Source organism: Ixodes scapularis, unplaced genomic scaffold, assembly GCF_016920785.2.
Source record: "Ixodes scapularis isolate PalLabHiFi unplaced genomic scaffold, ASM1692078v2 PGA_scaffold15__6_contigs__length_5221840, whole genome shotgun sequence".
Lineage (NCBI taxonomy): Eukaryota > Metazoa > Arthropoda > Arachnida > Ixodida > Ixodidae > Ixodes > Ixodes scapularis.
In genome coordinates this window covers 364,845-425,792 of record NW_024609841.1, presented here as the reverse complement: position 1 = coordinate 425,792, position 60,948 = coordinate 364,845, and the positions used below count along the sequence as shown (strand labels likewise).

Sequence of the window (60,948 nt, the reverse complement as noted above, 5' to 3'; positions counted from 1 at the left end):
AGGGACGAAGTAACGTCGTCGCGTGGACGACAGAACACAATGCCAGTTTTGAAGAACTGAAGAAGAAGTTGGCAGAACCACCAGTTCTGTTGGCGCCGGATCTGTCAAAACAGTTCCTGTTGCGTACAGACGCATCTGACACGGCAGTAGGAGCAGTGCTCCTGCAGGAGCATGAAGGTATGCTCCATCCTGTGTCATATGCTAGTCGTAAGCTAAGTGCGAGCGAGAGAAACTTCGCAGCCATAGAACGGGAGTGCCTTGCGTTAGTGTGGGCAGTAGGTAAATACGCTGTGTATCTTTATGGGAAAAAGTTTGTGGTAGAAACTGATCACCAGCCCTCAGAATACCTGAACAAGGTGAAGTTAAACAACTCTAGGGTGATGAGATGGAGTCTGGCATTACAAGAGTTTGCATTCCACGTGAGATACATAAAAGGAAAAGATAATATCGGGGCGGATTATCTGAGCAGAGTATAGCTAGGCACATGTGAAGTTCATTTAGTCGACATATGTTGAGGGGTGCTTACCGAAATAAGGGGTAAACCAGGAGCAGGTAGACAGCAGCTACTGAAAATGGTTGAATTTTGTTTTCTGTGAAATAATAGGTTAAGGTTTTTGCTGCCTATGTGATTGTGGAGTTCGTATTTTTGTTGCGCGGAAGGGAAGAAAGGTGGTGTTATTTTTTTTGCGTGTATGCGAACTTGTGCACCGACAAAGTGAAAACAGGTAGAGAGCCGCGTAACCTGAAGGAATGAGAATTTAGATAAACTAAATACTGAAGAGGGGGTTATTATCACGTTACGCGGTGAAAAAAAGAAGAATAGGAAAGAAGAGGTGCCAGGCTAGGCGGTGGAAAGTGAAGAAAAAAAGAACAAAAGGGGAAGCTCGAGAGAGTGGGGCTCGAGCAGAGGGACGGATTCGACGGTGCCCCGAGAACGCTGCCTACCTCGGCCGCAAACCGCAGAGGCAGATGAATTCGACGGTGACCTGAGAAAGCTGCAGTCCTCGGCCGTGAACCGCAGACGCAGGCCGGCTCCACCCAAACTCGGACCCGCAGCCCTCTACAGAGATCCAAACTATCAAGGCGACGAACCCTGATACCCAGGCGGGAAATTTCTCGAAAAAAAACCTGGGCCACCTCCAACAGAGTTCGGAATTACCTCGGCAGCGACCCCTGGTAAAAGCAACTGGCTCCTGCGAGAACCCATCATCAAGTTTCAACAGACACTGGTGACCCCAACGCGGGAGGTCATCAACCTGAACGGGGACGTGAGAGTTCAAGACATTTCTAACTGTACATGTGTAAATACTTAGGCATTAGGCATCATTTCTATTTACGTATGTCGCTGTGTTATATAAATTGATTTATACCGTCCGACCGTGCACTCTCCTATCTTACTCAGACGGTTGACCTGAACCACGACAATCAGTGGTCAGGATTCACTTTTACTTGTGCTCCTCGTTTTGTTACATCTACCGTTGCCACTCCCGAAGTGATAATAAGCGAAGGTAGAAGACAGTTCACGGTAGCCTTCAAGAAGAAGGCAATCGCCTGTGGAGAGATCCACGGGACTCTTGCAGCACAGCGAGAGTTCGTTGTATCGGACAAGAGCATCCGCTACTGGCGAGGCCACAGACAAAAACTAGCAGCGTTCAGCAAGACGAAGAAAACTTCATTTCTTGGAAGGACCGCGGTGTACCACGAATTGAAAACAAAGGAGGCAAATTTCATTCGGAAAATGCGCGCCAGATTGCTATCCTGTGACGTTGGAGTGCATCCGTTCGAAGGCCGTCAATGTCGCTCGTGCCTCCGGGCTCCAGGGGCCGCAATTCAAATGTGCGGCATCGTACACTGGTGGTCAGACGAAGGTTCTGAAGAATTTGTGTAGTAACGCTAGTGCACTTCCTGTTTTATTGCGTGCGAAGCAATTAAATAAATGTGCCGTGTTTTCCCGTCCTTCCTAATGCTTGACCAAATTTGTTGCCAAAGTAAGGTTGCATTCTTTTGCCATAAAAACGTTTTTTCGCTTTTTTCATTTTGTAAATTAGGGAGTCGGTCTATATTCGGGTTCGACCTAAATTCCATATGTTACTCTAGGTCCGTTCAATGCGCCTGAGTTTGTTTCACCCTATGTTGCACCATGGAGTTATTACAATAAACGCTAGAGGCTCAGCTGGCGCTAGTGTCTACGGGACTTCCGGTTGCAAATTGAAGCAGGCAGCATGCAGTCTACATTTCCAGCCTCCCTCTGTATTCCTATGAGAAAACGCGCGTGAATTTTGTCTCTTCGCAGTAAAATAACATGAATAACTTTTGTCATTTCGGTTGTATCAGATAGTATGTACCTTTATTGGTATTGTGAAAGTGTAATTGCTTTAGTTACAGCATTTTTCTCTACCACTGAACGATGTTAAACTTCGCTCTATTTCAGAGACGACGACGAAGATCGTCCATGAAGGATGTGTTTTCTCAGCGCTCTGATAAGCCTAACAATTCGGCCTTACAGGTCAGTTTTACCGGCACTCCTTGCCCCGAGGGGCCCTTCCAGGACTTGACACCCTGGAGAAGACACCAGAAAGCCAACCCGCACTGCCCGCGGGTCCGGACGCCAAACCATCAGTCTTCTCGGAGACCGTTTTGACGACGCCAGCTGGCAAAAGACGCTCTGGCACGAAGGCCCTCTCCATGGAGCAGACGAACGCGAGCCCCTACCCGGCTCCAAGAAACACCACAGGACACCCTACTCAACAAGGTCAGTTGGATTTTTCAACACTCTCACCACAGGACAGCCAGTTTTTAGTGGCATGTACCCAAGAACGCCAAGCGATCGAAGAATTTATGCAGAATCGAGTATCTATCGAGCTCTAAATGAATAAAGAACTCATTGAGTCGCTCCGCTCCAACAGTGGAGCCTACGAAGAAATGATCACGAATGGTGTCGCTTTTCAAGAGTACTTCACGCACAAGAACGAATTCGAGACTTTCCGAGCTCAGCGAAATTCCCAGACACCACCCCAACAAGGCGAAACGGGTGAAAAAGAATCGCTGACTCGGTCCGCCATGACGGCAAGGCATAACATGCCTTCCACATCAACCAACTCGAATGAGAATTCATTGAGAGAAGTCGAGAATATGGAAGATGATGTATTTCAATGTCAAGGTTCACAAAAAAGACAAGAAAGACAAGGTGCCAACTTTACTTACCATCAGCAGAAAGTCACGCAAGCAACACAGAGAACACCCAGGCACACGGTCGTTCTGAAACCAACGTGCAAAGAGCGCGTAGACAACTTCACCGGCAGAGACATTGTTGGGGCGATGGAAAAGGCAGGAATTCAAAACAAAGATGACTTCTCCGTCCACCGCAACCAGAAATCTAACACTATTGCGATCACAACAAAGAACCCCCTCCTTACGAATAAACCACTCAACATCTACCAAATCGTCAAGGGCGAACAAAGCTACGAGATGAAACCCTACATGGCGGTTTCAAATGATCAAATCCGCGGAGTTATCTACCTTTCTGGACACGACGTGCAAGAAACTCCAGAAACCCTCATGGAAAGTCTTGACTGCAGAACACACACGATCGTCGCAGCTCGTCCCATTGGGCGGTCGGGCAGGACCATCTTGATCACTTTCGATGGGAAATCTATTCCAAAGCACGTTCGTTTCCTCTGCGAAATCTTCACAGTAACCCACTATCGACCAAGACCTCTCGTCTGTTACTCATGCAATGAAATAGGCCACAAATCGGACGTCTGCCCTAGCGGCATCAAGCGCTGTGACCGATGCGGACACACTCATGATAGCGAGTCCGGATGTGAACTACAGCCTAAATGCATAAACTGCGGTGGTCCCCACATCGCCACAAGTAACGACTGCCCCAAGCGGAAAGTTCCTCCAAAAAGACTCCCGGCTCAGACACTCCAGGAAAAAAGACCCCTTTTCAATACGACAAAAATGGACCTAGCACCCCCCGGATCAAACTCTTCACAATCATGGACTAACCCACCCCCACAAGGAGCATGGGCAACACCTTGCAATGTCAATCCATACGAATTTTTCTTTCGTACGTTCGTAATTTTCCATACGAAACTTTTCCGAATACCCATGGTATTCGGAAAAGTTTCAGATGTCACCACATCAACCGTGCAAAACCTGCAAATTTCTCCAGCCACAAATTGCGGAAACTCAAACTGGCAACAACAACATAATCACATCAGCTGCGAGCAACGTCTAACGGCAATGGAACAACGCATGGACAGAGTCGAAAAATCTCTCGAGAACATCTCGCAAACCCTACGAGATATCCTCAGACGACTAAATGATTAACTTGCCCAAACACAACAAAGAAAACAAACCAAAACGTAAGGCGATATTTCCTTGGGTTCTACAATGGAACTGCATGGAATTTAATAACAAGGCGGCGGAACTTAAAGAAAGATTAGAGAAAATGAGGGAAAACAAACCACACGTCATCCTCCTACAGGAAGCAAACGTCGAAAACCTAAATATTCGAGGGTACACTACATATATTCATCCCACCATCGTCCGACGATCCCGCAACTACCAAAGCCAACAATCCACTGGTACAACCTATGGCCAAGCAACCACCCTCGCCTTGAACAGTACAACACAATCCCAAATAGATACCTCGCAAATATGTAACGGAGCCAGAGAAGTTGTGGGAATTAAGTTACGCATAGGCAATCAACAATTCGCCATCTACAACGTCTACATTAGACCGGGACAGAAAGAAGGAGACGACGCAGACTGGTTCGATGCCACAGTGCAAGGCACCACACCCACACTCATCGCTGGGGATTTGAACGCCCAACACCTACAGTGGGGGTACAAAAAAGCTAACAAACGAGGACGGAATATAACCAGCAAATGCAAGCAACTGAGGCTGGTCCTTCTTAACGAGCCCGACACCCTACAAGGATCGCAACAAGCACCAGGGACAACGACACAACCCCGGACCTCACCTGGGCCACGAAGAACTTCAAAGCCTCCTGGCATACGTTGCCAGATCCGATGGGCAGCGACCATCTGCCCATAGTAATTCGATTTAAAACATCCACTCCAGCCAAACATCAGGCGAAATTCATTAATTGGGATGTCTTCCGCACCGCCATAGCCGCAAGCAAGGAAGGACACCTTGCCACCCGTATCCAGCGGGCCCTTAAGGTTGCAAAGACAATATATCAGATTAAAGAAGATTCTCCTATACCCGACCTTCATCTCCTCAATCTCTGGGCTAGTCGCCTCCAAGCGCTCCAGAGATACCGAAAAAATGAACAAAATCGAGCACTTCGGACCAAACTTAACTTAGCCACGGCAAGGGCCAAAAGATACACTCTCGAACTTAGACGAAACAGATGGTGGGCACACTGCAGCTCCTTCGGTGAAAAGACTGGACTAAAGAAGGTATGGAACACATATCGAGGAATGAACTGCAAAACCAAAAGCAAAAACACCGGTTCCAACCTCGCATTACGGCTAAACATAACAGAAGAAGAGCTAGCAAAAGCAGCGGGAGAGAGTTTCTTCCCTCAACCAGCCAAGGAACCACCGGATACTTGCTATGCGCCGGAACCCATAAACGCATTAATGCCAGTAGACTCCCCCTTCACCATGGGTGAGCTCTTGGACGCTCTAGCAAAAGCAAAAAGCAACACAGCTCCAGGCCCGGACCACATTACCATCACAGCCCTCCGAAACCTTCCGGATGAAGAAATGCGTGAGCTCCTAGACAAATACAACGAGATATAGGAATCCGGTCAACTTTCCGATGACTGGAAGATATCCACCGTAATTCCCATTCCGAAATCGGGCAAACCCAACAATGACATCCAGATCCTCCGACCCATCTCGCTAACCTCCAACTTATATAAAGTAATGGAACGTATGGTCCTGGCCAGAATAACCTGGATCCTAGAGTCACGCAACAGGCTACACCCCATTCAAACTGGATTCCGTTCACACCTGTCCACAAGAGACAGTCTAGTTATGATTCACAATGACGTAACGAAATTTCAACCTACGGTACAGCCTAGTACTATACTGGCGATCGACATCAAAAAAGCTTTCGACTCCATCCCACATGAAACAGTCATTCGAGGAGCAAAAAATCGAGGCCTACGTGGACGAATACTAAACTTCATCAAATCCTTCCTTCATCGACGCAAATTTCAAGTTCACATTGGACGCACCACGAGCCCCCTCACAAGAAACACGGTAGGAGTTCCCCAAGGAGCGGTCATCTCCCCAGTACTATTTAAGATGGCCATGGCTGACCTAGCATTCCACCAGGAGGCAATTCGAGACGTACGTTACACTATATACGCTGACGACGTCACCTTATGGATCAACAAAGGCACACCCAACATTCAAGAAAGGCGACTTCAAGAAGCCCTGGATGTTACCATGAACTTTATGCATGAAACAAATATGATAATCTCTTAGTGAAAAGACGGTGAGAGTGCAGGCGAGCTGGTGGTAGCTAATCATGTCGTATTACACCTGAGACTGCGGTGGAAGAAATCGGAAGAACTTTCAGTAGAAGGAACAGACACAGAGACGTTCTCTGTGTCTGTTCCTTCTACTGAAAGTTCTTCCGATTTCTTCCACCGCAGTCTCAGGTGTAATACGACATGATGATAATCTCAGCCGAAAAGACCACCTACACAGTCGTCGCCTCAAAGAGGGCTAGAAAGAAAAACATCGGAGACACCATTAATTTGTACGTTGATGGCACCAAAATTCAAAGACAACCAAGTGTAAAGATCCTCGGTCTCACAATCGATGAGGATGGGGGAGCACGGAGCTGGCTGAGCCAGATTAAGATACAATGGAGACGCGGCCTTAACCTTATCAAGGGAACAACAACCAAAGCTTGGGGGCAGAAGAAAAACCTTTAAAACTATTGGTACGATCACTGCTCGTCTCCAAAGCCACTTACGGTTATAACTACCTTCGTCGCCTACCAAGACCCGGCAAGATCAAGTTGAAACCCTTAACAAGGCAGCTATGAGGGTTATCACGGGTTTGCCCAAGATAACCCGCATTCTAGACCTACACAAAGCGGCTCAAATAAACACAATCAAAGAACTAGCAAAGGAAGCACAAAACAGTCAGAGAGACCGCCTCAAAAGAACCGAACCAGGAAGAATCATCCTTAAGCACCTCGGAGTAAAGGACTTTGAAATTCCAGCTATAGCCACTTCTCCTCCCCCATGGGAAGAAGAATGTATAACAGAGATCAAGCCTATACCCCAAAATCAGAGCAAAGAGCAGTGTAATAGAAGAAAAAATGTTGCTAAAAACACATAAAAGAGATAGAACATCTCCTTCAATGCAAGACCAATAAAGTCATTTACACAGACGCGTCGCGAAACGAGGACACCGGGACACCAAGATATCCCGGGAAACGAAGAAGCCCATGAGGCCGCGCGGAGCACGCTACAAGACACCTGCTCCGCACAACGCCTCCTGGACTCCTCCGCCACAATACCCACCGAGGACCCCGATCCCGATGAAATAAAGACACTCGCAAGACAAGAGCGGAAAGCGAGGTTGACTGCTCTACTGCCAACGGAGGAACACCCGCTCCCATCAAAATACTCACGGTGGGAGCGGGTGTGCCTCCGGCGCCTCGCTACCAACACGGCCATTACACCAGTTCTACGAAAGTGTTTTTACAAACCAACATCAGAAGACGACCCGGGCCCTGACCCTAACTGCACAGAATGCCATGTACCGGCTACCTGCAGACACCTTATCTGGGACTGTCAAGCGACAGCAAAAAAACGACAGGAAGCGATCTCAAGACTTGCCGCCGAACTCACACCACAAAACTACGAAGACTTGGTAACCCCCAACAGAGGTCCTCCAGACAGGAAGCTAATCCTCGACACTCTTCTTGACTAGTCAAGAAGGCGGGCCTAGCCCAATATATATAACCACTTCCCTTTTTCCCAACATCCCAACCCCTACCCTCTACATCCCCCACCGGACAAGGTGACTTTCGTCAAGGTATCCGGTGTCCCCTTTCTGAAATAAATGTATTCTCACTCACCTCTGTTTCAAGGAAGGTATGTGAAAACGAGCGACGATTCTAAGCAAACTAGCGATCGAAAGAAATGTAGAGTGTGTTTGCTAGCATTTCTGTGGTGCTTACATATTGCTAATATGCCCGTCCTGTCATTGAATGAAAATGACTCCGTCGTGCACTTTTACATCGGTTAAATGAACATTCGAACGTAAAAAAATTACACCATCTTCCCGAGGGGAACCATGGGGTTATGCGGAGCATCGTTCCATCACACTTCATCGGAAGAACGGAGTGAAGTGGAGTCAACAGCGGTGAACTGAACGCGCGCAGAAATTGGTTTGCTCTTTATGTTTATACAGCCTTGATGGAGATGCGCCTCAACGGGTAATGGGTCTCTTAGCTGTAGATGAGAAATTTAGCCACTGCAGTACAACCGCTAACCTGGGATTTTTAACGTGCATCACGCAGTAGTGATCACACGAGCGCGTGCCGGTACGAAACTCATCTAGATCGAAACGGGTGGGGGTGGCGGGGACTCGAACCCAGGAGGTTCCCAGCGCAAGCTTTCGCTCCACGCTCCGAGCTGAGACGCGTTAGCCCACTCGGCCACTTCCTCCTTTTTTTTTTATTACCAGGTTTGCATAAAACAATACAGAATAAATGCGAAGAACTGTATGTTGGGGACGGTAATAGACACGCGTTACACAACACACATATAAAAAGTTGAGTGAAATCTAGCCTGTCTTGCTAGGGTAAGTGTAGTTAAAAGGGTTTTAAAGTTGCCAGCTCATCCAGAACAGGCAGCCACTCAAGGTCACTGTTAATCTTTTTGTAGCATTCCCGGAGGCGTTCAACGCTGTCAATGAAATACTCGCGGACAGTACGGGCGTTTACGTCTGCATGACGTACCGCCATTCGACTTTTCCATATACTGTGGAGCCCCAGGAGCAGGATTGTGTGAAATGGTACCGGTTCACTGTCTGCCGTTAGAAAACGAATCCCATACGGTGTTAGTGGTAGTTCTTTTTTGATTGTGCGCTGGAGCACGTCCCAGTATAGCAAAGCATCCCAACAATCTAAAAAGACACGCTCGGTACTTTCTGGCTGCTTGCATAATTGGTAGTTTACTGTCCAGTACAAATTTATTCCTTTAGCTCCTCAAAAAGTTTTTACGGGTAGTGTTTCACTTTGTAATTTAAAAAGAACGTTTTAACCCCAGGGGGAACCAACGCTTTTTTAACACGTTTTAGCACGTCCTGTCCGGGGGCTCCAGCGTATATGGACCTATACCGTGGCAAGGGCATTAAAACATCCATCAAATCTCGCGTCAACCTTTTGCGCGATACAACAGACAAAAAATCCCGAGAAAACCGTACAAAAAGGAAACGACACGATGATACAACTTCTCTCAAAAAACTCGATAATGTTCCGTGACGAACACGGCATGACGAAACCACATAACTGGGCAACACATCAAAGAGCTTTGTTTGTATTACCATGCGCAGAAATGGGTCAGATTGATCGCGCACAAACATAAATCGTGTAACGAGTTGACGGATGAAGAAGTGACACAGACCAACACCACCATCTCGGGGTCCAAGAAAAAGATTGGCCCTACTAGTCCGTTCCCATTGAGACGCCAAAATGAATACTGCAAACACCCGGTGCATCCGCTGAATATTGACTCTAGAACAATGTAGTATTTGAAGAACGTACCATAGTTTCGACATAAAGAACAAGTTACAAACTGTCGCACGTGCGAAGATCGACAATTCTTTCGTTACCCACTTTTCCGCGGTTGCCTTCAGTTGATTAGTTTCCTCCCGCCAGTAGTCGGTATTTTCGCGATGATGTTTTAACGGGACACCTAGATACTTTTGGGCTTCCCGAGCCCATTGGATATTTTCAAAAAAGTTTGGCGCAGAAGCCCACTCTCCGTGCCATAGCCCGTAACACTTCGACCAGTTGACCGCACATGCTGTGACGTTACAAAACCGCTTAGTCGCTTCCGCAGCCCTTGTGACGCTTCTAGAGTCTGAACAAAAAACAGCTATATCGTCTGCATATGCTAAAATTTTTACTTCGCACTCGTGTAAAGTGAAATCCCTAATGTCCTTACATTGAATGATGTAGCGACAGAAAGGTTCCAAAAAAATCGCGAAAAGTAACGGGGATAAAGGACACCACTGGCGTACTGAAGAAAGAACGTTTATCCGCTTAGTGACTTCTCTGTTAATTATTAACTTTGTTGAACAGCTTAAATAAGCCATTTTAACTTCCTCGAGAATGAGAGACCCGATTCCTACGTGCTCTAAAATTTGAAAAAGTGCGTCATGACATACACGATCAAAGGCTTTTCCCAAATCGATTTGGAGCAGTGCGATTGTCCGATACTCAGCATCACAACACTCCAGCACACTCCTTGCTGTGTGTATATTGGTACAAATACTCCGGCCTTTAATTCTGCAGGTTTGATGAGGTCCTACAATTTTCCAAATTACACTCTGCAACCTCTTCGCTAACACCTTCATGAGAACTTTATAATCAACATTAGCAAGGGTGATCGGTCTATAGTTGCTAGTGAAGCGTAGCTTGGAGGCGTCGTTACCTTTCGGTATCAAGACTGTATGCGTACACAAAAAGGAGCCCGGTAAACTATGATTCCGATAAGACTCATTAAAAACCCGACGCAACAACGGCGCGATTTCTGGTTTGAATTTCTTGTAAAATGCAGCGCTCAATCCATCCGGGCCCGGCGATTTGCCTGCGCTTAGTTCATCTATCGCTTTCTCGATCTCTGTTACGCTGACTGGTTCTTCCAAAACTCGCTCGTCATCATGGTCTAACCGTGGAAGACTTGGCAGAAATTCTGTATCAAGACCCGTCTTTTTTCGTATTTTTTTGTCGAACAATGTTTCGTAGTATTCAACGAATGCACGCTGGATAAGGGCCGGATCGCTAGTCATTGTGCCTTCGTACTCTATTTCCGCTATCTGGTTTCCGCTAGCATACTTCTTTTCAAGGACAAGTGCCCGTTTGGTGGGCGCTTCCCCCAAAAGCAACCTCTCTGCTCGGGCACGAACAATCGCCCCCTTATACCGCTCTTCGTCAATTTGTTCAAGCTGCGCTTTTATGCTGCTTATATCATCTTTGAAGGTTCCGGGTGTCCTTCCTTCCTCCACGTGCAGCCTCTGTAAATCCGCGCGAAGACTGTTTTCTACTTTTCGCTCTTCACGCTTAATTTGACATGCCCTCTCTATCGCATCAAGCTTCACTCGTTGTTTAAATAATTCTCACTCCCTGCAGACTTCATTATCAGTTACACTGCTTGTTTGCTCCAGCCTACTTTGAACCTTTTTAGTAAATTGCTTATCGTCCAAGAGCTTAGCGTTTAGCTTCCATAACTCCCAGGAAAAGCTAGAGCGGTTCTTGCAATGACCCACTGTGAAAGTCACTAGGGTGTGGTCACTGAAAGACACGTAACTGACTGCATACCTACCACATTCGGGCGCAATGTCGACCGAAACATACGCTCTGTCCAGCCTCGCATGACTGCTACCTTGGTGGTGCGTGTGGATCACACGATTACCGGTTGACGTACATTGCGCTACGTCTTCAAGTTCGAAATCTTATACCAAATTATTTAGCTGCTCCCCGGATTTATCTCTATTGTGTGGTCGGTTTGATCGGTCTTCAGGTGAACAGATGCAATTAAAATCTCCTAATAGTACCGTGATTCTATAACTCTGGAGGTAAATGGAAATATTTTCAAAGAAAGTGCATCGCTCGCTTTCCACATTGGGGGCGTAAATGCATATAACCCTCCACTTTAAATTGGAGAAAGAAAGGTCCGAAATAACAAAACGACCCGACGCGCATGCAATAACATTTTCCTCCATGATTCCTGATGCTTTCTTCAAGAACAGGCAACAGCCGCCTGACCTACCGACAGAGTGGCTCACACATACATTGTACCTCAACATAAACGGTCGCACCATGAGGTCGGTCTGACTCGTACACTCAACTTTTGTTTCTTGGACAGCAAGTACGTCAAGGTCGTTCTCCGTGAGTAGGCGACTAAGTTGACATTGGCGGCGACGTGCCGCTAAGCCCCTAACGTTCAGAGTTCCAATACGGAGCCCGGACGTGAGCCCTACCATTTGTTTCTTGTCTTCGTTTTTGTTTTTCGTGTCGACAGACCAACCTCCTAGTGCTTACCTGTCGCTTGGCTCCTGCAGAGCTCGGCTCATGGCGCAGAGGGTCTCTGCGAGAGTTCCCCATCGCGGGTCAGCGACGAGGACCGCAGCTTGGTGGCGTAACGACCTTTCTTCCCGATTTGTTTCCACTGGCCTTGTGGGCGATGTAGCTCCTATGCCTCGTTGTACTTGGTTTCATCATCCAGTCGCCGCTTCACATTCGCAAGGTCCAGTTCCATTAGTGGCGCGTTCACGTCACCCTTGTCCACGGCGTCGGTGCCTCCCGCCGTCGTCGCCTGCGTCTCCTTTCCAGGTTCCTCAGCGCCGGGCGTCGAGGCCTTGGCCGTCACCTCTGCTGCGTTGGTACCGTTAGTTGCATCACCTGTCGTAGCTTGCTCCTTTGTCTCCGGTAGGCTCGAAGGCAGCGTCGCCGCCTCCTCCGTTTCTGTTTCGTCCATGATGATTTCGTCATCATCATTGGTGGCTCGATTAACTACTGCGCTAGCATACGAGCGCACGCACTCCTGGGACACGTGGCCGAAGCCTCGGCAGTGGCCGCACCGGGGCACACGGCAGTCAGGTCGTATGTGTCCTACCCTGCTGCACCGCAGACAAACTGGCGCTCGTCCGGGCACGACAACAAGGATCGTGCCTCCGTTAGGCTTCAGCTGGTGAGGCCACTTGTCCGGCGTCATTCCCTCCTTCAGCGTGACTTTGGCAATCCTTGTGGTGGACTCGATCTCCTCGAAGCCATCCACACGCCAGTTTTCCTTGCTCACCTCGTTGACAGTCCCGTACTCTTCCAAGGCTCTTCGGAGAACGTCGTTGGGGACGTCGAAAGGTACCCAATGCAGCTTGACCCGCACTTCCTGCCTGTTGGGGGCCACGGGAATGCACAGTTTACCTTTGACGGTAAGCCAGCCCAGCTTGAGAAGCCGCTCTTTCGCCGCCGCACTCTTCAGGCTGCACAGCCACACGTGTCCCATCTGGCATACGCCGAGCCCTGCAACTTCTTTGAGCATGTCGACCTTTTCCAACGGTTCCTTGAAGTCTCCAACTCGAAGCGGCCTGGCATTTACGTCGCAGTGAAGATAAACTTGGTTCTTCGTTTTATCGCCCGCCGGCAACGTCGGCAACAGAATCCGGTAATCAGCGGGGATACAAAAAAGTGAAAGCCGTTTACAACTCCCTGTAACGCCGAATTAGAGCGCAGCTCTTGGGGAGGAGGAGGGAAGGGTACTAGGGGGGAGTCAAGTGACCTTGGGTGGGGTCACGTGACCTAGGGGGGGGGTCACGTGACGATGACGATGCCGGTGACGTCATCAGTGATGATGGCGATGACGATGCGGATGGCGGTGACGCCATCAGCGACGTCACTGATGACGTCATTACCGATGATGACGATGACGATGCGGATGGTGATGACGACGATGACGATGCGGATGCCGGTGACGTCCTCAGTGACGTCACTGATGACGTCATCGGGGGTCACGTGACTTGGGGAGCCACGTGACTTTGGGTGCCACGTGACCTTGGGGGTCACGTGACCCTGGGGGAGGGGTCACGTGACCTTGGGGTGACCTTGGGGAGTCAAGTGACCTTGGTAGTCACGTGACCTTGGGGTCACGTGACCCTTGGGGAGGGGTCACGTGACCTTGGGGTGACCTTGGGGTCACGTGACCTTGGGATGACCTTGCGGGTCAAGTGACCTAGGGATGACCTTGGTTACGCCGACGGCGACGGCGACGGCGACGCCGCTCAAGCCGGGAACGGGCCCCTAAGAGCTGTGCTCTAAAAAAGTGAAAGCCGTTTACAACTCCCTGTAACACCGAATTAGAGCGCAGCTCTTGAGGAGGAGGAGGGAAGGGTACTGGGGGGTGAAGTGACCTGGGGGGGTCACGTGACGATGCCGATGATGTCATCAGTGACGATGACGATGCGGATTCCGATGACGTCATTAGCGATGATGACGATGACAATGCGGATGTTGGTGACGTCATCAGTGACGTCACTGATGACGTCATCTGTGATAATGACGATGACGATGCAGATGCCCCTGAAGTCACGTGACACCCCCAGGTCACGTGACCACCCCCAGGGTCACGTGACCCCCGCCGAGGTCACGTGACCTCCCCGATGACGTCATCGTCACTCATGACGTCACCGGCATCCGCATCGTCATCGTAATCATCACTGATGACGTCATCAGTGACGTCACTGATGACCTCACCGGCATCCGCATCGTCATCATCACTGATGACGTCATCAGTGATGATGATGACGATGCGGATCCGATGACGTCATCAGTGACGATTACGTCATCGGGGAGGTCACGTGACCTCGGCGGGGGTCACGTGACCCTGGGGGTGGTCACGTGACCCCCGCCGATGATGATGACGATGACGATGCGGATGCCGGTGACGTCATCAGTGACGTAACTGATGACGTCATCAGTGATGATGATGATGACGATGCGGATGCCGGTGAGGTCATCAGTGACGTCACTGATGACGTTGTCAGCATACCTCGGCGAAGTCACTCACGAACTCGCTCACTCACACTCACTCACGCTCACCGCGTCATGGTGAAGGGCTGTGAATGACTGCGTGAACTCGGACGAAGTCGTGATGTGAAGGGGATGTGATTTCGTGAACGCGGAAGGAGTCGTGATGTGAATGGGCGTGACTCCCTGAACGCGAAAGAACTCGTGATGTGAAGGGGATGTGACTTCGTGAACGCGGAAGGAGTCGTGATGTGAACGGGCGTGACTCCGTGAACTCGGAAGAAGCCGTGATGTGAAGGGGATGTGACTTCGTGAACGCGGAACGAGTCGTGATGCGAAGGGGAGTGACTTCATGAACTCGGAAGGAGCCGTGATGTGACGGGGAGTGACCTCGTGAACTCTGACGCACCCGTGATGCAGTGGTGAAGGACTTCGTGACTCTGGTATATACGTGATGTGATGGTGAATGAATTCGTGAACTGAATTTGTGATGTGATGGGGACTGAGTTCGTGAATTAGGAGTCAGGACTCAGGAGATGTCGGTATGGATTTGCTTGCGTGTGCGTACTCTTCGCGACTGATAGCCGACTTGACATTTGGCAGTGTCTGCAGCATGTTGGTGCCCTTATACGCACAAACATGCTGTGGCGGTTAGCATAGAGTGCAGACGGAGCAGAAACTTGGAAGGAACTTCTGTTATAGCCCAGAACATGATTCGTAGGGGTGGTCTGGTAACGTTTGGGGGAAGCAACTGCAGGTGGCGTTTGCTTTGGAGGACTTTGAGAGAGGATGTGACATTTTGCGTGTGCGACTGTGCGCGGCTTAAGCGCTAAATCGGAAATGGGGAGGGGACTGTGTATCGCAGACGAAGCGGCACCAGTGCTTCCCAGATGCGGATTGGGGGGAAGGGGGGGGGGGGATGTTTGGACCGGCACAGACTCAGCGGCGACTCCAACGAGTTTGGCGGGCCTCCGCTCCTCTGCCCCGATACTGCGGGCGTGCGTACCCGCGTCACGTAGTACATGCGCATGCTTAGCGAACGTTAGGGGGGCTTTGTCTGTTCGCGGCAGACGTTTGAGCCTCCTGCATGGCCGTGGGGTTCCGTTTACGCGGCGCGGCTTGGCGGCTCCTCCTTTCGGTGTGTGTTTCATTGTGTGTGCGGTGCCGGGGAAGGTGTCGTTTTACCACTGGGCTATTCTGTCACGGGAGGGTTTCTCTTCGCGTTGATTGGATCTGCGTGCGTCGGTGCGCCCATGTTTTTGTCTTTTGTAAGCGCGTGCGTGCGCGCACCCCTCAAGGAAACACAAATAAAACCGTCTTCCCGGAGCTTTTACGCGAGTACTGGTGGGACCCTAAATAGACTATGCAATGTTTGTTTTCTCGCTCTCGCTTAATAATGCTTAGAGATATTCTATGATGCTGGTAATATGCGGCATACGCTCGTTTTTATCCGTCCACACGAAAAACCGTGCGCTGGATTTGATCTGTTTCGGCCGGTTCCGGATTTTTTCAAACGCTATTTAGCATCTAAGATCTCGGGAAGGCTTGACGCTATTCTAGAAAAATTACGGAAGTTTGCGGGCTTCATCCATATTCCAGAGAATTATGATAATTTTAAAAATGTGAGGAAACAGCCGATTGGCATCATGGTTTGTCGCTTACGTTTTTTAACAAGCGCGCGGACATGTCCGTTGCAATAACAGGCGGAGATGATTTTACGTGCTCTCAGGCGTTTAGGTGGGGGCTTCGCTTGCTGTTGCCGATAATAGTTTTCATCACAGTCTTGCATATTCCTGAGTTCTTGAATTCTAGGAATACGAACAGAGTTCTTCGATTTCCGTTGAACGTGAATATTGACTAAAGAGGTTTTTGTTTCTGTTTATTTGAGCAAACGTCAGCTACTGGCACGATACTTGTGTGTAAAAACCGGACCCCATAAGAAAATATGCGACGAGCACGTGGCAAAACTCAATCCACTAAGCAGCCTAGCCTTACTCCGTGAACAGCGCTTCGAACGCGAAGGCGGAGTACGAGTGTTCAAAGATTCTTGATAAAATGACATAAATCTTTTCCAAGGGAGGAGACAGATAGTCCGTCAACATTTCTGAATTTATCTCTTTTTTTTTATGCTAGCTAGTTTTGCATACGAACCATATCGGCCACATTTTGCTGGAGTGCTTTTCCATTTGAAATCGAGACCACTCTTCTTACATAAGCGCTTAGACATTCGTCTCCTCGTTATTTTCCTGAGCAAGTGACTCATTCAAAGGTCTGTTGAGTTTTTTCAACAGCGTCGGAGCGATACGAATAACTTTCACTTCGATCGGAAGTGAGAGCCCATCACACAGGACCACAAGCAGACCGCGATTGCGTTGTCATCGCCTTCATCCTGCTGTTGCAAGCAGGCTACCAATGAAAAACAAGGTGCGCGGTCGAGGTCGAAGTCAAATTCGAAGTAAGTGTTTATACGACGTGCAAGTAAGGGTACCAAAACGTGTCTTCCGCGCTTGCGAACATTATCGTGACCCATTGAAAAGAAGTAAATACAAAGAATGGCACAACAATCAGCGGGAAACATAAAAAGCGCGCACAGAACGTGCGAAGACGAGACAAAAAAGCGCGCGCCGTCATTGGTCAAAACGAGGTGTAAATAGCGGTACGTCAGAGCGTCTGAGGGGCAAACAAACACACGAGGTGCGCAAAGAGCTGAATGAGCCTGTTATTTTTAAAACATGAAAAACTATTGAACCGGGCTTGCCGCGTTCCTTTGAACTTTTTCCATGCACGTCGCCGTGCTGTTCTGGGGCACGTATCGTCGGTTCACTCAAAGAGCTTTTACTTTCCCAGGCTCTTTAGACTCTGGCATTGCACCTTTTTGTCAGATGAGCCGGCGATGTCCAGTTTTTCTGACAGGCTCTGTTCCCCGTCTAGAAGTGTGGACGAGCTGTTTACCCGTCCTCCCATCTTGCATTTCCCACCAGACCTTGTTCCAAAATGACCCTTCTTTTGTAACAAAAACAAAATTAAGAACCTGCCTCTATTCATCTCAAAGACTATGTTTGATGTTCACTGAAGACGTCCTCACTGGCTCTGTCTGCTTGAAGAAATCACCGGTTATCAAGGGGAGCTGAAGGAGCGAAGACGACCTCTGTTTCCCTTCCCTTCGAGATTAGTTAGCTTGCTTCTCTTTGCCAACGTCGTCTTTAATTTCACTAGAAAAACGATAAACGGTAGGGAGTTCTTGTAGACGGTTTTCGTGCTCGGTAACGATACCCAATAACGATACTATGCATGCACAAAGACGACAGAAGAGTATCGGGATTATTGGAACAATAAACAAAATTCCCTAGTTTCTTAGACGTGTAAACAGGAAGTATAAGCACTTACTTAATTCGTCCCCAGCACGCTCGTTTGTAATTAGTGCTTTTGTGTTTCAAGCTTGGGGTAAGCTTTTGTGTTTCAAGCTCGAGGCAACCTGTAGGTACAAAGTTTGACCTTGCCAAGTGTAGGGAAAAGTTCGCTGTTCGGGTTTTTTCTTTTACGACCTTTGTCGACCCGTTGTGACCTGTTCTTTTTTGTTACGGGTTACGTGTGGAGTCTGTCGGTTTTGGTTTTAAGGAGCCTTTTGGTTTTTGTTTTAAGGAGCATCTCTGTTACGCCCGACGCGCCACCACCGCGCCGTGACGTAACAGAGATGAGTTCATGTATAGGTGAATATGTCGCCGAAATTATGTCCCTATGTGAGACGTGTATTCTAGCGTTGTATTAAAAAAAAACCTGACAAAAACTTGCCTTCTCGTCAAAACGCCGCGACTGGGGCTGTACCAAAAGAGTCGAGAAAGGTTGGAAGATCAGTTTTCATGTGCTCGGTTCGTTTGAGAACGTGGATATGTGCCGTGAAAATGGAAAACCAGTCGCCGTCGGACCACGATTGCTTGGACGGGAAGCAGTTTGGGTTAAATTCACGGATACTTGTTGTCATCAGCTTTATATGTTTCGTTCCGTCATGAAAGGAATACCGCCAAGTTGTTGGGACCGCCTGCATGCGGACGTTCAGTGCGTCTTCAAGATCGAACGGCCGCCTGATCGCTCGAACTGTCGTCTGCTTTTTCAAACGCTTCTGCTCGTCGTCTGCTCTTTTAGACGACACCGGCCCGTGGACCAAATGTTGGCCCGGTACTTGCGATAAGAAGTGAGTGCAGGCCTCAAATACTTAACTTCGAAAATTTGTAAGCAGGCTCGATGTAAACAGTGGATACAAGGAGATGTTGATCGTTGTTACCAGTGACCATCAACGACTTGTTATGCCTCGTTCACTTGGTCCGATTCTGCTTGCGATTTTCAGTATCGATGTTGAACATCTCAGCTACGGTTCACGCTGTTGTAACCCGAGCGACGTCATGACTGAAAATTGTGACCGAAATTTCATTATGCGAATCAGGCTTTAGCGTACCCTCTGCGGCGTCCACGCGGAATGAATCGCCGCATGTTACATTATTCACGCGAAGTTTTGTGGTGTAGCGAGCCTCGGTAATTTCGCTGAGGCTGCTCAAGTAGTCAGGCATTGCCAGGAAGACGTAGAATCAACGATTCCAACGCAGAAAAGTGCACGGGGACTCACACCGCCGCCGAGAACAACGCAATTCAATGGTTTGTTTATCGGCGACGCGGCGAGCTTCTTGCCCACACCCCATCGCGCATGCGCGGCGCCGGTGGCGTCGGTGAGGAGCGCTCCAGTTTGTTTGTAAACATGAGTTGGTGTATAAAATATTGTGGAAAAATGATGGGAAATGAAGTACCACTGAGCACCACGTTTTACATGCTCACGTCACGTCATGTGAGTATAACGTTAGAAAATTCATTTTTAAGTCTAGATACTTTAGTCCTTGTCATTCGCAGAGTTTTCTCCGTAGGTAGCAGCCGCCTGCATTACTGGTGTTCTCGCGGAAAGTGGCGCACTAGCTCCCAATCAATCGCACAGCGTGCCATCATGACTGAAAGCAATGCCATCGGGTGAAACTGGAAGGCCCTGTCCTTTAATAAAACGCTTCGTAGAGATTCCCGCTTCAAGAACTTGCGTCCCATCAAGTTTCCGAGTCTATTATATTCGCGAACACCGCCCCGTCGGACTTTAGCAAATGATTGACTCTTTGTCCAACAGATGTTTAGTCGAACTGTGGTAAAGTTTGAAGGTGGGCCAGTCGGTGCATAGTTCACAGTCTTTGTAGCAACTTCGGAGCTCTCACCGGCCTGGCCGGAGCGGCTTGGTGGGCTGTGGACTTTTGACAAAGACCGTTCATACAAGGAAAAACGGCGCAAGAGGACACAGGGAAAGCAAGTAGCGGACAGACAGCGCTGTGCACGTGTCGCTGTTCTACTTGTGTGTGTGTCCTCTTGCGCCGCGGTTCCTTTCATGTTTAGTCGAACGGAGCTTCAGATGCGTAGGAGTTTAACGAAATATGGAAACATGCCGCCCACAGGTATCGACATAGGTGTAGCGTGCCAAGTACGTTCAGCACATTGCGCTATTGTACTTATATTCAGTGACCGGTGACGACCGCAGTGCAAGGTCTGCCTGCAGCGCGAGGTTTCTAGCCTCCTGGTCACCACTGCGCATCCGACTGTTGGGGCTGGTATACGTTCTCTGTGCCTCGACTCTCGAGGCATGCGTATCCCGCGCGCCCCGGGAATTTCGTCTTTCATTGATTTTGTATGCATGTTGTTTTCGTGGACCTGCGTCACCAGAAAAGCACAAGCTTGCAAGCGCAGCGAATGCTCGGCGGAAGGGGGCGAGTGCGCACTGGGGGCTTCGAACTGCAGTCTTAACCAAGTTAAGAATGCAGTAAGCTCCGCACTTTGCGTGAGCCCACTACAGTATAATTAGGGCTCCGCGTTTTCGAATAAACCCTATGAAATCCGAAGAACACTTGCCGTTTAAACTTTTGCCGATTCGGGTTTATCCGAAAAACCCCGAATATTTGGGGCTGCCAGAAGTAATAACGCCGACAGGTCTTCATATTTCCCCGGAATTTACAACAAGCTTTACGTTTGTCATCTTTTCTAGTAGCAACTTATGAGGTAGCTTCTCTGACGACCACAGTCGAAGTCTCGCATATGAAAAGGCTGATTTACTAAATTCACAAACTGCTGTTTTCTAAATTTAATTCGCACCACCGAAGAAGCCGACTAACTCCGAATTTTGTATACCATTAAAGAAAGCTCCGAAAAACACCCCGAATTCATTGTAAAAAAATTGCAGTGGCTTAGCTCGGCTATGCCAGGATATACGTAGCGTAAGCTTAGGTTCACCTGGTTATTCTTAGCTTTCCTGGTTGCCTAGGATTAGCTTGATTATCATGCTTACTGCTGCTTCAATGACACAGACGGTTTACAGATTATGTGACTACTTCGGGATCCGATGAGTTAAGCTTCTCTGCTCTTCATATTGCGGAGGAGGCGCCGTGTAACCGAGCCTTCGGTTGCACGTCAAAAGATCCCCAGATGGTCCAAATTAATCCTCCGCTGGGGCGTGCCAGATGCCCGTCGTTGGTTTGGCCAGCTGTGCGCCGTGTTATGTATCAAGCAACCAAGCTGCCGCCCAGAACAACCGGACAGCGAGAGCCATGATCTCGAGCGGGTCCATGCGCGCGGCGCGTGCATCGGGGACTGACACGTGTGAAGTCACTGCTCCTCGCGCATACGCAGCACGGCTCGCCAGAAGCCACGCGAAACTGCTCAGCCTCGGCCAGTGTAGCTTACGCTACAAAATAAACTCCGAAAAACACGCTCCGTTTCTATTCAAAAATTAACTCCGAAAACACAGTACGCTACCTATAATACGAGTCTATGCGCAGCCAAACCCCGGCGTAAAACAACGAACGCGAGGCGCGCGTGAGTCGCGCGCTTCGCTTCGGTTCAAAACTGAGAAAAGTGGAGTCGACAGCCATCATTAGTTATCTCGACTGCATTTCGCTCAAAGTAGGTTGAGCGACACGAACACGCTCAGAAGTAAACATATTGCTTTGAGGTGAATGATCCAATGAGTGGTTTAAATAATGATGACGTGTACTCTGACCAACGGGTTTGAATAAAACACGGATTTCATTACTTCGGCAAGCTGGAGGTCGCCTCTTTAAGAGGTTTTTCAGGGGAGGCACTTACTTTTTTTTATTTATTTGTTTAACTGACATACCCTCAGGGCCATCGGCATTACAGAGGTTAGCGGGAGTAAGGAGAGAACAGAACAAAGCTGTACACTTTGGAGCTCAGTCTGAGCTGTACAGATTATTTACGGCAATTTTATATAGTAAGTGCCAATTGTGGCAACAGATGTGGGAAGGTAGTTCCAGTCCACTGAAATTTTTGGGAATGAATGACTCTTGTTTTGGAATGTATACTTTATATATATATGATGAAATCCGTGACAAAATATTAGACGGGTGATTCACCGGTCGGCTGTGAAGTATTGCGTTATTATGGTATCTCTTATGAAAGTGACATCATCGCGCTATTTTACGACGTAAAGTGAGGTAGGCAACGATAGGCTGGTTGCCATGGATCATAATTATTAAGATAAAACACACAGAACAATTTTGTACTGATCGAACGACGGTTTAGCCAGCGAAACCTGGCCCACGACGTTTCATCGAATGACATTTTAGCGAATGGCGGCGTTCATTTGACCGAATCGATAAAATGGAGGCCGCCGCCGTCCTGTTTTCGAGCTTGCCAACCTTTGGCGATGGACGCTCGAACTTGAGTTCCTATTTTTTCCCCAAACTATAGCAAAGCACCCCTTGCTATCGTTCCGAACAGACCGCCTGGCGCGGTCTGTTTGGACGCCCAGTTTACCGCCCCTACAAATGCCTATAATAAACGTCGACTCGCGTATGTGATCTCTATTCGCTAAAATGCAATTCGCTAAAAAGTCTTCGTTCATATAATATGGACTCGTATTAATGTTAGTCAGATGATTCACAAAAATCGTGCACGCAGGTTCGTGTCTGTCTCTCCTTTTTGCCCCCTCGGCGAGCGGTCGTTGGCAAAAATATAAGCGCCTTCTTTAAAAAAAAAAAAGAAAAAAAAAAAAGAAAAACCGTGCGCAACGAAAGTAAAAAAAAAAAAAAAAAGACAGGCCAGAAGATTTTGAGGTGGGGTCCCCTCCACAATCAGTCTACGGAGCCTTCATGTGCGCTTTGCTAGGGTGATGCCACCCTTTGTAATACCGCTCGCCGACAAAACAGCAGCCATTTTGGTTCTGGGCATCCGTGGGGCTTATAACCAGGGTGTCGAACCGAAATTTTTATCGGTTCGGTTCCGGTTCGGGTTCACGGCTTTCGGTTCGGTTCCGGTTCAGTTCCGGGGAGCCAAAAATAACGGTTCGAACCGGTTCGAACCGGTTTTAACCGGTTTGAACCACTAAATTGAGAATATATTTTCCGCGTTGTTTTGGCAATATACACTATTTCCGTTGTGAAACGATTAACTATATAGTTTCTTCGATCGTCCTTGCAATTTACTTTTTTTCTTAGGTACCAAACTATTAAATTCAGTTATTTAATTTTGACGCAACAGTAGAAGAAAATCAACATTAACATACATAACACCGTGTTCATGCGACTCAGTATCTATTTGTTTACGAGTAAAATATATTTTGCATGAATCAAAATGTTTAAGTACAAGAGTAAAGAGTTGAGCTTGTTGGTACGTACCTGTAAATAGATCAGCTTCTAATTTAGAACTATACTGTATTTTATTGTCCTTTCTTCGTGTTAAAGTAAAATTCTAAAGATCAAGCTGATCTATTTACACGGTATAAAATGTTGTCGCGAAGTGTGGTAGGTCGTCTAAAATACCCGTGATTGGTACAACTTTGTTTGTCAGTATTAAAAGTGAAATCGTGTCATTGAACTAAGGAATTAAGTACATCACATAAAATTATGAAATGAGCATGCACCTCGTGGCCATATATCATGAAATAAGGTTTACGAAATACACTTCACAATATATATATATATATATATATATATATATATATATATATATATATATATATATATATATATATATATATATATATATATATATAAAGAGTGACGAATGTTGACAAATGCTTCCGTTGATATATGGGCAAAAGTGATGTGCGCAGGCACAGCAGCCGTAGGATGAAAGGAGTAAAATTCTAATTAGAATTTTAGATTTTTTATTTATTTATAAATAAATTATAAATAAATTTTATAAATTAGAATTTTACTCCTTTCATCCTACGGCTGCTGTGCCTGCGCACATCACTTTTGCCTATATATATATATATATATATATGATGACGACCCAACTGGGCTAAAAGCAATGAAATTTTCGAAATGTATCAAAGTTTTAGGATAACTCCTTTCAGTCTATCTTTTATAGAAACACCGAGCGGCAATCCAAATGCCTGTTGTTCTAACTAAACATTGTTTACTCTCAGCACCGCACGCATGCGACTAATCATGGAGCAAGGAGTAATTGCAATTGTTCACTCTAATATATACGCACGTTCGCACTCAGATCAAATCTGGCCGAAAATAGCGCTTGCCCAAGTGAACATTTTGTTATACAGAATAAGCTGGCATTGCCTGGCTGTTGAGGTTTGTTGTTGACAAGATGCCGGACAATTTAATTTGCAAATGAGCATCACCCTTGCTAATTGATGATTTTAACACGATAGCGTTAACGAGCTCATGTCGCAGAAAAACCGATGTCGGTGGCGTGACTGGAAAATCCTGATGGGTCGATAGGTTCATGACGTCAGAGCTACATACCCTAGCGCAAGAATTCCAAACAACCCACAATGCTTACGTGAAACGTGACATCATGCGCGGAATGAGGGTGAATAAAACATGATATGTAATGAGAAATAAAGGTCACCGTATGTTTCAAATGATTTTGCTTTTGAAAGTAATTCCTTTGCCTTAAAGAAAAAATAAAAATTTTAGGCAGGATTCGAACCCACAACCCTTTCGTTGCGAGTCAGACGCTTTTCACTAGGCCACGCGAGGCACGCTCGCGCGGCAAATGAGAATGCGATGCAAACGAGGCCCGTTGACGCGATCGCGTTCCACTTTTAAAGGTGAAGCTTAAGCGTCCTTCAAAAGTCTTTTTTGTTTAGTAAAACGAAGTAGTATTTCACGTTCTACTCGACAAGGCAGCCAGTTAATTGGACACTTTCTGACGGTTTGCGTGCGTAATCATAATAGTTCCACCGCGCGCCCCTGTTTACTTTCTTTTCGTCCAGCCCACAGACACATAAAACTAATGTTCACCAGATAAAAAAGACAATAACAGACTTCTATATGTTTGAGAAGTTATATATGCGAAGAACACATAGTTATTTAAATTAGCTTCAAAATCAGAAATGTATGTAAGGCCGTCCCATATCACTTACAACGTGCCTGTCGACAATAAAAACGCCGGAAAAGATTGGCAGAACCGCTTTCAAATAACTTGGGGGGCATTGCTTTAGAGTGGTCGGCCCTGTATTTATGTTGTCAAATATTCAATTAGTAATTAAATATATTTTATATTGATAAAAAAAATTTACTTTATAAACTTCACATAACCGCTTGAGACCGACGCGGAAGGACGATACTCGAAACTACGCGAGCTGTGGAGTCTACGTAAAAGTGTTTTTCTGTTTGCTGATTGGCAGTGTGAAACATCGGGTTGCAGGGTACGCTGAAAAGGACTCTATGCTCGCATGATGAATTGGAAGTCAAATACACGAAATGTTCAAAAAGAGAGAGATAATTAATGTTATGTTTTCCAAATAATCCCTTCCAGAACGCCTTACAGCAAAAAGAGATGCGTAAAGATGCACGCAATGATATTCATGATTTTACATAAATAGCGCGAAGGACAGACAAAGATTCTTGAAATCTTGGTATATTACATTTCATCAGCTTGCATGAGCTCGAAACTTCCGAAATAATGCCTCGGGAGGCAAATGTTATATTCGGTCTTACCTGCACTTGTTTTGGGCCCTCACTTTACAGCACTATGCTAGAATAGTCATGCGTTCTAACATTTCTCTAGGCTGCCATATCTCATCGCGAGACTGCTATAAATACTTCACAAATATACTATTAGGACATCTATGGCTAGTGTTGCGAACATCATAAGCTGAACTATTTAGCATGGTATGCACGTGACGTTATCACACTATAGGCTGGTGGTCATTCTGATTCCTTCTTGCTGAGAATGTTGAATTCGACGGTGCAAAAGGCACGCTGCAGGAGGTGCAAGCTCAGTGAAAGCAAAGCATTTGAAAGGCTAGTATTATTATTCTTAGTGCATCGTCGTGAGGAACGGTGCCAGCGCCTGGCACGACAAAAACGTGCTTTTTGGCAAGAGCGCTTTTCCAATCAAAGTAGTTTCCGGGGTCACACTTTTTGGTCTGTGCCAAAGATGCAGGGAAGAGGAACCTTTACAACACAGTATGTTTCTAAAACTCCCCCCCCCCCCCGGCCCCACACACAGACGCACTTCTTTATACAGCGGTGCTGTTAAGGGCTAGTCATGCGTTACCGCCATCTATAAATGGCGACGGCAACCAGACAGCCGGCTTGCCAGTTGTTTGGTTGCCACCGTCGCTCATAAATGGCGGCAACCCCTCCAGCCTTTCCAGTCTGGCTTGCCGACTTGCGGCCGGCCATTACTTCATTCCCACCATAGTACAGCATTTCTGGCCTTCCTTCTTCACCAGAGTGGAAAGGCTGAAAGTATTCCTGAGGAATTGCCTCCTTCGTTTGTGTCTGTTAATTCGACAATTTTATTTGTCACTTGTCAACCGCAACCTTTCATTGCTTTTATTTGGCATCCCGTGAAGTTTAAAGGGGTCATGAAACGATATCGGATATAATGTGCATGACTTTTCCGAGGCGTACTGGTCCCCTGGTCCAAGTGTACTCGCACAGGGCGCCACTGATTCAGAAGCTTCTTTGTCGCGGTGAAATTGCGAGGATTGAACGAGACTATTTCTTTTATTCTTGCCTTCTCAAAGATGGATGTCGTAATTGTGGGATTCAAACCACCCGCCTGTTGACAGTCGAGCGCGACTGATGGATTGGGCAGGAGAACTGTGTGAGCACCGTACATCGGCTCGTAACAATCAATGCCTCGGCGGACACTTGGGTAGTGGCTCGTGTCCAACCTCTGTGGTGATGAGAATAGTCGAACTCTAACAATGCCTGGAGCTCCAGCACGCGTTTTCTTCCTTTAAGACTCCAGCGCGGGGGTATGATTAAAGGGGTCATGAAACGATTTTCCTACTTCTTCCTCCTTAGCTTTAATCCTCAACTCAAATGCGAATTGTGAAATCACGTGGTCGTGACATTCCTTCGGCACCGGTGCGATGACTCCTAGCTTCCACCGTGCTTTTTATGCACACCATAGAACTTGTCATTCCCCAGTGACGATAAGTTCCGTCAGGGCACTCATTGGCCACGAACGCGAATCCAAATATTCGTCAACGAATTGATTGTTGACGAGCGCATACGTCCGAGTGACGCAGTTCTCGTGTCCAATGCGTGAGCTGGGCTCTGCTGACATCAGTTTGGCGCCGGTGACGCGCTTTTGGAACCGCGGATGTATCATAGTGAAAAGGCGGAGAGCTTTCGGAGGCAAGAAGGTACAAAATAGTCCGCTATATTTTCAAATGTTCGTACCGAAAAGCTGGCTTTTGACTTTCTAGACTCTTTCTTTTGGCCAACAAAACGATATGCGATTAGTAAAGTCTCAATTTAAACTCATTCATTCCAACCCAAAATTCGTTTCATGGGCCCTTTAACGTTGGCGGCATAAGATAGGCACCAGGCCACGTGGCCGCTTCTGGCTCTGAGTTGAGTTGATGAACGATGCTCATATTTCTCTAATTTTTTCGGCGACTACCATTGCCTAGAAAAAAGAGCAAAGCCAAGTTCAATCAGTTATTAACGTTAGGGACTGATCCTGAGTAGTATTTAGTAATGTATAGAAATATGTTATAGCTGATTTAAACAAAATACAGAGGGGTCGAAACTTGGGCAATAACTTGAGAACGACGCTCGTGTGAGACTTACAGCGACTGCCAACGTTCGGCTGTTCCTCTCACGTCACTAAAATATCTTTTTTTTAGGTATTCCTTCCGTACACACGTGTAGTTCTATGTAACGTCATATTAATAGGTCGCATTTAGTCATTTCAAAACTTCTATTCTCAGGGACATCTTTCGGATATACTTCAGCAACAACGAAAAAATGTTTCAATGCCTCAATAATGTAAAATTGGTCTTGCAACATTTGTTTTGTACTTTCAATAAATAGTGTTAAGAAATAACCCGTGACGTTGATAGGTTGCGGAAACATCCATTAGTTTTCCCCGAATAACAGATGCAGAAAAAATAAAGGACAGAGACAGCTGTCGATATCTCCTCAACTCGCAAATTGAACAAGCGGCCACGTTATCTGACCCTAATTATTTACCGCCAGTGTTCATCACAGTCATGCCCTAGGCTGCAAGGGTTTGCAAAGCAAAAGCTTGGGCTGAGCTTCAGATATTGTTAGTGTTGGGCTATTGATTATCATATCTAATGGACATGAGCCTTTACCTGAATGTTTGGCCATGCTGATTGTCATGAACCCGAGCACTCGACTAGGGGTTATGAAAATCGCTTACGTCACGGTGTCACGTGACTTTCGGTGCGAAACCGTGATGTCATGTTACGTCATGCTGTCAACGAGGTTAATCATCTAGTGACTTCCTCATATTAAATCGATTTAACGCAGTGAGTTACGTGACGTCTCAAGGCCACGTGACATTACTTGACAACATGTACTGACACCATGACGTCACGTGACAACTTGACACATGGTTAATCATAGTGCCAACAAAGGTGCCGTGAAAACCCACAATTTATCATACGTTGCAATTATGTATATGACGATTTGATCAACAGATAGAAATACAGCCGCCAATTGTTTATTCCCATACGTTCATTTTGTGATACTAGCAAAGAAGAAAAAAATATTACCTTGAACCGTTTTGAACCGGTTACCGTTATATATTTTTTTCGGTTCGGTTCCGGTTCAGTTCCAAGATGGCGGCGAAGATTTCGGTTCGGTTCAGTTCCGGTTTGGCTAAAAATAACGGTTCTGTTCCGGTTTTCGGTTCGGTTCGGTTCTGGTTCGACACCCTGCTTATAACTCTCCCGGAAACAAGCACCTTATCTCACAAGTTCGGAGCAGGGAAGTCAAGAAGCCGCTCGCTCTCCACAGCATGAGCGCACGACGAAGAAAGCGCGAAACAAAACGAAAATAAAAGAAACGGGACAACAAAACTAAAAGCCAGAGGGAACTAGCTAAACAAACAAAATGACAAAAGCAGGGTGCATCGCCCGGCCCAGCCCAATACCCCCCCCCCCCCCCCCCCCCCCCACACACACACACACACAGACACACACTGACACACACATCTGGAGCCGTCAGCGCCGCTGTGAAAGAACTTCGAGGATGGCTGAGAGCCGGAGGCAGTAGCGGTGGCCGCGGCTGCAGAAGCCGACGCCGCTTTCCGTGACCTCGGTGACTCGGTGAATGGCTGTGACTCGGTGAACGGCTGTGACTCGGTGAAGGGCCGTGAAGTCGAACCGGTCGAACGACTTCATGAACGGGATCAGTTCACGGACGTGAGGGGAACGACTTGCTGAACTCGATGAGCTCGTGATGGGACGGTGAGCGACTTCGTGAATTCAGAGTTGGCGGTGATGGGATGGGGAATGCTTCATGAACTCTATAGGATTCCTGATGTGACGGTGAAGTACTTCGTGAACTTGACGGATTCGTGAAGTGACGGTGAATTACTTCGTGAGTTCAGAGATTGCGGTGACGTGATGGGGATGAGTTTGTTGTCCGGTTGAACTCCGTGATGTGAATGGCCGTGACTTTTGGATGTCGGTGTACTTTGTGATGTGAAGGGCCGTGAATATTAGACATCGGTGTACTCTGTGATCTGAAGGGCTGTGACGTTTGGACGTCGGTGTACTTTGTAATGTGAAAGGCCGTGACTTTTAGACGTCGGTGTAGTCTGTGATGTGAAAGGCTGTGACTTTTGGACGTCAATGTACTTTGTGATGTGAAGGGCTGTGACTTTTGGATGTTGCTGTAATTAGTGATGTGATGGTGAGTGAGTGGGTTCGGAAATGCCGACCTATGGTTGTCAGTGATGATGACGACGACGATGCTGATGCCGGTGACGTCATCAGCGACGATGACGTCATCGGGGAGGTCAAGTGACCTCGGCGGGGGGTCACGTGACCATGGGGGGTGGTCACGTGACCTCGGGGGGTCACGTGACTTTCGGTGTCACGTGACCTTGGGGGTCACGTGACCTCTGGGGGTCACGTGACCTTGGGGTGACCTTGGGGGCCACGTGACCTTTGGGGTGACCTTGGGGGTCACGTGACCTAGGGATGACCTTGAGGGTCGCGTGACCTTGGGGTGACCTTGGTTACGCTGACGCCGACGGCGACGCCGACGCCGCTCAAGCCGGGAACGGGCCCTTAAGAGCTGCGCTCTAAAAAGTGAATGCCGCTTACAACTCCCTGTAATGCCGAATTAGAGCGCAGCTCTTGAGGAGGTGGAGGGAAGGGCACTGGGGGGGGGGTTAAACTAACCAGGGGGGTCACGAGACCTTCAGGGTCACGTGACCCCCAATGCCGATGACGTCATCAGTGACGATGACGATGCGGGTACCGATGACGTCATTAGTGACGTCACTGATGATTTCACCAGTGATGATGACGTCGACGATGCGAATGTCGGGGACGTCATCAGTGACGTCGCTGATGACGTCATCAGTGATGATGACGATGTGGATGCCGGTAACGACATCTGTGACGTCACTGATGACGTCATCAGTGATGATGACGATGACGATGCGGATGTCGGTAACGTCATCAGTGATGATGACGATGCGGATGCCGGTGACGTCATCAGTGATGATGACGATGACGATGTGGATGCCGGTGACGTCATCAGTGATGATGACGATGTGGATGCCGGTGACGTCATCAGTGATGATGACGATGACGATGTGGATGCCGGTGACGTCATCGGTGATGATGACGTCATCAGTGATGATGACGATGACGATGTGGATGCCGGTGACGACATCAGTGACGTCACTGATGACGTCATCAGTGATGACGATGACGATGTGGATGCCGGTGACGTTATCAGTGATGATGACGTCATCAGTGATGATGATGATGACGATGCGGATGCCGGTGACGACATCAGTGACGTCACTGATGATGTCATCAGTGATGATGACGACGCGGATGTCGGTAACGTCATCAGTGATGATGACGATGACGATGTGGATGCCGATGACGTCATCAGTGATGATGACGATGTGGATGCCGGTGACGTCATCAGTGACGATGACGTCATCGGGGGTCACGCGACATCGGCGGGGGTCACGTGACCTCGAGGAGGGGGTCACGTGACGGTGCATCATGGGACATTTCCCATGATGCACCGCGCGGTTACGCCGACGGCGACGGCGACGGCGACGGCGACGCCGCTCAGGCCGGAAACGGGCCCCTAAGAGCTGCGCTCTAAAAATTGAAAGCCGTTTACAACTCCCTGTAACACCGAATTAAAGCGCAGCTCTTGAGGAGGAGGAGGGAAGGGTACCGGGGGGTGAAGTGACCTGGGGTGGGTCACGTGACCTTGGGGGGTCATGTGACGATGCCGATGATGTCATCAGTGACGTAACTGATGACGTCATCCGTGATGATGACGATGACGATGCGAATGCCGGTGACGTCATCAGTGACGTCACTGATGACGTCATCAGTGATGATGACGATGACGATTCGGATGCCGCTGAGGTCATCAGTGACGTCACTGATGACGTCATCAGTGACGATGACGATGCGGACACCGATGACGTCATCAGCGATGATGACGATGACGATGCGGATGTCGGTGATGTCATCAGTGACGTCACTGATGACGTAATCTGTGATGATGACGATGACAATGCGGATGCCGGTGACGTCATCAGTGACATAACTGAGGACGTCATCAGTGATGATGACGATGACGATGTGGATGCCGGTGAGGTCATTAGTGACGTCACTGATGACGTCATCAGTGATGATGACGATGACGATGTGGATGCCGGTGAGGTCATTAGTGACGTCACTGATGACGTCATCAGTGATGATGACGCTGTGGATGCCGGTGACGTCATCAGTGACGATGACGCCATCGGGGAGGTCACGTGACCTCGGCGGGGGGTCACGTGACCTTGGGGGGTCATGTGACGATGCCGATGATGTCATCAGTGACGTAACTGATGACGTCATCCGTGATGATGACGATGACGATGCGGATGCCGGTGACGTCATCAGTGACGTTACTGATGACGATGCGGATGCCGGTGAGGTCATCAGTGACGTCACTGATGACGTCATCAGTGACGATGACGATGCGGACTCCGATGACGTCATCAGCGATGATGACGATGACGAAGCGGATGTCGGTGACGTCATCAGTGACGTCACTGATGACGTAATCCGTGATGATGACGATGACAATGCGGATGCCGGTGACGTCATCAGTGACATAACTGAGGACGTCATCAGTGATGATGACGATGACGATGTGGATGCCGGTGAGGTCATTAGTGACGTCACTGATGACGTCATCAGTGATGATGACGATGACGATGTGGATGCCGGTGACGTCATCAGTGACGATGACGTCATCGGGGAGGTCACGTGACCTCGGCGGGGGTCACGGGACCCTCGGGGGTGGTCACGTGACTTCGGGGGGGTCACTTGACCTCGGGGGGTCACGTGACGTTGGGTGTCACGTGACCACCTTGGGGTGACCTTGGGCACCACGTGACCTTGGGATGACCTTGGGGGTCGCGTGACCTTGGCGTGACCTTGGTTACGCCGACGCCGACGTCGACGCCGCTCAAGCCGGGAACGGGCCCCTAAGAGCTGCGCTCTACAAGCCCTGTCACCACGGCCGGCAACGACCGTTATCGTCGCTCGATCGGAGCTCGCCATCCGTGCGTCCGCACTGCTCGGCTGCCGAAACACGAATCTCAGCCACTTCCTCCCCTTGAACGCGCGTAGCGCGCTACCGCTGCTTATATTCACACTTGAAAGAGAGGAAACTAGAGGACGAGCGTTGCGCCTGCGCGCGCGGCGGGAGTAGAAGCGATTGCACGCGAAGTGCACGCAGCTGGTAGCTGCGTGCACTTCGCGCAGCTGTTGAAGAGAGAGAGAACGCGCGCGCAGCTGTTGGAGAGAGGGACGCAGCTGGTAGCTGCGTGCTCTTCGCGCAGCTGTTGGAGAAAGAGAGAACGCACGCGCAGCGAGGAGAGTTGCGCATGCGTAGTGTGAGTGGGGACTACGATGCCGCGGGACATAGCCCGAGCAAGAGATGCTCCGCATCTAAAAATAAAGCATGTGAGCTACGAAAGGTGCCTTTTTATTATTTTATGTCAGGCAGTTTTTATCGGGCACCTGATCCCCCTATTTGCAAAGATTTGGAGCGTGCGGGTGACGATTTGAACCCAGAACAAGCATCTTCGCACATATTCATGAGCAGAAAGAATAAAGCAGTACTTATTTATTGCAAATCTGACTATATTACGTGGCTTTCAATTTGTTTTGATCGTCTGCGTGCACAAGGAGTTACTTACCCGGTATTACTGCGTAGTTTTTGCCGTCTCTCTTGGGTTCCCACATGTCCTTGGTTCGTTTGGCACGTATATCCCCCATGCTGGAAAGCGTCGACGCCGCGTTCCTGCTAACAGTGTCCGACGGTGCACATAAATACAGGTACGAAGCGGATTTAACACCGTATTTCATACCACAAATTTCAAATAAAAATACTGCAACTGACCAATTATTTCATCTGCGTGACTGACAAATGTTCCAATGTGCCTAGTACGTACAAGTTATTCGTGATATTTGCTCTTATAATGGAGCGCAGAGAGAAAATGCACTCGCTTTTTTCCATAGAAACGCATTACCGGAAGAGTAGTAAGTTGGGCGAGTTGGTAAACGTTGAACATGGTTAAAATTGCGCACAAAGAAACAACGCCCTGTTCATCGGGCTTTGTTTATAGCATCCCTATTTCATGCGGAAGATGCTATGTTGGTCAGACGGGACGGTGTCTGAATGACCGGCTACGAGAGCATAAACTTTCTTTAACATCTAATGTAGGAGGTCACCTTTCGGTGCACTGTAAAACCTGTATGTGCACACCATCTTTAGAAAAAACATCAATCATTGGCCGCTTCAAAGAAAAACAAACGCGCGAGGTGCTCGAGGCGTTCACCATCTTGAGCCTGAGCGATCGCTGCGTTAGCCAGCCGTCGGTTGCTTTGAGTGAAAAAGAAGTTGCCTTCTTGCGATCATTTGACTGCGGATGATCTGTTTCCCCCTGGTGACGTTGTCCCCTGTAAAAAATAGTGCTTCATCTTTCTCTTCTTCACTTAATATACTAGAGTTGTGAGTGCGCGCCTGTCTGTGTTCTGTGTTCCTTCCTCGTTTGTCCTCGTCTCTTTGTGCGCGATTTTAACCATGTTCAACGTTTACCAACTCGCCCAACTTACTACTCTTCTACAGTTTATTTCTTCTACATCAGGCTCTTCTTCTGTCATCTGTTCTCTTTCCTTCACTAATCCTATTCTTCTGGTCAATCTGGCAGCCCAAAGTGCGTGCAGCGCCCGGGTAGCATCGTACCACATCAAACAAGGTACCTGTCCAACTGAACTTCTTAGTTTAAGTGGCTTTCTTACACCTTCGGTGAGCCACTCAAGACGGGTTTGCAGAATTTTACGGTCTGAGTATTGGCGTCAGGCCCGGTTCTTCAAGGACTGCCTCTGGGTTGCCTGTGGTGTCAAGGGGGGCAACCTTGAGAAACAACGTAGTCTGTTTTCAGAAATGAGCAAGACATTGGGTGACGTCACCGAGTTTTTGTGGCAGAGAGTTCGGCAAAACCTGCCCAAAAAGCAAAAAGCTGCCACAGCGTCTGGGCGATTTACCAACCTTGGAGATATTGAGGTTCCCCCGAAACTTCAAAAAACCCTTGGTCTTGGCCCCAAGTTTAGCATTCAACCGGACCTACGTCCTCCAGAGCTGCTAACCATGGCAAGAAAAGTGGCGTACAGGACAAATGAAGAAATTAGACCACGTTGTGTCTCCGAATGTGTTGACACTCTTACCGCCTCGAGACGGGTCCAGTCCCCGGATCCTAGACCGCTGGTTAATTTTTTGGTGGACAATCAACAGCGTGTTTTGGAATCCGATAAAGAAGGTTTTTTTTGTAATAATGCCTGTAGGCATCTACAATGAAAAAGCCTGTACAGCCGTGCAAAAGAACTTCCGACCGCTTGTAATAGACACGAAGAAGGTTAGGAAACAAGCTTTAGAACTTTGCGAGAGTTTGTCGTTGACTCAAATGGCTGCCAACATAAAAAAAAGCCGAAGGACTGCACCTGGAGGTCTTTTTCAGTGCAAAGACGCACAAGGAAGCCTGTCCTTTTCGAGCTATAGTCACTGGGAGGGGTACGTGGCAACGGCATATGTCGGCCTTTCTCCAAATACATCTCTCCGCTTTGCGGATTGAGGATCCCTTCTTGGTTAAGAATTTTGAAACTGTTGTTCAAACCTTAAAGACAAATGCATTTTCCAATCACAGTGCATTTAGCATAGATGTACAAGACTATTGTAGACCTTTTCTATTCCCTTCCTCATGACCCTTTACTTAGCTCAGTTAGGGCCTGCATTGAATCCCAAGACAAAATCGCTTTCCGGAACTCAAGTGGAGTGACTACAGACAGTTTTCTTGAACTAGTGCAGTTTTTTTTTAAATTCCACATTCGTTGGATGGCAAAACGGGGTATTTTTACAAAAATCGGGGGTGTGTATTGGGTCTTGTGTCACGCCGGTCTTAAGCGATATTTTTCTTGCGAGAATCGACCGTGCCATTGCTTTAGCTATTAAGTCCACGCCTGTCACCAACGTGTTCAGATATGTAGATGATTTTCTTTTACTGTACAAAAAGACTGCGGACCAAGATTTAGTTACTACGATTATGGACATTTTTCATACGTGCGGTTTTGGGCTCACCTTTACTTTTGAGAAACCTAACGAAGGGGCGTTGCAATTCTTAGACCTTTTCCTCTCATTGAACGCCGATCACTTGTGCTGGGCATTCTCACCACGTTCCAAAAAAGGTATTGTTCACTACACATCCTCGCACTCCAAGGTGGTGAAGAGAGGCATTGCTATCTCTCGCCTCACCTCAGCCCTAAAAAAGTCATGTTTCCATGCTATTCATCGGAGTTTCTTGGGCCAGATCGATAGACTAAAATCTTCAGGGTTCCCGAATCAGGTCTTAATCGAAGTGATAGGAACGCTGGTAAAGAATGTAAAAGGGGGTGAAAAAACTAGGCGCCCCGTAGAAAAAAACCGGGTGGTGGTTATGCCATACCTGCACAAAATTTCACATAACCTAAAACAAGTGGCCAGCAGGTATGGCGTGCCCGTTGTACTATCAGCTCCTAAAAAAATGCGACAAATTTGTTCTAAGGTTCGTGAAAAGGCGGAAAAATTATCCAAAAACACGTGCCAAACGAAACATGTGCGGCCATTTGTTCCCTGTTCATCGGGCGTTGTTTATAGCATCCCTCTTTCATGCGGAAGATGCTATGTTGGTCAGGCGGGACGGTGTCTGAATGACCGGCTACGAGAGCATAAACTTTCTTTAACATCTAATGTAGGAGGTCACCTTTCGGTGCACTGTAAAACCTGTATGTGCACACCATCTTTAGAAAAAATATCAATCATTGGCCGCTTCAAAGAAAAACAAACGCGTGAGGTGCTCGAGGCGTTGACCATCTTGAGCCTGAGCGATCGCTGCGTTAGCCAGCCGTCGGTTGCTTTGAGTGAAAAAGAAGTTGCCTTCTTGCGATCATTTGACTGCGGATGATCTGTTTCCCCCTGGTCACGTTGTCCCCTGTAAAAAATAGTGCTTCATCTTTCTCTTCTTCACTTAATATACTAGAGTTGTGAGTGCGCGCCTGTCTGTGTTCTGTGTTCCTTCCTCGTTTGTCCTCGTTTCTTTGTGCGCGATTTTACCCATGTTCAGCATTACCGGAAGTCAATTTCTGACTTCTTGCTGCCTGCTTCAGAATGCAGCAGCACACTATACTTCGTTTCACCGTATGTTGTACCGCAGCGAAGGCTAGCAGCGCGAGTTCATAGCGTTGGCAGCTGCCCTTGGTGCACGAGAGCTTGTGCCGCCGAGGTGTGCCCTAGAGTAAGGAGCTCGCGCTTGTAGACTTTCCTGTGGTAAACCACAAGGTGAAACAGAGTATAGCGCCAGCTGACCCTCCAGCGTGTATTGTAATAACTCTATGTGTTGCACCCACCGTGGTTGCACCCCAGCAAAAGGTTAGAAGCGCCAGCTCACAGCGTTGACAGTTGCCTTGAATGAACGAGGGCTCGTGCACCGTGGGCTCGAGTCGCCGAGACGTCCCTTAAAACAAGGAGATCGCGCTTGCATCCTTTTCTACTCTACATTATAAGGTAAAATAGACCGCGACCGGATTTATAGACCTTTCCAATGATTACAAAATCCCAGTCCAGTGTGCGATCTTCACAGCCCAGTATGTGCGTGTTCGTCGCTTTGAAAAGCGAGCAAAGCACGCGCCTTATGCACGAACACTGAAAATGGCACCGGCCATACGTTCGTTTATGAGATATAACACACACATAATAAAAAAACAAAAACAAATAGGCTACAAAAGTTCTACAAAGGTTCACATCTAACATGCGATTGACAGCGGACCAGCGCAATATTATATTTTTAGTAGACCGTTCGCTGCGAATTACAGACCCAGTATGTGCGTGCTCAAACTATGCTTGAAAGTGACGGAACGAGCTCCAACCATCAACGCGAAAGTCTGTACAATCGAATAAATGTCTCCATTAAGAGGGGGGTGGGGGACGACGACGACGAAGTGCTCTAACCAAAGACGTCCAATCTTCCATTCCTGGTAATGTTTCGTATTTTTACCTTCTATTGCGAAAATCTCGATCAAATGTTAACGGGAGGTATTTCTAAACTCAGTGCGCCTGACGAAGAAATCAAGTACACCGCCGAGATCTCTTTTAGAGAAAACTGCAGCCTTTGCCACTGCTATCGCTCCATGTGAACGAACATGGACGCGGCCCAAGCGGGCGTCCCTGACGCTGCTAATACAGCACTGAACATAACTCCTGAGCAACGTTAAGGGAAGGAAGCACCCATAACGTCGCAACCAGATGATGGGCACTCTATTTGTTCCGATGGTTCCATTGCATCGTCAACTACAGACATCAACTGTATGGAACAAGACGACGATACCGGGAGTCCGTATCAAGAATTTAGATCACGAAAGAGAACTCGGCGCAACAACTCCAACTTCAGCTCGGAGAAAATAATCTAATCAAAAGCCATCGAAGAAGGGCTCACTGTTGTGTTCGCCCCTGCGGATGCTGAGACGTTAATAACATCCCTCAGTAGCGTGAAGCTCTCAAGAGCTCTAGAAAACTCCTGTCCGGAGGGCATTCACGAGGTTCGCTATAACAGCATATTGAATGTCATCGCAGTTGACACCAGAAATGGTGAAGCTACAAAAACATTGCTCAACTTGAAGGCTCTCTGTGGAATTCCGGTGTTGTCATACTCTCCGCTGGCTCGAGCAACGGTGAGCGGAATGATTCATAACGTCGACAAAGAGCTTTCTATTGAAGAGATCACCTCGCATCTCGGGTTCAATATTAACGTTGGTGCCGTCCGACGCCTAGAGAAGTCTAGCACAGTCAAAGTCACCTTCCGGGGCAAGATTCTGCCAAACCATTTTCTTCTGCGGCATATAAGCCATCCCGCCCATCCTTTTCAAGAAAGGCCCATCCAGTGCCTTAACTGCTTTGGATTCGGACACAAGCGAGTGACCTGCAAACGCCCCAAAAAGTGTGAACATCGTGGAAAACCACATGAATCAACAGACATCACATGTCAATCAATGCCTGCAAAATGTGCCAACTGCGGCCAAGAACACGAAGCTACAGCACGCTTCTGCTCGAAGCGATAGAAACTAGGGGAGATCCAGGCGTACTCAAAATCTAACTTGGTGGGCTTTCATGTCGCCAAATCCGCCTTGGACTACGATAAGCTCTTCCCGGAGATGGAATCTACTCGAGCAGGCAGCAATGCCACAAAAGAACCGACTGTCACTGAGCTCAAGAATTCAGGAGAGCAAGACATGGAAGAAACTTCAAAAGATGTGACTACATCATCGGTATACACGATGGTCGTCAAAGAAACAAAACCTAAAAGTCAAGCAACTAAACAAGATTGGCAGGGTTCAAGTCCATACGACAAACAAAAAAGCAATATGCCGGCTGCATTAACACTTCAGGAATCCCAGACCTTTTCGGCACCCACCACTCAGCCGCAACCCTGCCATTTGAAGGACACAAATGCGCAACCAACAACTTCCTTGGGAGACAGTTCACCTGAATGGATGTCTTTTGTCAAGGCCGCAGTCACGATCGCTCTCATCCTACTTAAAAACATCGAATCAACCTGGGCAAAGACACTTAGTACAATAATCCAAGCAGTGCTCCCTCTTCTTGAGGGATGCTAGGGTCATCTTCTACTCAAACTAAGATTTTACCACCAGGGCCGGTTTTCTCGAAGCGATGGTAAACCGATTTTGGTCAACCACGGTGCGCAGGAAGAGAAAAGTACCTAGGTACTGTAATAAACGGCTGGATATAAAACAACAATAACTATTTTGGATTGGGCCATAAGATGCGCCATCTATCGGTGAAACAAGCCAGTCATTTTGTTTATCCTCTTTTTCCGCTGGTTGTCATCGATCTAGTATGGTATGTTAAGTCAAAATATAGTGATGTTGTACTTGAATCCAATTTATTTGCTTCCGATGGTACGAAGAAATTTTAGCTACTATGCTAGAGTTTGTCGACGAATATTCGAAAACGTAAGAAACTTTTCCTTCAATATGTTTCGCCATAAACAACGCATAACTTTCCCGTGTTTCTTGCAGTCTGGCAACGCCGGTGCTGTAGTCTCGTTTTCGTTCCTAGCGACGCACGTTTCTGCGATTCCTGCTGATCTCAACTGTTTGCCCTCTCTTCCGTTTGCCCAACCGATTCACCGGTGACGAGAAGCTAAGCTTCTTGTCACCGTTGAATTGCTGGCCACCGAGGATATGTAGAAACCTCAATGGCTGTCGGCATACCGTCGGCGCACTGTGAACAAAAAAACAGTACAATAGAGAGTTTTAGTAGATCGTTCCGATACCTCCGATAGCCCCGATAACGATATTATGGATGCGCAAGGGAGGCGGTGGCGGAGTATCGGGATATCGTTATCGGAGTCATGGGAACGATCTACTAAAACTCTCTAATGTCTCAGCTGTTCACCCGGAACGAAGACTTTATTGAGGATAACCCTCTTTCTCCGCAAAGTAATCGCTGCTCACGAGTTGGCGTGCATAGTGTAACAAATCAAACGTCTTAGTATAAATATGTACAAACACTCGTTCGCAAAACATTTTTTTTACTCACCATAAAAACACTTGCAAGGCTTATGTACCGTCATGTCTTGGATTCCGGACTGCTGAAGAGTGATGCGTTCGCGGAATGCTGCCGTCGGTTAGTTTAGTAGTCCCTCTGAACTATCGCTTTGCTTGACGTGCTAATGGGTTGATGGTGAGCCATTAATATAACCGCCAGATCGAAATGAATGTTCAGCAGAACCAAGCAGAACTATTAGCCCTTATTAAGCGACGCCGCGGCCATTTTGCTTCTAGGTACTGCTCTTCCCTCGGCGCCCCTGCTCTCCCAGTCACGTGACCTGGAATTCCCCCTTCTAGGGACAATAGTTAACTTTAAACCACGGTTCGCGTTCGAGAAAACGGGCCCAGAACTTCAGTGGTGTCCGCAAGAGCTACCATACCCGACACGCCCAGTCGGGTAGACACTCTCAGTAGAAATGGCAGAGCCCGCTTAAGGCAGAGCAACGCCGGCAGTGGAACTGCCGGGGGTACCGCAACAAACGTGGGGCCCTAGCGCCGTACATTGCCGGACTCGGCAAACCTCCCGAAATAATGACACTCCAGGAAACTGGAACCGAGACACCCTCACTTTCGGGCTACAAGGTGCCTGTCCTCGCATATGCCAGCGCGTGGCAGTCCTAGCAGAAAACCACGTAAATGCCCGCATGCACGAACTCAGCGACGAGAGGATAGAGCAGGGGCTTATAGAAATCATTCCCGAGACGCGCCACTGGCCCTCGTTCTTAATTCTCAACGTATTAGCGCCGAGATGTTTCGGTGGCGCCCTTTTATGGTTTCCCTCCGTGACGTCACTACTGGGATTTCCCTCGCCATGACGTCACCAGTTGTTGTTCTGGCTACTTACCATCGGGTGCGACGACGAGTTCGATGGTGTGTTTAAAAAGCACAGTAGAAGCTAGGAGCCATCGCAATCTGAAACTAACACCGTCGAAGTTGACAATCTGACAGTGCTCATATGCCCATGGTTTGGCCAATCATGGAAAGCTGACCACAGCGACGCTTCTGGCCGCGCACATCGCTAATAGAGTCCGCCACCGTCGTGCCGCCACCCAACAGGCACGAGGATTTTAGTAAACTCTTTGCGCCGCGCTTAAACTTGCACGGAACCAACTCCTCATAGTAGGCGACTTTAACGCGCCGCACTCGGCATGGGGGTACACTCGCTCTATGGCCAAGGGCACCCGACGTTACCACTTAATCTGCCAACAACGCCTCTATATCCTGACCGACCCGGAGCAGCCCACGAGGACGGGCAACAGTGTTACCCGTGACACGTGCCCGGAACTCGCGCTGGCGAGATGCGGACGGTGGTCGGAATGGTCAAACCTCGAGGTGAACCTGGGAAGCGACCATGCCATAGCCGAAGTGGACATCGCCGTCTCGCCAGGATTCCTCCGGAAACAAGCCCTGACAGACTGGGACAGGTTTCGCGCAGCACGCACGGCCACACACAGCGAGCGAGAGCACGAGGATGCTTCCCATGCCAGCTGGACCGAGCGCCTAGTGTGCGACAAGAACACCTATACGGAAACTATCAACCTGACAACAGAAACTCCCGAGGTGGACAGGTACCTGCTCCACTCGTGGGAGGCAAGGCACGGTCTGATCAAGCACTGGAAGCGCCAGAAGCTAAACCGCAAGCTCAAGAAACGGGTCGCGGCAATCACGGCGGAAGCGCTCGAGTACGCAACCCAACTGGCGCTTTCCAACTGGAACAAGAAGTGCACCGATCTCCAGCGAAAACTGGGGACCAAGGACGCGTGACAGTTCTTGCGACACCTCCTGGATCCTAGCCAAAGTAAACGCAATACCAGCCAGAACCTCCGGAAAATTGTGCGCGACTCCCCCGCCACCAACCAGGACCTCCTCGAAACTGAAACTACGGCACATCGCCTCGTCCCCGGACGAGGTGTATCATGACTACGAAGGCGAGCCAAACCCCGAACTCGACGTCCCCTTCAGCTTCGAAGAGGTATGGAGCGCGCTCCAAGACCTGGGCCGTAATACGGCACCTGGCGAGGACCGCGTCCAAAACACGCTGCTTCGTAACCTAGACGCGGGTTCGGTTCAGACCCTCTTGAAACATATCAACCAGGTATGGGAGATAGGCGAGCTCCCCAATAAGTTGAAACACTCGAAAATTATCCTCATCCCCAACCCTGGAAAGGAGCTCTGGCTCGACAACCTGCGACCAATCGCCCTCACGTCCTGCGTGGGAAAGCTGATGGACCGGGCCGTCCTCAAACGGCTGCAGCCGCACATGGAGGAAACCGGAGTGTTCTCGCACACCATGCTCTGTTTTAGAGAGCACTCGTCAACCCAGGACGTCATGCTACAGCTAAAAGAGGACATCCTCGGCCCCATCTCCAGGACGACGACCGAAGCGGTGCTCGCCCTGGACATCAAGGGAGCTTTTGATAATGTGGGCCACCAGCTAATTCTCCCAAAACCTGACAGTCACCAATTGCGGTTCCAGAATGTACAACTACCTGCGGGACTGTCTACGGAAGAGGACAGCCACCATTGGTGCAGGTGACCTTTGCACGGACGTCATCAACACCCCCAACAGGGGCACGCCGCAGGGGGCGGTGCTCTCCCCAAACTTTTTCAACCTGGCAATGAGCGGGCTGCGCCCGATTGTGGAGCGCATCCCGCACATTAAACACTCTCTGTACGCGGACGATCTCACAATCTGGACTGTGTCCGGGTCTGACGGAGAGAAGCAGGACGCTCTTCAGGCGGCAGTCCACGAAGTTGAACGGTACCTACGCCAGGGTCACCTACACATCTCGGCAGGCAAATCGGAATTGATTCTAGTCTGGAAGACCCCAAGGTCCCGCCGCAACTCGGAGCCCAGAGACCAGATACAAGTCTTCCTGGACGACGGCTCTCAAATCCCCGTGGCGCCACGTGCCAGAATCTGGGACTCCACCTCCAGGAGGACGGAAAGGCGACCCATACCCTCACACTCCTCCAGAACCAAGTCACCCAGATTCTATGCATCATGCACCGGGTCGCCAGCCGGCGGCACGGCCTCAGGGAAGACGACACGATCAAACTGGTTAACGCCCTGCTGGTGTCGCGCATCATCTATACCACACCCTATCTGAATCTCACCAAGGAAGACGAGGACAAGCTAGATGACCTCATACGCAAAGCGTACAAGACGGCCCTCGGACTCCCACCGCACACCTACACAGAGAAGCTACTCATGCTTGGCGTCCACAACACTTTTGGGAGCTGGTGGACAGCCACCTTGCCACTCAACGAGACCGACTCGCCCGAACCCCTGCGGGCAGAAAGGTCCTAGAGTGGCTCAAGATTCCCTTCTAATGGGACAGAGAAGACACCACGGCACCCCTCCCGAGACACATCTGGAGCCAAATCAAAGTGCACGCGATCCCCCGCAACATGGACCCGACGCTCCACGCGAAACGCCGCAACGCTCGGGCAAGATTCTACCAAAAGGCGTATGGCAAACGGGCTGATGTCCTGTACACAGACGCGGCCACATATGCTTATGAACGGAATGCAGCGGCAATATGCGTCGTGGATGGAACTGGGAGCACCCGAATCACGGCGTCGCTGCGCACCTCTAATACGACCATTGCAGAGGAATTCGCCATCGCCATGGCCATTGGGCTCGGAGAACGTCACGTCACCATCATGAGCGACTCACAAGCAGCACTGCGTCGCTTCCTAGCAGGCCGTGTCTCGCCGAAGGCACTCAAGGTCCTCAGCCAGAGAGACCTACAGGGCTTCCCCACAGTGGAACTCATACGGATCCCAGGACACGACGAGGTGAAAGGCAATCGGTGTGCTGACACCGAGGCCCGAGCATGCACCCTCCGGGCCGCTCCTGCCGCCGCGTCGCGACTAGGGCTAGGTTCATACTTTATTCCGGTGCCAAACAGGCACTCCGAAATCAGGGGCTACCATCGTGGCCAGAGGCGCGAATACCCCCCGCCACACAAAAATCTCAACAGAGAGGACGCGGTCGCTTGGTGCCAGCTCCAGACAGGAGCGTTCCGCAACCTAGCGCTCTTGCACAAATTCTACCCTACAGGCTACAAAGCCGAATGTCCGCACTGCGGGCAGTATGCTTCCTTGTCACACACCGCGTGGTTTTGCACCGCTCACCCTAACATTTCCCCCTCCCACCCTGATCCCACTCCTGAAAACTGGGAAGCCGCACTGCTCAGCTCGTCTGCTGCTGACCAAATAAAGTTGATCGGGCGGGCGAGGCTGACAGCCGACAGCGTTGGGGCCCTGGACTAAGGGAAGCACCCAGACACCAATATACAGGCATAATAAAGTTTATCCCTCCTCCTCCTTCTCCATTGAGGCCGGTTCTCACACGCAGCGAAGCGCTGAAGTAGCGCTTCTCACGTGTCATCAGCTACTTATCGTCTGCCATGAGCAACAGTTTCGACGGTACGATGCAAAGCTGGTGAACCCTCCTTTCAGCACGCGCTTAGCGCGAGGTAAGCGCTATGCCTGTAGCGCTTCGCTGCAGATGTGAACAGACCTTTACGTGTCGTGAGCTACATTTCGCCTGCCATGAGCAACCGTTTTGACGGTGCGATACAAAGCTGGTGAAAGCTCCCGTCAGCACGCGCCTTGCGCTAGGTCAGCGCTATGGTTGTAGCTCTCTGCTGCATGTGGGAACAGGCCGTTGTGGTAAAGCTAGGGTGCCTTCATGTGCGCTTTGCTTAGGGTGGAGACATCTCGCCATTTTGTCCCACACATTTATTTTTCTTTTTTGTTCAAAAGCGCGTGAAAGAGCGTGTCCCTGCACGCGTTTGTGGCGCTGACTGTGCTATGGCGACATTTTGTTTTTGTCAATTTCTTTGTATTTTACCCGTGAGCGCGTGCTGTCGGCATCGGGTACTACAAAGGGTGGAATCACCCTTAAAGGAGCAATGCAACAATTTTTGTACTTTGCGCAAATACCGCTTAAAACGGATCCCTAAAGTTAATGACCTATAAAACACGCGTTCGTTTTTCACCCCACGCAATAGAAGTCCCAGAAAAAAATTAAAGAAAAACGAGCAGCGTTCACCCCCTCAACTCGCAGCCAGAACAAGCGGCCACGTGATCTGGAGCCGATTATATGCCGCCAGTGTTGATCATAGCCACGCGCTGGGGTTGGCAAAGCGCAGGACACGCGCTGAGTTCCAGACATTGTTATGGTTCGGCTGTTGTCGTCGTTGCAGCGATTGGACACGGGTCACAACCCGAATGCTTCTCGAGCTAGCAATTGTCACGAGCCCAAGTCGAGTGCCCACGCGATGCTCGGGTCCAATCCATGAACCGCATTCAAATATCGTCACTTGGGTGTACTGCGATCCCCGAGTTACGTCATCAAATTTTGCAAAGGAGAGATTGAATGAAAATTATTCACTTTTGTCCTTGAAATTACACCGCAACAAATGAGTTTCTTGGCCAATGGCGTTGCGTGTGAGTATCCTGGAGTCCCAGGTGTACCAGTAAGCTCGTGTAGAGAGAAAAACGTTCCAATTGAATATCGTTGCACAGCTCCTTTAACAGAAGGACATTGAGGCACCCTAGGTAAAGCGATTCTGCCAGAATCTGCAAAACGCAAAAAAGAAGCCATCGGTAAAACTAGCGTTTTGCTCGATACGATTGAATATCACGTCTCTGTGCTGCATAACAAAATAAGCAACTGTGGTGCCAAAAAGAATAGAACATGGCGCACGCTTTGGAAGCTAGAAAACGCGCTCCAAATAAAACAGTTTCTGAAGCCGCAGGTAATGAATATACCATAACAGAAGTACTTCGACATACCTTAATCGAGTTCCCTTGTTTTGTGACTTCAGAACAGATCAAGTGGAGTGTTGCAGCACCGCGAATCCAAACCGGACCCCGCAATGATCGGAGACGACACAGGGAGAAAAACAAACGGCGACCAGCTTCTAAGTCCTTAGTTCTGACGAAGGCTGTACTAAAAACAGGTTCTTTAAAAAAAAATACGCCTTCCCATTTGGCAGGGGGAAGGGCGCGTACACGAAAATCTCTTTTCCCCCTCCCACTGCACACAACACACGGACACAGTAATACCCCAAGGACGGAAGAAAATCGAAGGTCGCCATTTTCAACTCGCCGGTCAAGTGACGTACAAGCAAACACGTTTTTTTGTGTTCTTTTTTTCTCTTTCTGTATTCAGTTTTCTCGGGGGCATTTTTTTTAGTTCGACTTTGTTTTGTATTAGCAGGGTGTTGCCATAGATGACGTTCCAGGCGCTGTTCGTTCTTCGTTGTTCATCTGGAATGCTATCTGAAACAGCGACGACGATCGTATGAAGGCGTCTAGATACTGCACCTGAATGTGCTTTTTGAAGTGGAACGTATCGTGCATCAAGTGTGTCGTTGCGGATTTCTGGTTCGACATTGGACTACCAAGAAAGTTTGGTTACGGAGAGACGCAGAGACGAGGCTCGGCTTGTTCTCAGTAACTAAGTTTTAGCGATTGAAATGACCATTTATTCTGACTGCGAGACTCCGCGGTGTTGAAAGCGCGTCTTCTACAAACCCTTAAGTTTCATTTAAGAGAAAGAAAAGTGTTAGCTTTTCTTTCTTAGTTTCGCGCGAAGGCAAATTACGTGAATGGGACTTGTGAAATGTCAACGGAACATTTGTAACGAGATAGTTGGGTGAAGCAGAGTCAACGCATTCGTTAACTCGCATTCGCACAACGCGCGAAGCTCTACCATGTCAGTAGCGGATCCAAGTGTGGGGGGGGGGGGGGGGGCGGTGGGAGCGATCGCCCCCCCCAAACGCCTCGCCAGGCAACCCCCCCTCCCCCGGGGTTCTTCGTCAGCTCGAAGAAAAAACGTAAGCAATCGACGCGAGGGACAAAAGATTAAAACAGCGGTGGGTGGACGCGCCTGCTCGGCGCTTCCAATGTGGGGTTTATCTCCATCAAAGTCACGGTACGTCTTCCAGACAAGGACGGGGCCAGGAGTTTCGAAGTGGAGAGACAGTGGGGAGGCGCACCAAATATCAGGGTCCTCAACTGAAGGCACACTTCCAAACAGGGCCAGCACGTCGAGCACGGGGGGAAAATACCTTCAACATATCTAGTCCCCTTTCTCTCTCTCTCTCTGTCTTCCTTTCTTTCTTTGGAGGTTGTCTGCGAAAAATTTGTGCCCTGAAAGCTCCCAAACGCAGACGCCAAGCAGCCATCCTCAAGGGTACGATCCTATACACAGCGGATTATCCTTCCTCTCTAGCGGCCGCCTTTTCATCACTTTTCGTTTGATGCATGTTCCTTCGTGGTTCTGGGCTTGTCTTTTGGCATGTCTTTTTTGGCTTGCTTTGAGATGCTGTCGCCCACGGGCTCACTAAAGGTGTGTGCTCATTGCCAAGGGAAGTGCGGAAGGGACGTACCAGGAGGAGACGTTCCAGGAAGGGGGGGGGGGGGCGATGTAGCTTGTGGAACCAGGTGACCAATTGCTTTTCTTCTTGACTAAGAGAGGAAGCAAATGCTCTGGGTACAGTGTAGTCTGGGTCTGAGCTTCCCCTGAAGACGCTCCGGACTTCCCCATGACCTTGGCTTAAACATAAGTCCGCTTTCGTCCTCGCCTCCATCCCTCACTGAAGATCAGCGCAGCAGCGCGGAATACAGAAAGAAGCCGACGAGCGGCAGAAGTGGGAGATGTTTCCTCTAATGGGCTTCATACTGCCTGCGGTACGACTTCTCGTACCGCAGGCAGCTAATAAAAGAAAGATAAACGGTACGAGCACTCTAAAGGCTGGAGGCTGCTTACACGGGGTCCTCAAGCTGTCGCCGTAGGCATTTCTTTGTATACAATGCCGTTTCAACTTAGGGTGGCGAGACATATTTCAGGAAAGGCGCCCGCTACCCCTTGTCTCCCTTTGGCACCGTCTTTACTTTTCGAGTTAAACGAGGCTTCTGTGGATTGACGGCAGAGCTTTAGCGTGGCTTTGCAGGAGCGAATATGTGTTTGTCGAACGGAACAGAGGCGGGGCTTGCTGGTTTGCAACTGCGGCTTCGAATTCCCTAACTAGGGACTTGGGGAAAACGAGCCCTTTCAAAGATGCGACTATACATAAATTAAATAGACAGTGCCTGTGCCCGTTCGAGTGAACACCGACTCCCAAACATCCATGCTGCAGCCGTGATCGGCCTTTAGCCCAGTTGAGATTCTCCGACCGGACAACCGCTCTGCCCCATTATATGTCTGCACCTGTCCTCTCGACCGCGGCGAATGAGCTAACTACACAGAAACAAGTAAGTGTTCCTTTTATACAGAAAATATCCAGACGAAGTGCAATTGAATATAATTTGGAAGGATCCATCTAAGTTTAAAAGTTATAGTTATAACTGCAACATGCTTTCAAAAATATTCAACAATTATTCGCTTTCGTTCTCTCGAGTTGCATCCAGAACACGTGAAAACACGAGTTTGGGTTGGCAATGCCGCATGTGCTGCGCTCTGGACATTCCAAATATACGGCGAACAACCGACGAACCTGCCTGGCGGCGTTCGTTTCGCTTGCTGCGTCAACAGTGTTTTGACGCCGCGAGCAGCGTCGAAGCCGCTGGGCCATTTTTGTCGCTTGTTTGCAACGTAATCGCTCCATTGAAGCAACCGGCGACAATGAAAAGTATGTTTTATAACCACGTTCTGCATTTTGGCACTGAATATAAAGTTCTAACTTCTATACCAAGCTTAATCTCAAAGAACAGCCGAGTTTTAGATTAAAACGTTTTTCGCATTGTCATTAGAGAGTTTTAGTAGACCGTTTTCGGTTTCCCGCTCCGCTCTATGGAAAGCGGAGTCGCCATCGCGCATGCGCGACCCGCTCTGGAATATGAGCGTGTAGCGTCAGCTCCGCTATCGTCGCCATTTTAAGAAGTACGTTCCACTCTCAGTAAAGGTTCACTAGATGGTGCTTTTCTGGAAAGGTGGGTACTCGCTATTTGAAATCATGCTTGGGAGCGCGCTTGACCGTTATGAACCTCGCTGCACTAAGATGGCTGCGCAGACTTTGTCTGAGAAGGCGTCCCCCAGGAAACGTTTCACGGTGGTCAAGAACCTCTGGCTGCTTCGAGAAATCGCTGGCCGCAATCCTTTCACGGCCCCTGAAACCCCTGAACGGTGGGAACAGGTGCTGCCTTGTCTAAGCCAGCGGGCTCGATTTTTCTATGCGAGATGACGACGACGACGTTGAGAGGATGACACACCGGGCGACGGCGGTGCCTCAATCTGAGCCCTGGGCCTCGGTTCCTCGGAGACGGCAGCTTCTACTTCGGCTGGACTCCTTGGAGCATGATTATTTGACCCCAGTGGACCCCAGTGAGCAATAGCGCCATTATGTTCCTGGTGGTCCTTCATGCACTGATCGAACGGCGTGCAAGATCCTCATAGCTCGCTGCTCACCCGCCCAACCCACCTCCACGAAGTCTGGACTTCTGCGAATCGGACTGCCACCCTCCCCAATACCAACAACCCATGTCGTCGTCATCTTGCACGTATATACTCATCACATTGCTGTTATGTTCGTGTGTTTAGTACATCCGCATGGCGGCGCCAGCGGCGAGCAGTCTGGCAACCGGGGATGCATGCGCCATCACGTTCTGCGCTGCTGCGCGTGTGGAACATCAAGTCGGACACAGACCGTTGTTGGAGCTAGTCTGGCCCGCAATAAATTTTGACGCCACGGAGTGTTTGTTTCCGCGAACCCGACATAACAGTGGCGACGAGGATGGGATTCGTGCAGGACGGCGGCACTGCGGCCGCCAAGGAAAGCTAACTCCGTTGCCCGGCCGCTCAGCATGGCCACCGCTCCCACCGAGGCCTACATCGAGGCTTTCGACTTCTCCTGACCTGAGGACTGGGAGGATTACGCACAGCGGTTCGAATTCTTCCTGGATGCGCAAGGTATCACAGATGCCGGTAAGAAGCGGGCGACGTTCCTCAGCCGTTGCGGCTCCGCTACGTTCCAGTTGGCCAAAGCGCTCGTGGCGCCGGCCCCGCTCGGGGATACGCCCCTCGAAACAATCCTCACCGCGCTGAGGGAGCACCTGGCCCCGAAGCCTCCAGAGCTTGCGAGGCGACACGAGTTCCATCGCCGTGACCAGGCACAGGGAGAGTCTGCGGCGGCCTACCTCGCTGCCCTTCGTACCACAGCGCAGCATTGCCAGTTCACCGCCCTCGACACTGCGCTCCGGGATCGTTTTGTGTTCGGGTTGCGGAGCGACAAAGTGAAGCAACGGCTCTTGGCTAAGAAAGAAGTGACCCACGCCAGTGCTGTCGAGGAAGCAATCGCTGCCGAGGTCATCGACCGGGAAGCCTGCCGCGACTCCCGCCCAAGCGTAAGCGCACCACGCATCGAGCCCGTGCACCAGGGGACAAGCGCGGGTATCGACAACGAGCAAGACGCCGCCGAGGACGTCTTGCGCCTAAGGATAGACCAGCGGAGGGAACCGGAAGGAACGGGAGGCGCCTTCTGTGCTGGCTGCGGAGGCTCCCACGAACGGCGGCTGTGCCGTTTCCGGGATGCCCAGTGCAGGGGCTTCGGAAAAACGGGTCATATACTTCGAGTCTGCCGGTCCCGAAGGCCACGGGACTACCGCCAGAATTCTGAGACGGACTGCAAGACGCCTCGCGTCAGGGCCACGACTCGCACAAACATTGCCTACTGCGACGATCAAACCGTGACTGCTATCCACGATGTGCCCGCGCTGGCCCTGAGGAAGATACATGTGGAGGTCATGCTCGAGGGCAAGCCATGCCAAATGGAGGTGGATTCTGGGTCAACTTTTTCGCTCATTTCTGAGGCCACAGCCAGGCGGATCTTCCCAAATGGCTGCTTGCCAGCCCTGAAACCACTGGATATCACGATGAAGGACTATCAGGCCAACCGCATCGCAGTGCATGGCTATGGCATGTTCAGGGTGAAATTCAAGGACTTTGATGGCCTATTGCGTCTCGTCATCGTCAAGGGTGAGCGTCAGAGCCTCCTGGGGCTGGACTGGTTCCCAGCCCTGGGCATCAACATCATAGGAGTGCAGCACATCACCCAGCCATCTCATGCGATCAGTAACATCCTTAAGGAATTTGGGTCCGTGTTTGATGGAGCGTTGGGATGCTACAAAGGACCACCTGTGCAGTTTTCACTCAATCCTGAGGTCATGCCCGTGCGGTTGAAGGCAAGAAGAGTACCCTTTGCTCTTCGGCCAAAAATCGATGCCGAGCTAGACAAGCTCATACAACAAGGGGTGCTGGAGCCTGTGGATCAAGCTAAATGGGAAACACCTATTGTCACGCCCTTGAAGGCAAATGGGGATGTGCGTATCTGTGCAGACTACAAGTGCACGATTAATAGGGCATTGCAACAACATGCATACCCAGTGCCAGTCCTGAGCCATCTCCTGGCAGCCCTTGGAGGTGCCAGAATCTTTGCAAAGCTTGATTTGGCACAGGCATATCAGCAGCTGCCAGTGACCGAAGAAGCAGCAGAGGCCCAGACCATCGTAACTCATCGGGGAGCTTTCCGCGTCCGCAGGCTTCAGTTTGGGGTCTGTGTCGCACCCGGCATCTTCCAGAGTCTCATGGAAAACATCCTGAGGGGACTACCGGGTGTCATCGCTTATTTTGATGACGTGATTATTGCTGGAGCCTCACAGGAAGAACTGCTCGTTCGCCTGCGTGACGTTCTACGGCGGTTTCAAGCCGTAGGGCTCAAGGTCAAGAAAGAAAAATGCCAACTCGGTGTGACACAAGTAGACTTTTTGGGGTTTCGAGTTGACGCTGAGGGAATACATCCGACACCGGGAAAGACCGAGGCCATCATGAATGCCCCATGCCCTGCAAACAAAACTGAACTACAGGCATTCCTGGGACTCCTCAACTTCTACCATGCTTTCCTACCCCACAAGGCAACCATTGCAGAACCACTGCACCGTCTATTGAACAAGAATGCTAAGTGGGCCTGGGGCCGAACACAACAGAGATCCTTTGATGCGGTGAAAGAGCTCTTGGCATCCAACCAAGTCTTAACACACTTTGATGAAAAGAAACCCTTGATCCTGGCTTGTGATGCCTCCCCATACGGAATAGGAGCTGTGCTGAGTCACCACATGCCTGATGGGAAAGAAGCACCTATCGCATTCTATTCCAGGACACTGTCTACCACCGAGCGCAATTATGCTCAGATTGATAAGGAGGCGCTTGCAGTGGTCGCAGGTGTAAAAAAGTTTCATGACTACGTATGGGGCCGCCAATTTCAGATCCACACGGACCACAAGCCACTTCTGGGGCTGTTCACCCCAGACCGTCAGACACCGCAGATGTTGTCACCACGGATGCTGCGCTGGTCGATATTTCTGAATGGGTACCAGTACTCTCTCCTCCATCGGCCTGGGAAGCGGCTGGGCCACGCAGGCAGCCTCAGCAGAATTCCCTTAATGCAACAGCACCAGGACGACCCGGCCCCAGCAGAGATCATTATGCTCCTGGACATGCTCCCAGAACCTCCACTCCAAGCCGCTGACATCGCCACACAGTCTGCAAGGGACCGTACCATGTCTCGTGTACTCAACTGGGTGTGGAAGGGGTGGCCACCAAGGCACAGCATCACTTCTGAGTTCACACCATTCGTGTCAAGGCAACATGAGCTGTCTGCCCACAAAGGTTGTTTACTGTGGGGTGACCGTGTGGTGATACCGCTGAAGCTACGGTCCCGGATTCTCGAAGCCTTGCACGCCGGACATCCAGGAATTGTTCGGATGAAGGCACTTGCCCGCAGCTATGTATGGTGGCCAGGAATGGATGCGGCTATCGAGGAATGGGTGCGACGATGTTCTCCCGGCCAGGAAACACGGCCAGAGATGCCCCGAGCACCAGTCCATCCATGGGAGACGACCCGGGCGCCGTGGTGTCGCCTGCACATTGATTTCGCTGGGCCGTTCCAAGGAAAGACATTCCTGATCATAGTGGACTCCTATTCAAAGTGGCTGGAGGTCATCGCAGTGTCATCCATGACATCGCTCACCGTGATCAATGCCTTACGGAGGCTGTTCGCAACACATGGTCTTCCAGACACAGTAGTGTCGGACAATGGGCCTCAATTTACGTCCGCCGAGTTCCGGGAGTTTCTTGAGGCCAACCTGATCCGCCATGTGACATCTGCACCTTTTCATCCATCTACAAATGGCCAGGCTGAAAGGATGGTGCGAACCACCAAGGAGGCTCTGTCGCGCATTGTGCAGGGAGATTGGTCACGGCGACTGGCAGATTTCTTGCTACAGCAGCATGTAACTCCACACTCAAGCACGGGGCGATCACCGGCCGAACTGTTAATGGGCCGCCGGGTATCGACCATGCTGGACCGGCTGCATCCCGACAGGGCTCCGGCCAAGTCATCCCAGCAAACAGGACTGCTGCCAGTGCCACGCTCATTCCTGCCTGAGGACCCTGTATTTGCACGCAACTATGGCCGTGGCCCCCCATGGGTCCCCGCTGTGATTGGCCGAGCGACCGGGCCAATCTCCTACGAAGTGACCCTCCCAGATGGCAGGGTGTTGCGGCGGCACGTTGACCAGCTCCGGCGCCGGGCAATGGCGCCTTGCACAAGCGAGGGACCGGCACCAACAGAACAACAGCCAGAGGTCCACCCCACACGAGGGCCATCACCAAGGGAAGTTTATCCTCGGCAAGGGATACCTCCAGGGCAAGTGAGCAATGAGCCAGCCGAGAGTTCGTTGGAAGAGCAGCCAACGGCTGAACCCTCTGCGGGCGACACAACCATGTCCCAACCTGTGCCAACGACCGCACCACAGCCAGCGTCGCCGGAAGGACTAGAGGGGGATCCTGAACCAGCGACCCTGCGCCGTTCGCAGCGAGCTCGGAAAGCCCCATCCCGCCTGCGAGACTTTGTGCTGGCACTGGCCGAGTGTTGAGCCTGAACTTAGGGGGAAGGGGTGTTATGTTCGTGTGTTTAGTACATCCGCATGGCGGCGCCAGCGGCGAGCAGTCTGGCAACCGGGGATGCATGCGCCATCACGTTCTGCGCTGCTGCGCGTGTGGAACATCAAGTCGGACACAGACCGTTGTTGGAGCTAGTCTGGCCCGCAATAAATTTTGACGCCACGGAGTGTTTGTTTCCGCGAACCCGACATAACAATTGCCATGTTCCCTAGACGCGGCACCGCGGGCCTCGGTGGTACGGGCTGCTGCTTTCCGCGGTGCCGCGGCTCTCCAGAGCCAAAAATTAAAGGTTAAAGACCAAAGACTAAAGCAGTCGGCAAACGAACAGATATTTTGTTTGGTTACTTCAGGCAGGAAGACAGTGAAAATTAGCGAAAGCGAGTGCTCCATTTATATCTCTACTTTTTTTCCCCAATGAAATGAGTCTTTTCTTCTTCGTATGATTCGGTTTGTGATATGGTGCCTTGGTGTTTATGTACACTGCGCGAAACTGTTAACGGGAGCATTCAATATTCTGTTTTAATTTTTCACCTTAAATTCGAGGGGCTGACATTTGCCTATTGGTGTGGAATAAAGCGCTCGTTTGGGGCACTAATCTGAGCGACAAATTTTCAGCTTTTTCAATAGCTGTCAAAGAAATAAACTGCAAATAAAAGCGATTTTTTTCGTGTTCGTATTAACAGTGGAGCGCAGTGTATATATCTGCCTTGGGGAGTGACATGAAACCACTTTGCTTGACTACACACTTCTTTTTATTTCTTTTGTGTGTTTATGAAAGTGCGTTTTTCAGCTTAAGGGGTATTCACACGAGGGAGAAATCCCGGGGATTTCTCCCCGGCACGCACATCCCACGACGAAAAAGTTGGGCTTTGCGATGTGCAAAAACCTCGCGTTTTCATCTCGTGATGCGCGCGTGCCGGGGAGAAATCCCCGGGATTTCTCCCTCGTGTGAATACCCCTTTAAGCTCCAGCCCAGTTTCTGCCTCACTTGTGCTACGGTCTTTTCTTGCAATAGAAGGCCACGCAACATAGTCTACTCTTACAATGCTGAATTCAACAGTAACACTGTAATTTGGTTAGATGCAATATTCACACGCACATCTGAGAAGTAAAATGGGAGTCGTTAGTAAACGTTTTTTATTAAAATATTTCTAGATGCCTTTCAGCCCAGTTGGACACCTATTTCACTCAGTACAAAAGCTTGAACATGATTTACTGTGATAATTTTATGCATTCTAATATTAAACAAACAAAAAAATGCCCATGGTCTTTGTAGGTTTCGTCCAGCCGTCAAATTATGCCGTCTGCGCACATCACTGCCTGGTGCTTCACGACGAGCACCCTCTTGTGGTCTTCTTCTAATTTTTTTGATGGACGGCATATGGGCATGCTGTGCGGTCAACAAAACCCCAACAGTTGTTCAGGGGTGTTTCCTTGTCCTTGACGGCCTAATAAAAAAGACGAAGAAAAACACTCTTACAACACGGCAGTATTTAGACACTACCAAAACATGTGATATGGGACTTGTTACTCCTCTAAGATAAAGCGTATTTCAATTGTATGGTTGTAAAAAACTGGGTATCGTAAACTAATATATATATATATATATATATATATATATATATATATATAGTTGTTCCTTAATTCTGCTAAGGTTTGAGGCCGTCAAACTGTGCATGCGAGGCCCGCTACGCCGGAATTCAAAACGAAACTTCTGAAAACTGTTCTAATCTACCACTATTGCTTAGAAGTGCAGGGTTGTGTCTGCTAAATTTTGCATTGTTTATGCCTGTCTGGTTTTGACCAGACAAAAAATTGACGTGGAATATTCTTTCGACCGTTATTGTTAACTCTTTTCAAAACACCGCCGGGTAACATATTCGGCCACCATATTTTGGGCATCGCTTTTAGTGCGAGACTTGTGACTAGAACCCATTTCATATTCAGTATTGACGCAGCATTCGTGTCTAATACATTTAGACTCGCATCCGCGACAAACAATGTTAGCTCTCTTGCTCCCTAGACACTTGGCCAAAATAAGGCGGCCTCGAAGACTAGCGGCACCATGGGTTGCACTTTTAAAAAGGCTGCATTCAAGTTTCTATTATTTTCTAAATCTACCAAGGAAATCCAATGCAAACATTTCTTGAGGAAAGTTAAACAATTCAAAAGTTGGGAGCGAGTGTGAATAAATAAAGCTGAGAGGAATGGTTTCTTTGGTGCAGCTTGCGAGCGCTATGCTCGTGGTCAGCTTTCAGTGGCATTTTCGACAGGAGGGCGCATGCACAGATATGATCGGCGTTCAAGCACGCGCACCCGTACATCTGACTGCAGAGCCATAGAACGTCCACAAAACGCGACGACTTTACCGTCGCCGTGCTGGTTGCAAAGTGATACTCGTTCACTTCGTTTGATTATGCCGTTTTGTGTTACATAAAACTCAAATCGAATGGTTCACTTTTTACGCGCGGGGCGTACGCTTTACTTCTTGATTCGACCTCTTTCAATATGAGGTCACGGTCAAAAACATCGACGCGTATTGAGTAAGTGCAGCCATCTTGAGATCTAAGCGATCACGCTAAGGACGCTGAGGGCAGTCCGCTCTACAACTCTTCCCGATAAAGACACGCGTTTATTTACAAGTTTAAACTGAAGGTCCGCCACAGTTCATGGCGTCGGTAAGAATGGTCTTTCTCTGAGCGCGCGATGGAAGCTCGTTTCCGACTTTCTCTTCCTCTTCGCTTAGCGATACATATCAATTTCCCCCTTCTGGGTTAATGCTCAACACAAAGTCCTTCAAATGTGCTGGCTGCTTGATATTGCGACCGCATCTAGTTGTAGCTCTGGGGCCGATGTCCGCCTGAACGTCCGTAGTGTTGTCCATGGAGGCTCCGTGGCCTTCCTGTGCTTCCAGTGGTTTTACCGTGGATGCTTCGTTAGTGACCTCGACGTTTGGGTACGCTATGAACGGGAGGTGTCCACATTCACGGCTTCTGTGTTCTCTCGTCGGTGGCGAATGTGATCCACGTGTCGACGCTGAAGTTTTGAGTCCACTGTCTTTGTTTGGAATGAGCGAATCCCCATAGGTTTCACTATTACTGCTGGGATCCATGCAGGACTTCCACTAAAGTTCCTTATGTGGACAGTTTGTTTTGTAGAATAATCTTCTGTCACTCCATCTGTAGAAACTTCTCGATCTTCGTTTCCAGTTTCCCATTGCCTCATGAGGTCGAGGGGTGTGTAAATTCGTCGACCGAACATTGCCTCGGCGGGTGTCTTCCCCGTGGCAGAGGAGATTGTCGTATGTTGTCGGAAAAGGAATCTGGCGATCCTGCATTGCACTGTTCCTCCGTAAGCTTCAACAGAGCTTTCTTTGTTTCACCCGCCATCCGTTCTGCTTGACCATTAGTTGCCAGGTGGAATGGCGCGCTTGTGTAGTGTTTAATACCGTTTTTCTTTAAAAACTCGTTCATTTCGCTTGACACAAAATTCGGTGCGTTGTCAGAGACGAGGATCCTTGGCACTCCAAAAGTTGCCATTACAGTGCGCAAAGCATCGATGACGCGCGTGGACGTCGTAGATTGCATCGGCTTGACTTCCAGCCACTTAGAGTACGCGTCGACGACGATCAGATAAGAAACTCCTTCGATTGGTTCGGTGAAGTCAATGTGGATAGTTTCCCAGGGTCGAGTAGCAGCTGACCAGTCAGGTGCTGATGCTGTCGGCTTGGAGGGATGGTGTTGTTGACAAGGGGAACACACAGCTGCGGTGGCTCCGATGTCTGCGTTCAGTCTCGGCCACCAGAAATGGCTTCGGGCAGTGCTCTTCATAGCAACAATACCTGGATGATTGGCGTGCAGCGTTTTCAGAGCTTGCTCGCGAGCCGCTTGCGGGATAACTACACGTGCTCCCCACGTTACACAGCCATTATGTGTTGACAACTCGTGTTTCCGACGCTTGTATGGCATGAACTCGTCTCCGGTCCAGTTTGAGGTGGTACCGTCTTGTAAACCTTGGTAGATCGTCGACAACGTCAGGTCCTCTTTGGTTAGTCGTGCTATGTGTTGGCCTGTTAGTGGTGGACACTCTATAGCTTCCAGGAGAAGTATATCTCCTGGAGGTGCAGCTTCGTCCTTCTTACTTGGCAAAGGCAAACGGCTGAGTGCGTCTGCATTTTGATGTGACTTGCCTTGCCGGTAGCGCAAATCGTAGTCATAGCCTCCAAGTAGCAGGCACCACCGGGTCATGCGGGGTGAGAGCATTGCAGGGATCTGCCGACCTTGGCTCATTATTCCCAGGAGGGGCTTATGATCGGTGTAGATAGTCACGTGTCGCCCGGCGATGTACTGATTGAAGTGCTTTGTGCCAAAGATTATATATATAATCTATATATAATATAATATATATTATTATATTATATTATTATAATATAATTATTATAATAATAATTATATTATAATATATAATCTTATATTATTTGTGCAGCTATGTATAGATTGTGTGAATGCCTATAGGATTGTTTTAAATGTGAATGTTTTTTTAATGGATCCATTACTAGCCATGTAGGCTATGGATCCAGATGACTAATCAGACATTTCTTTGTACATCTTTACGTGAATAAACATTGATGATGATGATGATGATTAGGGCCAGTCCTTCCTTGTCTAGTTGTGAATAGTTCCGTTCACTTTTGCCCAGTGTTCTGGACGCATAGGCAATTGGAACTTCCGCTCCTTCGTCGTTCAGCTGCGACAATACTGCCCCAACGCCGTAGGGCGAGGCGTCGCAAGACAAAACAAGTTGTCGTTTGTCGTCGTAATGCGCAAGCACTGGTGCTGAGCTCAGGAGTGTCTTGAGCTGTCTGAACGCCATGCGCTTTTTCTCGCCCCAGCACCACCTGGCATCCTTGTCAAGGAGTCGATGCAACCTTTCGGCCGTGCATGCTCTGTCCTGCAGAAAGCGGCTGTAAAAGTTCAGCATGCCAAGGAAAGCTTGCAGTTCCTTTTTGTTGCTCGGTTCCGGTGCTTCGGTGATGGCCTTGACTTTTTCGGCTGTTGGTCTGACGCCCTTGTCGTCAACGTGGTAACCTAGAAATTCTATCGCCGGAACCTTGAAGTTACATTTAGATTGAGAGACGCGGAGTCCAGCTTCCTCGAGGCGTTGAAGAACGGCTTCCAAACGCTGTAGATGTTCTTCTTCGGTTGACCCTGTGACCATAATGTCATCAAGGTATGCTCCGGTGCCTTCGATACCTGCCAACAGCGTATCCATAAACTGTTGGAACAGCAGAGGCGCTACCGAAATTCCGAAAGGAACTCGTTTTACGCGGAAGAGCCCCATTGTTGTTGTCACAGTCAGTAGCTCCGCCGTGGTCTCGTCGACGCGCAATTGCTGATACGCTTGCTGGAGGTCTATTTTGGAGAAGATCTTCCCTCCTCGTACAATGGACAGCAAGTCCGGTGCCGTGGGAAGGGGATATGCGTTTGGCTTAAGTGCGGGGTGGACTGTGCACCGGTAATCTCCACATAACCGTAGTGAGCCGTTCTTCTTGCGGACGATCACTAACGGTGTTGCCCAGGACGATGATTTCACAGGCTCCAAAATGTTCTGCGCTTGTAGCTTTTTTAGCTCATCGTGTACGGCGGTACGCAGGGCAAGGGGAACCGGCCGACACTTCAAGAATTTCGGAGATGTATCTTGTCGTAGGTCTATGTGTATTGCTTCGCCGACATGACCGTCGAGCTGACCCTGGAACACTTGTTTATATTTCGTCAGAAGATCTTCCAGAGTTCTTGGAGACACTGCGTATACTCCGGACACCTTAATGTTTAACGCAGGAAACCAGTCTCGACCAAGAGGACTTGCTCCCTTTCCATTAACCACGTAAAGTTCCAAACGAGCTTCTTTGTCCTTGAATCGTACATTCACAGGCAACTTCCCAGCCAGGTGCATGTGGTCTCCCGCCCAGACGCTCAAGCAGAGGTCACACTGATCGAGCTTAGGTGGCCGTCCCTGCCAAAGATGCTCAAACGTGTCGGAGCTGATTATTGTGTGTGAGGCTCCGGAGTCCACTTCCATGCTGAGAGGTCGATCATTTACGAGAAGTTTCGCAATAATCCGTGAGGAGTCTCCCTGTGTAACGCTGTTAACAGCGAACAGGTCACCATGGGTCTCGTGTTCCGGTTCTGTCACGTGATGCGTACGACTTATTGAAGTCTCTTGGAATTTGGCCTTACGCTTGAAACACGCCTCTTCCAAATGTCCCTTCTTGTGGCAAAAGTTGCATATTGCCTTGATGTGCTTGCAGTCATCCGGTGAATGCATGCTTGTACAACGAAAGCAGGGTTTCTTCGCTTGCTTGTCGTCTTTTGCGGATTTCACTGCCGTGGAGTTCTGTACCTTGCCTTCCTTGCTAGCCTGTATTTGGCGTTGCTGGCTGGTGGCAGACTCCGTCGCCAAGGCCATCGTGTAGGCTCGGTCGAACGTGATGTTCCGCTCGACTAACAGGCGCTGCTG

General features: G+C 49.3%; 1 pseudogene; it reads left to right on the top strand.

Annotated features, from left to right (window-relative positions):
- Window positions 1-4,456: 4,456 nt before the first annotated feature.
- On the top strand, window positions 4,457-39,497 carry LOC115323321 (annotated as a pseudogene).
- Window positions 39,498-60,948: the final 21,451 nt, after the last annotated feature.